This window comes from Botryllus schlosseri, chromosome 9, assembly GCF_051294905.1.
Source record: "Botryllus schlosseri isolate E-star chromosome 9, Bs_hap1, whole genome shotgun sequence".
Taxonomy (NCBI): domain Eukaryota; kingdom Metazoa; phylum Chordata; class Ascidiacea; order Stolidobranchia; family Styelidae; genus Botryllus; species Botryllus schlosseri.
Genome location: NC_137244.1, coordinates 3,689,835 through 3,750,782, shown reverse-complemented (window position 1 = coordinate 3,750,782; position 60,948 = coordinate 3,689,835). Strand labels below are relative to the sequence as shown.

Here is a 60,948-nt window from a genome sequence, read left to right as displayed (position 1 = left end):
CTATAAATGTTGCGATTTTTTTCTTGGGAAAAAAGGGCCCAATAATAAAGAATTTTGGCAATCTGAAATCGCGCGCAGCGCGAAAAATTTTTGAAAAAGTTGCACAAATTTTCAAAAAATACTCTATAATTTATGCTAATTCATGAAATAATTTTGCGCCCCCTTCGAGCTCCGCCCCCCCAAATTGGGGAGTTTGGGGTGCGGCAGTTACGGTCCTGCAGCTACATCAGTGAGGGAATGCATGGGCTCCGCATTATTGGCCGTCGCTACTCGCTACAATATGATTCCTACAAGACTGTTGGATTCCGAAAGCGATAGCGCGTTTCACTGCTCTTCGATTGTCCAATTGTTAGCGAATAGTGCATGAGGCAGATTCGTTTGTGCCTCACTTGGCCATTGTTTCTCTGCGATGGCATTGTCTGTAATAAAGCCGAATGTCACCTTCATTGGCGATTTTGTGGGTTCTGGTGCTCTGACACTGTTAATATTTGGATTTTCGGAATCAATGTAACGATGACATTTGATTGATATCAGTTAATATGAATTCCGAGCTATTTTTGATGAATTGCATCGTCGCAGGTGAGGCACGACCCGCCGGTGTTCATAAAGGTCAATGACCGAAAGCACCACTTCTCCGCTACCTCGGCATTTTCGGCTCTCTCTGCTGTCTCCGCGTTTATAGGGTCCGTTCTACGCTTCCTCCGCTGTCTCCGCTTATCCGTCTTTTAGTGATGCCCGTATGCAGATTTGAGTTGTTATTAGTTTTCAATAGACGAACTGTCGGCGGTATGGCGTAGGCCACTCAATCCAAATTTAAATGAAACAGACACTCGAAACAATCCTGCTCGCTCAGCAGTCAAATTCGTGTTAAGTGACATCGAGTCGAAGCATCGTACTCAAAGCAAGTACGTGGAAAGGTCCGAATTCCATATTATTGAAATTCTGCATCCATGAAGACAAACTAACGATTCCTATGTTGCCAGGGCAAACCTAGTTTTCGAGTACCCTGAGTTCATCGCTTTCCATAGTTCATCCTGCTCAAGTATGCGGCATTAAATTAGTCTGGTCTGCCGCATTGCATCCACATAAAGATAGGGCCGTAACAGCACTTCACCAGGCCCCCCAAAAAAACTTTGGTCGTGCCCCCCCTCCCATAGGGTTGAAGACCGAACTTCGCCCCCCAGACCCCCTCCCGCGATACCCTGTTTACCGCTATTTATGATATGCGTTGGGAGTTTGTTTAGTGAATCAGCTTTTGTCGCCTAAAGCGCGAAGCGCGGGAAATTTCTAGAATTCATGACTGCATCGGTCAGTATATGCTCGGGAATTGCATATATGTTGTTATCAATTTTTATCTTCTCTCTGCTCACATAATCAGATTTGCCGGTAGAGCTGAGTGAGGTGTGTTTGAAAAGGTAGGACCATGCACTCAATAATAATTAAGCATATTCGGGCGTCTACCCGTTGGTAGGGACTAAACAGCACCTCGTCAGGCCATCAAAAAACGTGGGTCTTGGGCTCCCACAGGGTGATGAAACGACCCCTCCTCGACGTTGTTCGCGTTTGTCACGAAATCATCTGTACTGCATTGTGAGCCAACGCAAAGCGCGAAAATTCTCGATAATTTATGATAAAATCGGTCAATCAGATCGGCAATTGCATATATATTATGTCCTAGCTCTCTACGCACGTAATTAGATTTACCGGTAAAGCTGAGTGAAGTGTCTTGAAAACGGGAGGGCCCGTAAATAATAATTAAACATCTTCGGGCGGCGGACCCGTTGATATGACTTCGTCACATGATGTTATTTCGTGACTTCCAGTCTGCTATATCAAAAAATATAGAATCGCCCAAACGTAGGCTTCTAAACTAAGAGATGCACACGATTTCAAATTGGTATTTCTTCACTGGCATAAAATTTTCCCCAGCGGGATGGTATTTGTCTTGTGAGGTTCAGATTGCAAAGACAGGAACATTCGGCGCCAGTCATTTAAGCGGCTATGGACAATTAAACCTATATGTATTTTGTATATATAACGAAGTCTGCCGATCGTTCTGGCACACTTCTTGGAGTCGCATGTTATATGGCCTAAAACTTGATTGTATGTCTTGGTGGGTCGTGGCGCGTTAATGGCCCAATACCCAGTGGCGGTTCGTGACAATATCGGGTGGTGGGGCAAGGGCTGCAAGCGACTTTTTATCAAGATGACGTCACAATCGCGTTTTCCAACGTAAACAAGTAACTTAATGATGGTACGGTAACATGAATTTCCCGGCAACAGTGATTTTAACGTATGTGCCACGAGACTCGAGAGGTCCGCCGGTGAGCTGCGACTTGAAGTATGGTAACTGCGTAAACGGCGTACGGAAAAAGGATTCAACACGGTTCATGTTCGCACTAGGCCTGACTAATTATCTGCAGAAATGACAATGACTATAACTCGAGAGATAGCGTAAGCCTAATTGGAAAGGTCAACGAGTTCGGACAGATACGCAATTGTTATCTCATAACGATAACTCGAGCCTAACTGGAAAGGTCAACGAGTTCGGACTCATACGCACACACGCAATTGTTATCTCATAGATTGGGCCTGTCATATTGAATCCAAAACATCATTCTGAAGAACTATAAGAATAGCAGCCTCGGAAATTCGGTCTCGGTACAGCATAGGAGATTTTGGCCTTGAAACTGGAGACTGTAACACGACACATACGGCTTTATTACTGTCTATAGGTCTGCTGCGAAATCGCCTTTGGAATATATATTACCGAATAAATACGTGGATGAAAGCCTTAAACTTAGTACACTGTTACATGACATCATCGAGAAGTGTCCTCATGGCCCTTTTCGGTATGGCACACTGTCAAAATTAATGCGAACAGACCAACACCGAATTTTGCGTAAAATTTACTGAGGAATAGGCTGATCAAGTGATCAGCTGTTAGCCGCCATCGAAAACTAAATAGCTATCGCGCTTGAGGGGGTTGTAAGCAAATGGCTTGACGGCCACAATTTCACGGTGAAATTGACATTGGAGGATATAATATCAAAGTAAATATTTGAATGGAATCTGAGAATGATATCATCATCTCAGTTAACGTTACCGCAGATACAACGGCTTTTGCGTGATATCCGCAATGCGTTGAAGGCTAAAGTGTCAGATCGGAGCGCATCTCTCCCATGCTCGACCTTGATAACGAAATTACTGCCCTAATCATTGAGTGTCAACCTTGAGACTTGGCATAGCGTTCGATATAAAAATCAAGACATACTGTTCAACAGCTTATGACGGATCTAGGTAAGGAGCATCGTTAAAATCAATAGAGACCAATACCGGCTTTGCGTATAATCTGTTAGAGATAAATGAGAGTCAGCTCTCACTCGAATTAGGAAACGAAATTACCACTAACACAGTTCAGTGACAAACTTTACACTTGGTACAGCGTTCGATACTAACGTTAAGACTTACCGTGCCAAATGTCATAACCGATCTCAGTATTGAACATCGTCAAAATCAATGGATACCAATACCAGCTTTTGAGTAAAGTCTGTTTGCGATACATGAAGGATCAGCACACACTCAACTTCGGAAACGGAATTACTACCCTAAACTTTAAGTAAAAACCCTGAAACTTGGGGCAGTGTTAAATACCACCATCACGACATGACATACCAAGTTTCAAGAGTTTTCATGGTGTGAAACACCATCAAAATCGACCTATACCACCAAAGGTCGAGTAAACGCATATGACGGTAACCGAGTTCAGCTATAGATACGATTGTTACATCACACCTTAAGGGCACAGAGCTAATTTGCCCCGGTTGCTCGGTCATTTTATGAATAGGAGAGAGTAAATTACCGTTTCTTTATTGTGCGCGGCTTTGAGAGAATAGACAGTGAAAACTTGTTATGAGCGCTACCGGGGCATGCCCCGGCTAGGCATTCGCAAAGCAAAAACACAGAAGAGAATTCGATTTTCGTAGAGACTTCGCTATATATGGGCATTTACAAGCGAAAGGACAAGAAGAATACGATTTTCGCTGTGGTTTCGGTATATATAGATTGGTGTGCGTCTATAAATGGTAAAGAATTGTTATTGAAGAGAATTTTAGGTGGGGCAATGCCCCAGTTGCCCTATAGGACGAGCCGCCACTGCCAATACCCAATAATAAAGATACATGGCTACTTGAATTCGGGGCCCCCTTCGAGTTCGCGGCAGTTACGGTGCTGCATAAAGATCACGTCGACTATCACGTTGAATAGCGAAATCACGTCGGCAACCACGTCGGCTAACGAAATCATGGTCGGGGTCACCAAAATATAGCGCGATCTTCTTGGTCCGCGGCTCGGTGTAGATAACGTTAACACGTTAGCGTAAGACTTTTATTAAAACAACTAAAACATGACGATGTTTGACTGCTCCTCGGACGGTGACTGAAAGGCGACTGCGACACATAGGTTTGCAATAGCAACAAGTATAGCAGCATAATCAGTGATAAGCGAGGGTAATTAGAACAATCAATCGGGGCAATGAGCAATCAATGAGCGGTACGCTACAACATCATGTCGCAAAGGCAATTCATTAGCATGTAGCAGACATACTATCAGTGGTGGCCTTACGAACGGGGGGGGGGGGCGGGCGAGACTTACCGGGGGGGCCCCCTATAAGTATGTGACCGTAACTTATGGGGGGCTCCGCCCCCCAGACCCCCCTTTCCCGCGGTAAGGTTTGGCCAGGTGCTGGATTCGGCTATGTATATTGTTATATGTGTCTAAGGATAGACTACATCAAGACTAAGTAATTTTACCGCATGCAGAGACGTGTTGATCATCGGGATATGGGACTTTTCTAACAAATGCAGAGATCTGATGATGATTGACACACCCGTACGGTATCATATTCTTGCTTGGTACACGGATTTCCATGTTTATTCGTTATTATCCTTAAAAAGCGCATAATCCGAATAGGGGAGGGGGCGGGCGACCGCCCACCCCAAAAGCCACCACTGCATACTATCCATTGAAGTGGCTTATTCAGCAACTCTTCCAGGCTTCTAATGCATCCATTATGTTTTCCTGTCATTGATGCAGTGCTATCAGTCAGTGTTGGGATGACTCGAGTCACCTTTTCTGCATGACTTGACTTGACTCGAGTCACTTTGCTAAAATGACTTGACGTATGAGAAATGCGGATTGACTCGTGGCTCGGAGCAAAATTCACGAGTCACTTTCAAGTCATCAAGAAATCGGTGTCGAAACAAATCACTGCTTTTGAGCTATATATCATGACTCTACGACCAGCGGTTGCCGATATGGATCATTTTACCATTTACCACCATTACATTTACGATTGTTTCAGGTTTACCTCCGGTTTTGCAAGTCTGGAAATTCTGAAAAAGTGTCCTCTTTTCAGATTTCCAAAATATGGTAACCCTATGTGTAGTATGCCTAAATAAATAAATTAGTCCGGAGTTCACCGGAAATAGACACGGACATTGGACACTGGACAGCTTAACATATATTTTCGGCGACCGGTTAGTTCATTATGACTATGCCCTGGAAAGCGGCCGTAGACCACATGAATAATCGAAATGCGGCAGTGAATATCAAAAGGGTTGGTCACCCCAGTTTTATATTATCTTCTTTTACTTTCATTCAGAAGTACGTCTGATTTCGAAGACTACTCAGTACTCAAAGTCGTTTCGACACCTTCCTGTCTTTCATTGTATCGCAGTTTTGTGGTGTATTGAAATGATGAAACTGTTAGCAATAAACTGAATCGCCTACTGAAGCAACCAAGTGAGTTGCTGTTTTCCTCGACAGATGTGAAATCATGCCACTGTGTACATCGCGGCAACAACTGGAAAATATTCAATCAGCTAGCCTATACCTATCCACACGAAAACAAACTGAAGTCTTTTGACCAGCTCCTTTTTATTGGGTGTCCCGAGACGGGCTGCATTGGCGTAGTCTTTCGAGGTGAACACCAACTTGAGGTCGCAACGGGTTAAGATACAGTGCAACAAAAAGAATTCTGCCGACAACTACGATACGTTCAAAAACAATTTGTAACAAAAAATAAAACGAAATTTCAAGAAAATAAAGGAAGAAAACTAAATGCGAAAAGGATGATTTAAAATTAACCGACAATCGACAAACAAAGCAACGATGAAAAAGTGGAACTTTATATAAAAATTTGATTTATTCATTTACAATTTGTTATTATGTTGCGCTCGGTGGCAATCAGCTAATTCACTGCGTACGCACATACGAAAAGGCACATTGAAACGTCAGAAACGCGGCTCCACAAGTGTACAATACAGCACCACATATCCGCGAGCAAAATATGCTGCCGCACCGGACCAGATGCTTCGCCAATTTAGCTCAAAATTTAGCGATTGGCATTGCGTCGTAAATAAATTAATGTCGACGACGCTAGATTAAAACAAGGGAATCCTACGCGTGTCCGCCTCGTTGCTATGGTGCTATAAAATCTGGGTGTAATAGACGAGGTTGACATAGTCCCACACAAATGAGACAGTACAAAAAGGAATGTAGATTGGCTACCCGTTTGCTTTCAAAAATTTTCAACCGCGCGTCAATACGTTTCCGCCTGTGCACGGACCCGTATCGTTACAAAACGTTTGTGACCCTCAACTAGGGCTGAGCACAATGATTTGAGTACTCCTATCTCAATCGAGTATTTACTCTAATGATTCGAGTAGCGAGAGATTTTCAAGTACTGAATTTGTACGATTCTTCCCATGAAAAATTAATATACCCTAGCCCTTCTCGATGTCACATTATTAGAGAACGTTTCTGAAAAAGCGGGTCCAAACACGATCCTACTACACTACTGACTTATCAATTCATCTCGGCGATCATAATAACAACGGGATAGTCAACGCAGACCCTTTATCGGCGGGCACCTGGGCCGGTAATACCACAATCACCTTGAAAACACGGAATAAAAAGAACCAAAATAAATAACCGGGGTGCTTTTCACACACGCGTCGCGTCAACCCGGCAAAAGCGCAAAGTCGTCGGAAAGATTCACAGACGGCACGTACAGTTCGGACACGTCCTCCGGTTTCGACTCAGGCCCCCGCTTTTGCTGTCCCTGGCTTTCCGATTCTTGCGATTTCAAAAACCACTCCGTACGTTGTACAGCACGTAACGCTTGCGACTCGTGCCGCTGCCTGCTCAGCAGCACCGCTTTTATCTTCACGTACTTATCGTCGACATCTTGCAACCAAGAGAGCATCATCCTCCCGTTGAACCGGTCTCGAATCGACGCACGGCTGTTATTATCATCATCGCCACCTTTTTTGCCCCGCCGTTCCAAGTGGTACACTTCGCCGTCTAGAAAAACAGAACAAGCGCTAAACGGCGCGCGTTGGTTCTGCAGCATGCGCGCCGCGCGTCCGTGCACGCGCAGAATCTCCTGCTCGCACGCGACCACCAGTTTCTCTCTCTGCGCCGCGTGCCGCAGACGAGTCTTCACCCTCTCTTTTTCGTGCTCCACAAACAGAGCGCGCATCTCCTCTCCAAGAGACGAAGGCGGCGCGAGCACAGGCACAGACAACCAGCTTTCTTTCCGTCCCGCGAGCAGATACGCGCCACGACACGTCACATATTCTAAATATCGATTAGGAGCTTGCGGTACCGCGACCGACGCATAATACTTTTTCCTCCTGTCCCAAATTTGCTTCCTGATGATCATCCTTTCCTCGTAGATATTCATCCTGTCCCGGAGAGGGTCCTTGTCACCGGCAGAGTCTAATTTTGACACGGGGATGTAAACGGGCAGTTTTTTCGGCACTTTCTCATCGATTGCATCGCCTAACAGGGAGAGCCGTTGGTTTATGTGATTCCGCAACGCTTCTTTCCGTTCCGCTTCTCTCTTTTCTTCCAAGACTCTCAACTCATCCAATTCTTCTTCCTCTTTCTTCCGGAGACGAGCTTGCTCTGAAATCTTCAGATCATCATCCTCGTTGCTCGCAGACAGTTTACCTTGGATATCATCTTCGGTCTGTCCGACTGTACTATGCATCTTGCCACGTTCAGGCAGAGCCGCTGTCACCACGCTCGTAGACCCGGTGGGATGCGTGGCTGTTGGAGACTGGTCCGGTACTCGAGTCGCGACCATCGGCGACGAACTCGGCACGTTACTCGGGAAAGGCTCCAGACTCGAGCAAGGCGCGGAATCCTGCACAGGGTGTGCGGAGGGTAAAAAGCTTTGTGCTTTTAAATGATTGGCGGGCGGTGATAAGCCGTTAACTGGTGGGACAAGAAGGTGACGCGACGGACCTGCATAATCCGACGCTACGCGCGGGGCTTCCGCGATAGAATGCCTGTGATTTTCCGGAAAAGCCGTGTTTCGATGTGCACTAAACCCATCCATTTTGGTCGTCTCCAAAGCGTCGCCGAGACGGCAGGAAAAACTCAACGATCTGTGCGCTGGCGCAGGTTTTTCATCCTGGGTACCCACAAAAACAGGGCTGTCCGCAAACGGACTCAATCCGTCCCCGATCGGCGCGATTTGCGATATCGTACGCGTCGGCGTGCTGCAATGTTTAAACTGCATCGCGTCTATCGCGTTCATGGAATTGGAGTGCTCCCGTAACGGACTCGAGACTGTCTCCTGACAAGTCTGACTGAAAGATCGCTCTAAAATTCCACCATTTCTACCTAACGAGAGATTACGTTCACGAGAAACCTTGTCTTGCGTCGACGTTCCGGTTGGCTTTACATCTTTTCCTCTCGCCACGGCTTTTAACTGCGACAGCTTCTTCTTTCTCAACAGTTTCATCCGCTTCTCCTGCTCCAGGCGTTGCCGAGACGACTTCTCCAGCTCTGAAAGGAACGAACAGCTCGCGTCCATAACGAGAGACCTTCTCTTCTGCTCTGGCTTGTCCTTCTTGGTCGCATTCTGAACCGGCAGCCGCTCCTGAGACTGCGAGCTGTTCGAACGCTTTAATGCCTTGTGTGGAGACGATGAACCGTGTTTATTGTTTTTAAAGCTCGTTTCCGAACTGACGCTGTCCGAAGAACGTACCTTCTTTTTAACAGAGCCAGGCCTGCCGTCTAAAGAAAATTTTCGCTGCAAAACTTTCCCCGGATCAGGCCTTTTGCCGACGTGTTTCACGGCATTCGTCCCTTTTTCGTTACTTTTATCCACGTTCGTAGCCTCCGTCGAGACCGCGTGCGAGTTATTCTTTTCCTCGCCTGCTTGCGTGTCAAGCGAGTGTTTGTGTTTGTGTTTTTTCTTCTTTTTGCGCGAATGAGAACTCACGTGCTTGTTATCTAAAGGGAGCGTCTTCGAGTGCCCGTGTGGCCCTATCTTCTTCTTTTTATCCCCTTTTCCCACCGTCTCCTTTTTCAACTCGTGAACAGAGTTAACCGTAGGATCGCCGGCTGTCTTTTTAGGCGAAGGCGCGTGCTTTTTGATTTTTTTCTCCGATTTAGAGTCGTCTTTCAAGAAAGGGTCTGCTTTTATTTGAGCGGCAGGAGCATTGTCTGTTTCCACACACTTTTCAGACTTGACACGAACGTGGTTGTGTTCGTTCTGCAAGCCGTTTGATGAAATCACAGGTTTAGACAGAGATGTGTGTATTCTCGCAGGCTTTTCGTTGTCGCTGTCAAATAAACCGAAATTACCGACACAGTCCGTTACGGACGAATAAACCGACTTTTCTTTTGACGCGTCGGTTTTCGGAAAAGACTTGTCCATATTGAGTTTAAGACGTAGGCTGTCCGTGGCATCGTTACCTTTCCCCAAACACAATATATCAAACAGTTCGCTGGACTTGTCGCGATATTCTCGTTTCAAGCTTATCGCGCTGTCAGCCGACATATCTTCGACCGACGTCGAAAAATCGTAAATGCTACCTTCGAAACCGCCCCCGTTTGTTTCAAAGGCGGGAGGGAACGACTCGATCCCGTTTAACTTAGAAACGTCCGTGTTTTGTAACGCGGCGGGTTTGCGATCGTCGAGACTGCTAGAACGCGCCCGCTGGCTCGAATTTGCTTTGTTCTCAAAATTTTGACTCGACCCGTGCGTCATTTTAGCAGTGACGCGACTCTTATCGCCGGTGAACAGTGATTTACGTTTCGCGCAATCTTTCCCGACATATTTCGCCTTGTCGGCCTTATCAAATTTCGGCTTTCGGCCATTTTTAGAACACCCTCGCTCATTGTCGGAATCGCTATCAGAAGATGAGTCTGAACTCGAAGATAGCGAGGAATCTACGGACGAGGAATCCGAATAAATCGAGCTTTTAATAAAACATGTCTTACTCGACGTATCGGCGCGTTTCGTCTTTCTCGATTTCGGAGTCGAGTTCACCGACAAGTCCGAGCGGCACCCGTTAACGCGAGCACGGTGCTCGACAGAGTTCTTACTCGCGACGTGAGTCTCATCGCAAGACGAGTCTGATGAAAACGCGCCATTTGTAACTGCAGACGCTTTGCCGAGATACCGGTCACTATTTGGCGAGTCTGCGGCACGATCTACCACCGAGTTTTGCTCAGAGATGTCGCTATGCGTAGATGAGGACCTTTCCCTTTCCGAGTCTCTATTTCTCCGCGTCTCCAACGCCCTTAACATGGAATCTTTGACGTACTGGTCCTCGGCTACGTCCAACGGACACTGCCCGCGTTTGTTTTTCAATAGCGGGTCGGCGCCATATCGCAACAAGAGTTCGACCAGGTCGCGGTGCGAGTTTGTGACGGCGTCGTGCAGCGGTGTGTCGTCTTCCAGTCCTTTGGAGTTGACGTTGGCGCCGTTTATAAGGAGGTAACGGGTGATTTCCTGGTGCCCGTGGTTGCAAGCTTCGTGTAACGGCGTCCAGCCTGCAAAGGAATAGGCAGGTAAATCGAGGGGATACAACAGGCCGACTGCGGTTCAAATACGGACGTTTACAGTCATGAATCTGGACCTTATCCGTCCCAGTATTCAGGTCTACTTGGTTTTTACTGAAACCAAATCCCTTATCCTTGATTGGCAGCAAACGAAACAGCGTTTTCAAACAACAACTTTACAAAGAATGGGATTCCGCATCTGTATGACCAGTTTAAAACCGTCACCACTGCCATAGGCTTCAGAACCAAGATTTCAAGAACTAGCAAGATAAAAAATGCCAATTCTCGCACTAGCTGTGACTGACAGAAATGGATTTCGATTCGTATATAGTTATTTCGTTACACATAAATTATTTCATGAGACGACGGACGACCTAAGTAAATTTTATCTTTGGTAACTAGACTTTAGCTAAAAATAGTTGAGTAGCCCTGGGCTATGGTATTTGCTGGAAGGCCTTACGGTACCTCTGTTACTTCTCAATCGACGTGCATGCCTCTCACGTTCTAGGCAAGTGTTTCATAACCGAGGTTCACACACTGCTCAGATGCTTGCTGAGCCATACATATACATAGTTCACCCTGATCTGTGGTCAATATTCATCATGTTCTTTTTGTTTTGTTTGAAAATCATGTTTTCATGTTTTTGTTCTTTGAACACTGTTGTTGATGCACAGGTCATTTCATGCAACAGTATTCTATAGTAATTACATAGTGATGTATTAACATTAGATTTTCGTGACTCAATTGGGGGTTCGCTAGGTTAATGCAGTAAGTCTGTCCTATCTTTCCGTATCGAGATCTTGCGAGTTGTGGTGTTTTGAAATAATAATACAAACGGACTAGCGAACGAAGCCGGTAATTACCTTCCGATAACATGTTATCAGGAGCAACTATCAACTACGCACGCTTGTCTGCCGACGGCAAAAATTTTGGTTTGCCGCAATCTGCCACTTTATTATAAGCGATTCACGCTGCAAATGTTTCCTGCGTAGGAATTATATGTGTTGTGTAGTGAAATGATCATCAGAAAATGCAGTTTCACAGATGAACTCAGATGAACATCTAAACACTTTTCCGTTCACCATTACTAAAATTATTCGAAAATGATATTGTAAAGTGTTCACCGCATCGACAGAAGTGATTCTCAAGCATTCCTTCACCAATAAGAAGCGTGGGGAATGAAATGATGGTGATATTCCATATTCCTGGCCCGTATAATAGGCGTACTAGATAACTTCTCTCACTAAACAATTGCTTACAATTTGTTGTGGCTTGTAGGCTACATAATACACAATCGTATTTACATCGAACAAAGTTTTAATTTAACACAGCATACTGAATTGATCAATATGTAGAATATCGCATCGCAACCACGATGTTTCTCGGCCAACACTATTCGAAGCCACAAAGGAGCACATCAGCACATACTATCTGCACGTGAATTGCCATTGCCGGTACCGAATGTTGTATCGTACAACAACTTTGTTTGCCTTCGTGTGCACTCTGTGCAGTCATATGCAGCTGCCTTGGCCTATTTACCCGGGTGATGCAAAGGACCGGTATCAGGAAGTAATGCAATGAGTAGAAGTGACATCACCTATCATCATAAACGCGCCACTTTGGATACACAGATCACACACCAGATACAAATAGCATCATGAATAAACAGTAACAACAGATCCCATACGTTTATGATGCCTCCAACAACGCTTAGCGACTGTAGGTGAAAGAGTAAGACAACATTTGTATAGGTTTCAGAGAAAAGAGATGACACATCATGTGCTCCGCAAGGCACGGAAATGACTCTATCGTTTGATTTCAAAAGACAAAACCCTTACTTGGACAAATTCTGATGCAGACAGCAATATTCTGAATTTTAGATTGATAAGACACAGGTGAATGCTGATTCGGTAAGTTCATTTCACATATATTATTATAAGTCTTCATTTAACACAGCACGCTGAATTAATCAATATCTTGTAGGCCTTGTGAAACATTGCACACTAATGTTGTTGTGAATAATCCAACTTCCAAAAACCTACCGCTTTTACTACTGTCAAGAACCGCAGTAGAATGAAAAGTGCACATAATATGTTGCAGACAAAATATAATGCATAGATGGGATTACAAAGTTGGCAGATTGCAGTTCAATGAAGAGGCGTAGTCAGCCAAGCATTATTCACTTTCGATAGCTTCAAGTTGCTCTTGAATAACTTGAAACTAAGTGCTAACTGTTCAGTGCTCATGCCAGATTGATATGCCAAAATCTAGCACAGCAGAGTGACTATCATAAGGTTACGTATTTGGTAGGCAACCTGACCATGGTTTGTTAAAAAGCTGCTTATTTAGGACCTACACCACCATGACTTGAAACCTAGGCTACTTTTGGGAGTGTAAATCAAGGTTGGTAAAAATATTGATTCAAATTTACTTGGGTGTTCGAATTGGATGATTCCAGCATAATCATATAAGGGCGACAGCCAATAGTCATAACTTGTATCGTTATAACCGTTTTAATACGAATAGAATGACAAGAGTGAGATGTAACAATTCATTGGTAGAATCAGAGCACAATTATCTATAGAATTTGCCAACTGAATTACTTGATGTTGTGCGACTGATCTTCACTCTCCAGCTGTACACCTGGTTGTTTTATTTTGTTGTCTTGAAAACCACAACGAAAAGAATGGAATCTCCATTGATTCCGTCCACTAGACGTAATATGGCTGCTATTTTACATCAATTTCTCACTGATGTTGGACGTCGGCCAAGCCCAACAGTCAGTTCGCTGTTCCATGAAATGGATAGATGTCCAAAATAAATTTTGCTTACAAAGCAATCTTTCACATATCAATCCAGCTACTGAGTAAATTGCTCTCAGCAATTAGCAAATTACTACAGAATTAGCAGATGAAAGTATCTGAAAAATCTACTGTGAAGCGCGCTTTTCAAAAGGAAATACACTGGTGGGCGTCGTGCTTGTTTGCCATTCTACAATAAATAGTGCACAGTTCGTTACTAAATCCAACGGAAAGTTGGCGCGCGGCACTAAACAAACAGCAAGAGAGCATGGTTAATCATGAACTAAAAGCCAAAGGCAACTATTGATTTTCTGTGCTATTGCATGGTGCAACCGCCGGTGCCTGGGAACGTGTGCATGAAAAACATTAACGATATGAATATTATTTATATACGTTCTTACGGACAAGATAAATCATATAATGAAATCCCCTCGCGCCATCCTACTCTATTGATGTTTGATATAAGCTTGTGCAGTCTTATAACATGCATTCAACCTTCGGCAATAGCAAGAGATGTATTTTGTACTATGGCAGGTAATGACCGCAGTCACTAATTAAGCTATTAAGCAGTAAACTATTCAAGTTGCAGGCGGATTCCTGTCGTGAAATAGACTTTCGAGACTTTATTGCCGGTGATGTCATGTTTGGTGATCTGATTGTCGATATACATTTTACAATGTCCCTTCCAATTCTCAAATAGTTGCTGACGATTACCACTGACGAGCGTCAGCCGAAAATATCAATGTATTATTCAATTGTATATTGAAGTTAACTACCTCACAGAAGCTCTTCAGAGACTTTTATTGGAAAAATTATCACAAAAACGGCGCTGATCTATCGGTAATTACAATATGCTTTGCGTACAGGCCTGTACCTATGCGGAATTTTCAAGACGGCGCAAAACACCTGATGCCCGAAAATAGCTTTAGACGCTTGTCAAAATCGCATGAGCAAAGCTATAGACAGTTTGTCGGCCGTCGCAAGCGATCGATATGTCACCGGGAAGGATTGTTTACAGAAGAATCGATGACGCTACCTTTCCGAGCAAACCAATGTGGACGTTGAGCAAAATTTATTTGCCGAAAACGACTTTCGCACAGTCCAAAAACGCGGCACATGATCCACCGTATGCCACCCTTCTCGCGTTATTTAAAACAGGCTTTTGTAGTGGAACGCAAATTTCCTGTTATTGATTTATTCATTACTACCACATTGTCTTACGACTGCTGGAATGTGTATGATTCACCACTCTAATTCATGATAACCTCTGCATGGAAATATTAGGAGCTCTGTATGATTGCACACATGTACGTGTGTGACCTGTATAAAGTCAGTTCAAGCAAACTGCTTTGCAAGTCCATAAAGGTTGCAACTACATCAAAACTGACAGTTAGGGTTAATTCAGTATGTAGCCTACTTTGTAAAGCCAGCAAAATGCACACCAATAGGCTGAATTATGTTTATCTAATTGTTCACTAGGAGTTACAAATAAACTCCATATGTCCCACACAGTGATGAGCATGACATTCTTAAATTTGGGATTTAGCATTCTGAGATAGGAATCACACTGATTAAGCTCGGTCAGGATAAAGTAAGCAGCAGGAACTTGGGATATAAATCCATACTGTGTACACAAAGCACAATTCTAGATTATCGTATTGCAATAGTGACGTTTAACAACTGAAGAGGTTCTGTAACGCAATGTGTTGTCCGATTACATCAGCAGACAAAATACAAATTACAAAATCACAAATCAAGAAACGCCGAACCGATACTTAACAACGCATTGCAGCAGTAGACAAATGGCAATTGAATCCATTCCTGACAAGAAATGAGACACTTCCAGCAGATATTGATTATTACCGCATCCTATCTTGTAAGGTTCCAGGGGAAGTTTCAACAGGTTAAGCTTGTGATGAGTTTTGGAAAACACACCAGCGCGACATTCCAGTAACAGATCAATGAAGACAGATGACTCAGAGCTGGGCTAAAACTAGACAGTTCATCTGGGTGTAAAAAATACCTGTAGGTGAAGATTACACCTTTTTTCAACACAAATAGATAGGAATCTTTACAAGAAACTAGAAATGAGTTCTGTGTTTTCGTTACATGACGAAAAAGAGACAGCAAATAAGCGATTGGATTGGACATACTAGTTTAGAACAAATCTTATCAAATTGTATCAAGCACAATATTTGCTAACTTCATTGGAATATCCTCACATGGAACAGTTGATTTTTTATAGTCGACGAAGGTAATTTTCATTGTACCAAAACAAGCCAAAGACATTTTATCGCCAGGGGGCAAAAGAGTAGATAATTATCGTAAATACGTTATTATGGAGTAAGGAAAGGCACGTTCAACCAATTTGATCTCCGTAAAACACCAATAATGTTTACGCTATGCTGACTAATGACGTGTATTGAGCCATTGCCAGCACACAATATATGTCTAGATAAGTTAGTACTGATAATCCAAATAGCTGACATAAATCAACCAGCAAAAATCTTAAACGAAGCTAGAATATTACAGTATTTCATTTCAATTTTAAAAGATATATAACAATAATTATTCATGGATTAATAATAATCCAGTGATTCCAGTTTACATGGCCTGGTGATAGAAATTTAGATCAATGGAGCACTTAGTAACTAGGAAAATAACACAGCTGAAACCAGTCTTTCTAATCAACCGTTGATTAAAGTAACTCTACAGTAGGTAATATGGGAGATATTGTACTATACAAGAGTGAATCAGTTTGGTTTTCCAAAAACCAATAGGCTGGTAGTACCCCTCTCACTTGGAATTCAAGTTGAGTGAAAGAGTTTGATGTGTCATTTCAAGCATTGATGCTCACTGCTCAGTTTCAAACTATGACTATATGTGAATTTTCCAGCCGCTGGGCATTATACACCGTGAACTCACGTCTGGATCACAGAGTATTGAACTATTGAACGTTTTAAAATGCAATTCACTCTGTAGGCCTACAATTACACTACTATTAAAAATATAAACCGCATTTAGCGGGGGAAAATGGTCACAAACACAATGTACTCGAAGTGAAAGCTCTAAATAGACCTATTTGGCTGGATAACTGAATTTTAATCCTATAAATTAGCGAGTTATATATATCAATATTTTTCATAGCAATTTCATTGCAGGTACTGAAGTGAAAACTGCTGCAGACCAATCATGAAACAGGAGATATATAATAGTCCGAAGATAAGACACCATAGGTCATGATTCCCACAGAGATCCAAGTCGGAACACTACTGCGGCAACAGAAGAATTCAACGGTGCAATAGGCTACCATATTCCATTAAACCGTTGAAAAACGCACTAATGTTGCTACACCCCATTGTCGAATTACCAGTGAACTACGAAATATCACGTGCTTCACCAACAAGTGCATGATATATGGGAAGGACTTGAACATCGCTTTACTGTAACTACAGAACGCTTACATAGAAATCCCTCGAAGCGTTAAGAGGGAATACTAAGAGCATTCAGCATGCCAAGTCAAGCATACCACAAGAGTGGCTGCGCCGCTCGGCAAAGTTTAGTGAGCAATACAAAGTTATGTCAAGCGTGACACTGTGCAGATAACAATCTATAAACACAGATTGCTCCAAGTAAAGCAACAACACCTTTCTACCACCTTTCAGAATAATAAACATGGCCACCATTCATTCAAAAACAAAACAACTAAATAGCCAGCAACTAGAAAGCGTTCCAAAATCAATTAGTGGCATTTAAACTCAGCATGCCATATTGGATCCTAAGTAATTCAATATTAGCCTTCCAGAGCACCAGAAATCAATATGGCTAATTACAAGGAGGTCCCATCAAAGTAAATTACATCCCACAAGGCTAGTTAATTAAAAAAATAACACGGTACAAAATGTGATCAAAAGATTCGTGATCGAAAGAGTCATTTAACAGAATAAAACTTTTGGTAGGGTAGCCTACAGTATTTCTTCAGAACCAAGGCTTGTTTTAATGATATTGCTAAAAGCACAATTTATCAGCAGAAAATCCCACAATCCAGCAGCAGACTGGTGTTCGCGAATGCGATAATGGCAGCTCACATCAATATAACTATCTACATCAAGGAGGAGGCCTATTTTTTCAGAAAATTACACAATGAATATTAGGCTACACTGCCACAGTTTACAGTATGTATTGTATTCGAGTGGGCACAGCAGTATTCCGGCCTGGCAATTAATAACAAATTATAAACCTTCTCGAAGTCACTTGATAGTGTAATGCTGCACTGCCGGTTTTACAAGACATCTCGATTATTAAACAGGGCACAATGGTTAGAGTGAAGTCGCATGAGATCAGTCTTTCGACTAGTGAATTTATACGCTCTATGTCATTAACAGAGAAATAGTCAACGGGAATTATAGTTTTCATACTATTTTCCACTGTGGAAGACTTGCAACCTCGATTAGTTGTATCTCGACAAACAAAACGTGTAGTACAATGACATATGCACGGCATTGTTACAAAGTTTATTGAAGTAAATATGGTCAAAAATACGGCAATATCTTCAATGTGATGTAAAACTGGCATAGTATTCTTTGTGGCCGCATAAACGGTAGCCTACATATTAGAACTTTCCACATCATTCATACTGATAATGACGTTATAATGAGTGAAACTCTAATACTCAACGCCGAATACTAGATTCATTCAGGTACTCGATTTTTCCCAGTTCTATATATTATTGAAGGAAGATGAATTAACAGCAGTATTCTAACATAACCTAACACCCCATGACGGTTGAATATCTTGGAATGAAAGTAGAATATCTTAGGAAACTACAACTTATAATTCTAATGCCAAGAACACTTTGTGTTTCATCACCGCTTACATCAGACCTAGGTTTGTACTTTGTAATATTCAAGCACAATATACAGTGTTCGGAGAATACTGTCCACTGAATACCTGGTGAATAGTTAACAGAGGAAACAAAAGCCCAGAGAAATGTCCCTTTGAAACGGCGTTCTATGGCGGGGACCGTTGAAATCTTCACTCCTATTGTGTGTTAACGTAGATCTTATTTTACGAAAGCGAACCGTAACACAATGAACCAAATTAGTCAAGACGAAACATAAGGGTTCTGTAAACAGGAGAGCTCACTGTATGGGAACTAAACAAACAATGGAGGATACACAAGGACAGGGTTGCCTTGAATGAAAACGATGTACTTGGGTGGGATAGAAAATATCATAATATTGCGATTCAAAGCTATCCCAATCCTACACCTGAAGCACCTAATTGGGACAAAGCAACTTCATATTCATGGGAGAGATAGAGATTAATATGCAGGGAAGGGCAATTTTTACAGGTTTAAAGCTGAGGGAGATCCACTGCCTCATTAATTATTTAACATTGTGACATGTCTGGAGTCTCGTAATTGGGATGATGGATATGATGGTAGTGGCATAAGACCTTCCATGATAATGTGAAATATCATACCGAGTGCGAGCGCTAATTTGACTTTGGCTATAATTTAAGATTTGCTAGGTTAAGGCTATACCTCAATCAAAGCAATGTCTTATTTTCAACACGGTGATTGTGATATTACAGTTGCGTAAAATTTCTTAACCACCTTCACAATAATTCACAGACTGCGACTACCAGACAACATTGTAACAAAGTGGATAACCCACATGACTTGGTGCAGTGAATCACTTCACAGTCACCGGCACTGAATAAACAAATGAATTCACAGATCCACACTTTCAACTGAACATTGTAAGCCTGTTACAATTCTCATATTATTTCACTTCATGGCTAGGGAAAGTGCGCATGATAATATATCATCAATAATCATTTCAATGTCTTTTCGTAATCCCTAGTCAACAGCGTCGGCCCATGTTGAACCCAATCAACACTAATACACCATTATCCATCACCAGTGGAGACTGTTTCACTACAGTTCTCGAAATTGAGCATCAGTGACAGAATACAATGATGCCAATACATGAGTAAACGAGAGAGTTGTCTGTCAGCAATACTTACAGAAAGGTAGGAAGAAGTCAATAAAGACATCTCAAAATTCGCCCAGGCAAATATCAGCCATAGCCTACTGCCTAAACAAGGAATAGTTCTAGGCAAGCCGTTTCAGTGTTGTGGTGATTCCTCACACACCAAGTTTTGCAAGATATAATACTTGGTATAACAGCTCATTAATGGTTTTGGCTAGGCTTCTGTTATAATCACTATTTTTCACAATCACAACTATACAACACAACTCATACAAAGTTGGTTCGGAGTAGGTGTCTGTTCACAAAATCCGAAATAGATCTGACATATGAATGATTTTTTTAGCTCGTAGTAACATTGCGTAGGCATATGTTGTACTCGTATTAATGTAGTCTATACAGTCCCATTGATTTTGTGTCTACTTCAAACTTTCATGGGACCTACCTACTTAAATCTGCAAGAGGCCTTAATCCTTATTAACCCGCATATCCATCTGGATGTGATCATTAAACTTTCCATAGTGTGTCATGGCTACGTTAATTGTAATGATGAGCCTCAGTCATCACGCCGCCTCATATATTAGTCAATAATGGTGACATTAATCAAGCGCTCCCAAACAAGCCATGGCAGCAATTCAGTAGTGGAATCAGTCAGCATAAGCAGTATCATTGCAGCCGTTACGGTTTCAGTCTGCCAAGGAATGTACCTTAACTGTTAATCTATCCAAGCACACCATGACATATCACATATCAGCACAATATTTTGAGTAGCAATCTCACTGCATTGTGAAAGAATATGCTGGCCAACTTACTCAGAACGCATTTTGCCTGGAGCAGCGCTGAGAATACTGTTACTGGTAAAAGAGAATGACATTACTCCAAACGGTTACTTCAAACGGTGCTTGTCAAGAGGCTTTCTGGCTAGGAATCATCGCGTGTGTGCTTAGTATGGGAAATGACAGGCTACCAGTTATTACTGCCATCATTTATGTGCTGGTTATGAGAGTGAAAGCTTGTATGACTTTTCCAACATCGAAAATGCAACAATTCTGATGGCTATGTCCACAATTCAATAACATCAAAAACATTTGCAGTAATTGTCACAGTAATAACAAAATGTTTGAGCTCTACTGCGTCTTAGTAATTGCACAAAGGATGGTTGTATGCTCAAGCTCAGCATGTGCGTGCCATGCTTATGAAATAATGTGCGAATTGTGCAGAAAACCATGAACAAATTAATCAATACTACTACAAAATGACATAGCAATGTGACTGCCAGGGGCGTAGCCAGCCGAGATAAAAAGGGGGTAGAACTGAATAAAGGGGCAGAATGAGCCTCTATGCGTCATACCTTTGGCGATAGCGACTTCTGTATTCCGTACGCTTTTGAAAGCGTAACTAATTGGCGGATCTAATTACTGAAAGCGAGTTAGCAATCAGCAGCTTTCGCGGGGATCGTGTTAGCAATCAACAACTTGCACGGGGCTCATGTTACGATGCGCACGCGCTCATCCCATGACAGTGCAGGAGATCTTATTTGTATTCAAATAAGTAATCGACCTTGAAACAATACCAGAACAACATTTTACGATGAACAATCTATACAGCGCAGAATCTGTTATATCTTCATGAATTTTGACATGATTCAATTTGCGTGTAAGAGTAACTTCTTCTCGGCGTTTTAATTCCATTCATTTCGAACATGGCGCATATACTAATTGTACCGGCGTGTGAATAATGACTTATTCGCAAGGCGAGGGAATCTCAAACAAGTTTCGGCGCGGCTATTGAAGGCTGAATGCGTCCCGGTGGGATACCGATCACGAAAGGCATAATCCAGTATGACGTATAGATGGTCATTGAGGTCAAGACAATGCACAACAATGGCGTCAAAAATAAAATGCGAATCGAATGTATTGTGTCTTCACGCTGTTTTGGGGAACAGGCTTGAGTTCGGCAAAGCACGAATCAGATGCGATTGCTTTAAAACAGAGGTCTCAAACACGCGGCCCGCGGGCCGCATGCGGCCCGCAAGAGCATTTTGTGCGGCCCGCGACGACATTTTTGATTTTTAATAATTTGACAATATATAAGTGTCACATATATCTTTTCAGGTTATAAAGTGTAAATTCCATCTAAAATTGCTCTGAAGGCCTGAAACTATTCATCAAACTTCACTATCACATCAATTGCAAACGCTACCATGCAGTGGAAGATTCACTATTTCGCCACATTTTCACTTCATGATGATAAAACCTGACCCTTAGACGATTCGTGACTGAAGTTTGTGAGTTGGATTTGGACGCGACCTTTCTTAAAATTACTCAAACTCGGGCTGACTCGATGGAAAATTGACAATGATTCGAGTGGACTCGGAGTGACTCGGAATGCTGTGAATTTGTTACAACCATGGACGCAACAAACTAATCGCGTGTCATGGGAATAAATAAATCAGAAGGTCGCAGTTTGGTATTTCGCTAACTAAGCAAGTAGTTATGACAACCAGTGGCAATTTAATAGTTACATCTTAGGTCGCTTAGTCGCTGAACCATGTTATTAAGGCCACTTCAAGGTACCGAGTACCGTATAGTGGTACGCTCCAACGATGGGTCGTTCGGCGTTCCGACATTTCTATTACTAGGACGCATTCACTAATATATTGATGCTATATTTATATATTTTTCCGCTCCTATTTTCGAAGATATTTGACCATGAGATTAATAGCCTACTTATCAGGAGTATACCCGAATCCCAGATTGGAATTACACTGCCCAACCCAAAAATGTTGTGATATCAGATCAGTCTCTATTATCACTATGTTAAATTCGAAATATCAAAAGGCGATAACTTTAATGATGACATCATACATTTGTCCGCTCATATTGTGTCTATATTTTATAATTAATATATATCAAGTACAACAAGAATTCTATTCAAATAGTTATAAATGTGATGATTTTTTTCCTTGCCAGGCCTAAATTGATACAAGAGTAAATCCCATTTTAACGATGTGTGTTTATTGTCAGCCTGCTGGATCGGCTCACTTTCAATAGGACAATTCCATCCCGTCAAATAAGGCCTACTTGGAAAGACATATAATACCCCTATATATGCTGTGGCCCGCGGCGTCGTCAAAACTGGAAAACTGGCCCGCGAGGACATTTGGGTTTGAGACCTCTGCTTTAAAACATGATTTCATTCAGTTATAAGTTGTTATTTTCATGTTATTAATGTTCGTTATCGTTTACAATTAACTGTTGATGACAAAACAACGCGTGAACGACACGACAAATGTTATTATTGCTTGACGACTGCATTCAGAATAAAGGGAAGGGATTAAGCTGATCGCTAACCCTCGCGAAGAGAAAAATGTAACAATGCCCCTTTCACGCTTGCATAGACGCGCTTCCATAGACGAGAGATAGACGAGAGATCGACGAGAAAAAGGCATGTAATCAGCGTCGGCGATCGGCGTCGCACACAGCAAATTGAAATTAGGCGATAACGTGAAGAAATGTTGTTATAGCAGTAGCGTTGACTTGGGATTTTCGGGATAGAATCGAGCCTGGAAGGGGGTAGAACGTTCTTCAATTCTACCCCCCTGCCTACGCCCCTGGTGACTGCAATAACTTTAGTTAAATTGTTTCCACTTGAAGTACACCAGAGTTGGCACCATGCTAACATAGCTTGGAGGCAAATAAGCAAAGTGCCTTAGGCCACGAGAATTTGTGATTACGATACTACTACATCACCAACTGAGACATATTACCAAGGGTGTATTAATTGCAGCTTTGTAAAGTCACTCAGGAATTGTGCAATTCCCTACTCCATAACTAAATTCTTTGGAATGGTAGTTGGGAATGAAGTTCTCACATGACTAAAAACTCATGCAAGATACGTCAGGAACTACTATCAACACACAGTGGAGAACTTAGCCAAATTATATACGCTTAAAATAGAACTCAACCACATGGTCTCACTGCCATCAAAGGTTACTAATTACTGAGCACGGACATTCTTTGATAAAATACTTTAGTCTTGCATCAAACAAGCTTGGTGCAAATATTCCGCAAAAACTTTTCCTAGTGGGTTCAAGCGTTCAACATCATATTCAGCACATCATAGATTTACTCGCATAAGGAGAATTTGCAATGGCAATATTCCAGAAACTGTAACCAGTTTCGAATGGCAGCTTTCAACGATAAAATAATCTATGAAGTATACTGTCCTCAACTGCCTATCTATTGCATATTAAACTCCGTTTTGACTGATAACACACCTTCCAATAACAACCCACTACGAGACAATATCAAACACACAATATACTGGCACAGCAGATCAGAATACAAAAATAGCTTCAATGTTGGTGATTGGCGGAAAACCTGTTTCAGAAATTCAAGGCAAAATCTCCAGGATGCAGACAGCCTAATATTCATTGCAGCTTTTTCTAACACCTGTTTGTGCTCTCATGAAATACTTTCTGGAATTCAGCCAAAATGTTGCCTTTTAATGAATCGTGTCAAACAGATCTATGCTAAATATCTCTTTGGTTCAAGTAAAGATGATCTACTATATAGGATTGCAAAGCTTTCATCATGGACATCGAATATGAATACCGCAATAATCAGTACGGCTATCAAACATTCAGATACAACCCAAAACAATAAAAGTACTGATATGCTTGGCATGATTTGTCACATTCCAGTTCTTGATTGAAATCAATTATTAAATTATAAACTCCTCTTTCGCATGAGCTTTACATAAACTTTACCATAGCACAGTGGGAATTTGGGGAATATATAATGCAATGGCTGTAGTGTAGATGTACAAGGGCTATCTCAGAGGTGAATAATTATCGTCTAACAAGGCCAACAGTACTGATATTAGAACAAATTGAGATAGCAATGAGGATTAGCATGGGATCCTTTGTAGTAGGTAAGTTCGAGGACATAATGATGGATGACGAAGACAAAATGAAGTAACTAAAAATTTGAGGGGTTTGTCCAAACACATTTTATGTTATCACCCACACCCCTCCCAAAGCATTCATAATGTCAGCTCAAGTGCCATTCAAGAATAAGCGATGACAGATAGTCTGTTTTCAATTAATATCATTGGAAACACTGCATCTACTAAATCACAGTTCTAAAAATAGCTGATCTCAATGAAAATGCAGACCGAATATGGGATAACACCTTAAGTTTAGCAAAACAGGCCTAGTTATTGATATATGCACTGTAACTTGTCAGTTGTCACTGTTTTGTAAGTATAAAATAAATGTGGAACCACACCAAATACTATGATCAGCCCATGATACAGATTATTACATACTCAATATTCAATCAATGTCCTCTAAATACGACAAATTTACCTTTCAAGTTTGTCAGCAGAAATCCCATTTCAAATTTCATCTGAACATTGTTCAACTTGATCAAAAAAACTTGAACAAAATTTCAAGTTGAGAATTGAAATTCCTTCTCTAAACTTGTCAGAAAACTGTGATACAGTATGTCAATACCTAAACTTGCACGAAAGTGGTGGCAAACTTTGATGACTCAACATTACTGGTTAGGTGTGGTGTGGATGCAATTTATATCTTATCAATAAAATGCAAATCTTGGAATGTGTATGAACCGCCTACTTCTGGTTTAACGTTTAAGGAAGTAGAATACAAATGGAAATGAGTGACTTTTCTAACTTCTACAATTTGATTCAAGTGATACGGCATTTCACAAAACTTACTACACATATTTGTTAGCCAAGTTTCTCTAATACCGGGTGAATGTTATAATCAGAAACAAATTATTGTTGGGATTTTTTTATTTGCATAAGATGGCTTTTTTCTAACCTATTTCGCTTATTAGTTGACAGCTCAGAACGAATGTCTCACATTTGCAGACATAGAGCTGCCCTACTAAGTAACTGAATCATAAGCAGGAAACTATTGTCAATAATATTCTGCAAATTCACCAAGGAAGCTGTTTTGCTAACTGGCTGCTAATTTAGATCATCATACCTATTATGTACTCGTGCAGTACAGCCATTATTTCAGTCAGCAGCTAAGGCATGTTCTCATATTGAACATAGGCAACAGCAATACCAGTGCGCTAGCCACATAGGAAAATAAACACTGGATTTGAACACTTGAGCATGCATATGCAAAGCTTTTAGCAGTAAGGCCAGCCCTCTGCTACGATAAGCATTGGCATAAACAGCACCGGCACTCTGGTATGAATGCTAAAATATCAGCAAGAAGGGCTACCATAATTTTCCATCATTTTCTGCACCATTATTATTTTTCAATGACAGTTTGTAAAATTTACCTGGCCTACACATATCATTCTTCCATTTGATGGGCAGATTGATGCTAGCTCAACCAGGCAATTTGTGCAAGATGTGAACTTATTAAACCCACGTAAACCAACTGATACGGTTATATCTCGTTCTTTTTATGCATTTGGTAGGCGACAAGTTGTGGTCTCATCTCATGTCATATTCAATTATCCTACAATGAATTCAGACTTCCCAGTTATCTTCTCAGTTTACACAGGAATTAACCCAGATCATTATATATTCAAGTCTCATTCATACTTACATAAGTAACTGGTTAGGGAACTTAATCACTGTATTGCTTTAAAACCAGTTGCAGTAGATTAAGTTACTTGCATTAGGTAGTATAGCTTGCGCTGGTCGTCAGTGTGATTGTAATTGCTTATCGATAATTCTCAAGTAGGCACTTAGTGTTTCGCAGATCACAATATGAAATCAATATGTAACGGAGACTGAAGCTCAGGGAGATAATGTAAGTCAAATCTCCGAATGTGACATACACAGATCTTTAAAGCAGGAATCATAACCTTATAGGTCCAAGAATATGCCAGATATAATAGTGGTCATGATAAGCAGTTTGCCACGCCAGCAATTCGATTCCATGTATAAAACCAAGCAATTGCTTCATTCATATTGAATGTTCACAGCTTTTGTCTCCATTGTGGTTGTGTCCTATTGAACAGGTAAATCTTGAATAGGACTGCTCTGCGTCTATTTGTAATATAAAACTACAGTCTGCTTCAGCATTCATGTTGGTATGCTCACAAGAAAAGACCATGAAGTCAGTCAAGCTTATTAAGTAGGTTAAAAGAGAAGGAGTGCCATCTCTTCCATTACTAAAGTTGTTCTCACTCCAATTGCTAAGAAGAGTTAATGAGCATAATAACATGATGATAGTTATCTAGGCTAATGTAATGGCACACACCCACCAGGGTGAAATAAACCAGTGACACAAGTCGCAATTGAAAACAAACATCCTCATCCATATTAGTTCAGTAATTTTCAAGTTAACAGACCATCGTTTAAATCATGGTCAAATTCGTTCTTGAAAAGAACTTGGTGAATATTCAAAACAGTGATATGCAGTGATGTATCAGAACGGAAGAACTATTATGGCAACAGTGCCACTACAATTCCAGTTTCACTGCACCAACTGCTTTCACAAAATTGTGTTACCCACCCCCTTACCACTGCTATTAGACGCTGGGAGATAATGTGGCACTCTTGGAGAAAGCTTTACAAATTCCACCTTAAGTCATATTTCATACCAACTTGTATTTCCCCAGATATTTGACTAGGAATAGCTGACATTGTCTTTTCAAAAATCTGACTATGAAGTTGGTAGACAAAAATGCTCAATATCTAATGAAAACTTTCAGGTTACGATTACCACTGGTCTAAAGTGATAGAGATCACTGTCTGCACAGATTAACAATAATGAATGCATATATTACCACCAACAGAACAGACGAGAAAGTTATATTGAGTTCTAAAACGGACATGATTTGGAAAATCACTTTTAAATTGAGCTAAAGGACGCCTTGACAATACACCAATATAAAAGTCATACCAGTTTTTGCACTCAAACCATCACCCTTGATATAGCATTGTAAGATGTGGAATTCACAATACTAGCACAACTTTTCTACAGAATTGCGTATGTCATTTCTGTAAAGCTTGACACAGAGACTACAATAAGTTATCGTAGGCCCCGTTTGACACAACACATGTCAAATAGCCTACTGCATTCGAATTGAACCAACTGAAAGGTGAAAATAGCTATTCCAAAGCTTACTCATTGATCCTACGGTCAATCAGTTACAAGACACAAAAAATACTGCTTACAAATAAATATTCCGTGTATCCTGAACCAACAGCGAAGCAGAATCCACTGAACACTGAAATATCAGAGAGCAGCATATAGTGGAAACAAAAAGAATTGTAAGAGTCTGAATAAATCATATCGAAATATGGATTAGGCATGGAACTATCATCCATCCCTTTCTGAGACTACAGACTTTTAGTGAAGGATATGAAATGAATTTGCTAAAGGGTTTTCTCCCAAGTGCCTACGCTGAAGATTTGTGAAGCGACAATACAAATGGTAGGCATGCCACGCTCACACATTATCATTGGACACCAGTATCCACAAGCTTTGATCTAAGTACCAACATGTGTAATGAGTAACACTTCCTTCAGTAAACATAGAATCCGCGCAAGAGTACATTACTCGCTGTGATACGTAATAAAGTGTGAACAACTTGAGCACTGCAAGTTCTGATGGAAATGCAACATCAGTGCTCAAGATCGACTTGAAGAAATCTCCTTCTATAAGATAACATTCACTTAGCTTTACAACCATCACAAATCACACAGTAATCACACCATGTCAATGTTTAGACCAGTGGTTCTCAACCTTTTTTCAGTCAGATAGTGAAAAATTTCGCGCCCCCCCCCCCCCCCTTATCGTCGTATCAAAAAATCCAACGGGGATGCTAGCAACCCCAACAGATTGTTTGATGGCATGGAAGGTTATGACCGTTGATGCGAGAATTCAAAAATATGAAATTCGGTCTATATATAGAGAAACACGCGTGAATTGGAGGTAAATCGCGCAAAGCGCGAAAAAATTTTGTAGTTGACCGCTTCTTCGCGCCCCCCAGGTTGAGAACCACTGGTTTAGACGAACACACGACGAAGATAAATTGCAACAACTGGACAATTGAAGTGCAAATAGCAGCATCCAGCAAAGGAGCCTGGAATAACCATAGGTCAGCCTTACTTTAACAAATAATTGATTATGACCTGCATAATGATACTGTTTTAAAGGGGTACTGCACTCTAAAAATGATGTGGTCTCCAATTGAAGGGCAAAACGAAGAGAAAAATTTGGCCGCAGGCGTTTTCTTCCGAACGCCACCGTACTGGAGCGGCAATTTATTGAATTTTCTATAACTTTATACAGTTGTCAGCCGATGTTATGAAGGAAATATGTCATACACGACAACGTGGTTTAGATACCGCGTTCAACGGAAGATGTTCAGTCAGGAGATTTATGTCAAAATCGGCATGTACGACATACTTCCATGATAACATCGGCTGACAACTATATAAAGTTCGATCTCTGTGTGACTGCTGGAGCATAAAGTTCTTGTGGAGACCACATCATTTGAGACCACATCATTTTTAGAGTGCAGTGCCCCTTTCACTACATTTAATCATCCGAATCGCAACAGGCCATTTCAATTAGCGTCCTAAAACTAGCCCATCTGATCGCAAAGAGGTTAACACCACTCTTCGCTTCAGTTCTTAATCAAGATGACACACAAGAAATCACTCCTGCCTGACAATGCTGACATATCGTTTAATTACCATATATATTCCAGAAATAGTAGTTTGGAAGAAAGAGATTCTATATCTATGTGGTGTGTAGCCATGAAGATGATCGAAAAATAGTCTAACCACCTTTTTCCAGGAATGAGCAATGATTTGAATAGCATGCAATTGAAATCAAACTAGATCGATAGATTGGAAGCTCATCACATGAATCTTCCGATATCTCGACTGGCGGTGTGCTAAGGAAAACAAAAGATTCAAGGTGATAACTAGTACTGGGCCCAATATTATACTACTAGAATCCGAGTCGTGTATTGATTTTATGGGCTAAGGTCGCGCATCACCAGTCACTTTTTTACTACTGAATCTATATGTCTCTTACGGAAAAAGGATACTTTGGTAATTGCTCATCAACACAGAAGCCAAAACAAGTGACAAGGCAAGTGCAAAGCATTCATGAAAACGGCATAGTAGTGATCTAACCATTAGGATCCGAGTTATAATTTGAAACTTTACGAGACTCGAAACTTAATACTTGATACACAATAGAATCGATCAGGTATGGAGTTCTGCCCAGCCCTAGTGATAACGCTGACATTATGAAAATGGTTCAGATTCAGACTGAGCAACCAACAACTAACAAGCATACAGCATCCGCCGGAAATTTTGTGTGCAATAATCACCTTCACTAATTTGGCAAACCCTTTCGTTAATCTGCAAGTCTTCGGCGATACCACAATACACATATCATACAATGCTGACAGAATACTGGTGGACATAATGAACTGTTGAATAGTATATACGTATTGAAATGAGCCAGAGCATTTTTGGCTGACACTCGTCAGTGGTAATCGCCGGCAACTTGTGAGAATTGGAACTACAAGCCAGTAAAATTTCATGCCAGTGACATCATATTTTGTGATACGATAGTTGATATACAAATATTCTTTTGAAATATCTACGAGTTGCTGATGATTACACCCCTGACTAGTGTCAGCCGAAAATATTCGGGTTCATTGCATTGCAATATGAACATAGTATTCAATTGTATATTGAAGTTTTGTACCTACAAAATGAATACCCTTCAAAATGAATTGTGTATCAACAACAGCGTTAAAGAAAAAAATCATTAAAACATTATCTCCAAACTAAACTGAAGGATTATGATGAACATTTAATGCTGTATGAGTTGAGTGTGTGTCTTCACCTCCGATAAACCCTGAGACTTGCTCAATGCTCAGCGAACCTCTAGGATTCATTTGAACCTCGGTTGAGAGACAATGATTTACGTAAAAACCAAAGAGCAAAATACCAAGACAAACATACCTGCAAAGTCCTGAACGTTAACATCAGCTCCTTGCCTTATGAGTTCTTTCATTGCATCTAGATCCCCTCGGATAGTACACAAATGCATCTGTGTTTCCCCCCGCTCGTTCCGTTTATGAATCTTATCCTTCCGGCCACTGCCGCCGGGCGTCCTCCGGGGCGTCACGGGAGGCGGGCTCGCGGGTTCCGGGCTGTTATCGACAGAGGTCATCTGCAAGACCAGGGCGAGCTGTTGCCGTTCCGACTTGGGATAATGCTTTGGCGTTTCCGCGGCATTTTTCCGTCTGCGTTTCTTCTCGGACGGGGTGCCGTTCGGATCTATCTTCTCATCTGGCTCCGAAGATCCAAAGAGTTTACGCTTCATTGGCCTTTCTTAGCGGGAGCACATAACAATTAAAAATGCACCGCAGCAGCTTATTTCTGGATGCTTAGCATACTATACTGTAAAATATGAATTTGTGTTGAAAAGAATATGCTGTTCCCAGAGGCATAATTACAAAAAAATTCAAGGGGATGAGCATTGAGCAAGGACGAAATATAAATACCCATTACAACCCCATTACACGCATCCAGTTGATGAGTTGGAACCCTGGTTTCCAAACATATTATTGCCCTGGTGCATATAGGCAGTGTACTGTACACCATTTAAATAATATATTTATATTTTAATGTAACACGTGACACGCGCGGTTATTATTATCTTCAGAATGGATATGCACCTGATTCCGCAATAGGCTACATACACCGATACACCGTTAACAACAAGCATTAGTGTAAATCAACGCAAAGCCGTCAGTCCATCACTTCAAAGGCGAACGTTGGGCATACGATACGGCATATGCGCTGTGTTGAAGGCTCCAAGCATACTAGAAGGAAGTACCATATCAGAATATCACATTGTTATGTAACAATGATGGAATAGTCACAGAGCATCATTGCGGCAAAGGATGTTCGAGTTCGAGTGACTACCTTTTCCATTTCTTGAACGCAATGTTTCAACTTAAAATAGGCGAGGATAATTTGTGTTCCAACAGTTCAATTGAATATATATATATCCATCACAATTAGAAGCACAGTTAAAATTATTTCTCTCCTGGCCATGCATCAAACGAGGGCGCATTGCTGTCCCTCAAAAGCACTGAAAAATCGACTAGATAATCTGTGCAAATACACAACGCAATATCAATCAACTGAAAAACTTTCCCAAAACATTAGTAATCCAACTCCAAGATGAGAGCATGTCCGAATTAAAACCGACGAGACACAATCACACCGAGAACAAATATCCTGCTGCCGCCCAGATAGTTTGCTAATTAATCTATATTTGAGGCATCAAATTTCAAAAGGGTGACAGGCCTCCCATACACCCCCTGGTCGCTCCATTCACTGTTCCTATCAGAAAAACCTTGAACTTGTGTGTAGCATAGGTTGTGGAGATGGTCTATCCAAGGGTTTAAAACAGTGCATAGTCTCAAGGGGCATAACATAAACACTCAAATTGTTGTACAGCTAGGCCTTAGTGTGATGCAAGTTCTGATAGTCTCCATAGCCTAATTTTATTACACTCTCTGTCATTTTACCACTGGCATGTGTCTGAATTGACTGTGATATGTCAAATCTGATTATCAGTGTTAGCTTAAAGCCACCTAGCAACATCATATCCTCAATGAATAGGCTAGGGTTTAAAAACACAAGTGATTGTCTTTCCAAACTAACCAATACATCATTTTACAACAGTCTATACAACCAACAATGTTGTAAGGACACTATAGGAGCCTGGAACAGGTCATAGTTCTGGTAAATATCAAACCTTTCATACCAATCTAGGACATAATGTAATCCTCGTGGGAATCTTGGTCAAACTACTTCAGTTATTATATTCACATCAGATCGAATCAACAAGTAAAATTTACAGCAACATTGTGCAGAAAATCACAGCAACCTTCTCACATTATGAGTATACGACTATATTGAAGAGAAAAACTACAATCTGGGAAGTAGAAGAGATAAATTGAACATTGTCAAGTCAGTAATCATATTCAGTACCTATAATAACCAACTATCATGTATATATAAATCCTACAGCTACGGTAATATCTCAATTTTTAAGATGATTACAGAAATGCAAGTAGCTGGTGTGAGAATCACAAAAAAAATTTGGTAATCTTGAATAATATTCATTACTTACAACATAGTAGCAGTAGGCTAAGTAAAACTAATAATTATGCGATGTACAGAGATGAGCGACATCTAAGATATGGTTTTTATTCCAATCCCCAGTACAAGAGCAGAGCAATTCAGTTCAATTGTTCTTATAAGAAGTGCTATTTGAGTGCGGAAACTGAATGAATTTTCAAACCTAATCTATAAAATAGTGAAAATTATGCATCCAATATTGAAGAAACAATTCCCGACACAACACCTACAATCCCCGAGGCAAAATTATTATCCTTCACACCTCCAGCTATGTTATTACTATGAAGGGGTTACAGATAAGAGATTCCTTGAAAATTGAAGGGTCGGATGTCAGTTTTATGTATAATTTACACAAGTAAAACATGTATGTTTTGCAGTAACTGTATAGTACTGTGTACTATTCCAATGTAGAACTTGACTAACCAACAATTTATCAGTAACTACTACAAATATTGTGATTACAATCTTGCAGAAATATGCAGGAATTCATTTTCAAAATAACACCAATTGAATCAAAAACAAATTGTGCACTGAACGATTGTTGACATGCTTGCAATAGTGCCTGTCAAACTTGACTTCTGAAAATTTAATTTTGCGAGAAACTTTATGACTACTCAAATGATGCCAGGTGAAGGACACAGAGGAAGTACAGTTCTATCATAAAGTTTTCGATCTTGTCCGTAACAATCATTGAACAGATGCCAGTAACCACGGATATGAGTACGCACAATAGATGCATTCAAAATTTTCCATCCAATTGCACAACCACATCACGAAATGGATTATTAGCGTCACAAATTCTCTGTGACAATAACACCAGCTGGCCGGTAAGCTTGACTTTTGTGGGATCCATCCAAGTGAGATTTTATCAATTGCTCCGACTAAAAATTTGTAACTATAATAACATACTCAGTATGTGGGGTTTAGTTTTGATGAATTAATACAATCTGTATAATCAAGTAGTCTATCAAGTCCAAAACTTTGTAAATGTGTCTAATACAGTAATACAGTGATAGTGTGATACTAATATATTAGACATTGGAAAGAAATTGGAATTTGGCATTAGAAAAAAACATCACAAGATATTGTTTTCATGCAAACAATTTATCACGTAACAGATGAGAGTACCGATTTATCTTCTAAATACAGTTACATTTCCAAGCATGTACCGAAATTTGACAGAAAATTCAACATCTTACAATGGAAAGTACCAACGATAGCACTCATAGCAGTCAGTTTTGCATCGTTTTCATAGTAGCACAGTACATTATGTCATTCTGTCACGTTGCGAGATGCGAGTTGGCTCACGAAGGGACATTGGAAAGACATAATACTAAATTGGACAATGGACATACAGAAAAATGTAGCATTCATCAAGTGTTGCCACAAATTCATCAAAAAGAACTGTCCATAACAGTCCCTGGTTTCCCTTCATTACTCTCATACACAATGGTTACAGAAGTATGTTTATTTTGACAATTGACCAATACAGCTTTTGGATGGTACAAATTATCGTAAACCTACATCGCATGGATTACAGAGCAAAATTATCAATCATAAATCACGTCCCAGGAAACAGGCAAAACTTTACATAAACAATAACCGGCACTTGCTAGAGTAATTATTGGCAGGCCCGAGTTAAGTTATCGTAAGCTCCAGTAGGCCTACGGTACACCAAGTACAACATAACCCATCATTTTGGATCAATATCATCTTATCGCAAAACATGCAACTTATCATAAGTATAACACAACTTGTAATAATAAAAGAGTGAACCAGGGCAGGATTGCTATAATTCACGGATTCATTCCTATGGAGTATGGATTCATTCATCAATATTTTCCTATAAATAACCATGCTTGTGACGCTCCACCACTAACGCATGAATATACAAGTCGCACACACATTGTCACAATGAACTACTAACAAATTTTCCTGATAACATGGTTGTACTGAAAGGTTGACCTCTGGAGCAAATCTCGTGGTGTCAACATTCAGACAGGTTTGAACGACATGAAGGTATTCAATGGTATTCAAAGGCAATTTCACTTCAGTCACCGCAAGGAACAAGTGATTTACGTTGACACCCAATTTCGAGAAGGCAAAAAAGTGCACACAGAGTTTCGAGTTTTATGGTTAAAGGGACCCAAAACTACTAGTTATTCACAGAAGCGAAAATGCCGATGCGAAACCTTTGTAATGCGGGTTACATGGAGAATATATTAGTTACACAGAAATATAATTCAAATATATGTGGTCAGCCCTTGTATCAATCAAAACATAGACGTATGGCTGACGCCAGGATACGATTAAATCAAAGGGTGCATAGAAATATGACTACCCATATCATCGTAAGAACCTCCGTTGTAGCCGTTTATAGTGTAGATAGAATAGAACCCCTATGATCCGTAATATGATGTGACATAGGCCTGCTATCGTGTCTATAGGCTTAATAATGAAATATTCAAATTAAAAACAATGGAATGAGTTTTGAGGTTGGCATCTGAAGGTTTGCATCCGGGCCGCGGCGCAGTTGAGTTTGACACCTCTGCTTGTGGTCCACCAAAAGACAGTTGAACACTTAAATATATATATATATGACAGCCATGGGGGTGTGCAACTGTGCATTGTGCAATCGCCAAATAGGGAGGTCAAGTGACGTTAGGAACTCATGGTACTACCTGGCTCTTGTCTAATATGAATATATGACAAGAAAATGAAGTGACGTTCCAAATGTCACTTTCGATCTGATAAAAGTTGAGTCAAGGAACAAGGATATGATGAGTGTGACGAGGGATAGGATAACTAGATAAGACAACGATCGATGCAACACTACACTAATTGCTGCCCATACCAAGCTTGAGCTGTCAGACCATTCAGACAAGACTATGATTTCAAGAAGATGTCTAAATAATGACAGTGGATGACATTGAAAACTCCCCCAACCATCTAGAAATTTCGGAAAAGTACAGTCCCGGTCGCAGTCCTTTTCAATTTGCAGAGTTATGCATATTTCATGAACAAGCCCTGTGGTTCGGGAGTCGTTTTTCATTGACCAGTCGAAGCAAGTACCAACCGGCACGAGAATGTGGACAGAATGACAACATGCAGCCATATCTCGAAAATTGGATACATGACATATCATGAAGATAAACACGGCAAAACGATTACTGTCTCTCACAAATTTACACAGAATGGCAATGTATTTGTATCTTTATGTATTTGTGGGCTGGCACAGCGTTTACCATGTTGTTGAAATGTTGCCATGCCACTGCGGAATAGAATCTCAATATCATGAAACTATACACTAAATTTTTCATTTGCCATTACTTTGGTACAGCATAACATATTAAACATTCCAGTAAGAACTGTACTGCAAACATAGCTAAACTAGGTCAAAATTGATGACTATTAATCTAGTGATGTGTTCACTAAATTCTTACAACCGAGATTTTATCGGAACGAGAGATTGGCTGTGATCAAATTACATAAACTAATCCACTATAACGCAGTTCACAATTGTCCATTGGGAAGTCCAACAGGTTTGCAAAGTCCTGTAATTCGATTGCCACAATGATAGAGCTTTGAACCAGTGAAAGGATAGTTGCATAAATGTACAATAGAAATCAAAGTGAAATATTAGTCAAAAACGTATGGACAACCCTGCGTAGTTTGATATTGAAGTCAAATCATACAAACAAATCTCGGGACCTGGCTGAGATTTGCAGTAGGCCTACCTGTGACCGTGGTGATCTTTAAGATGAGATGTACAGTGGTGTTTGATAAGATTTGCAGTTAAAATTTAATTTACAAAAACTACCATCATACCGTAGTACCAAAATATACAGCTAACCATAGTATGATATTGCTCAATCACGAAATCGGGAACTACTTAAGGTTATTACTGGAGTTTTACGAAATGTCACTTAGACTTGTACCGATAGTTTGCAGTGCGTGCAAGCACCACACCCAAAATCAAACAACAATATTATACACAGGCCTACTGGTTCAAGATGAATAACATATAATATATAAAGTATCACACATACAAGAACAAGTCTCAAGTGCTGACATTGCTTCTTTTCAAAGTTCGAAATGCCATGACCAAATAGACCAATTTCCGTTCAGATATTGAGAAATTTTCATAGGATGAACAGACTGTAATCAACAGTAGAGTATTCCGAAATACAATCCCATGAAATATAAAGTAGCCATAAAAGTTTGATAAATCATTAACAGGATCGTAGAAAGTCAGTTACAAGATTTACAGTATCGCAACTAGACCCACACAACATCCACATTGATCATCAATGAACATTGAATGGTATTGGTATGCAAAGTTAATAATTATGAAGCCCAACATTGCTGTGTTTTACAATCTCCCAGTTAGAAATAGTATAAATAAACGGTCAAGATTTACAGTCCTGCGAGTACACAACACCAGTATTTATCATCAATGAACATTGAATGGTATCGTATGCAAAGTTAATAATTATAAAGTCTCGCATTGTTGTCTTTTACCATCTCCCAGTTAGAAATAGTAAAAAAAACGGCTAATCTTAAGGAAATGGTCTTAACCAGTAGTTCTCAACCGTTTATAGCTGGACTGGCAAAAGTTTTTAAAAAATTGTAGACCGGTCCATTTTCAAAAATCAATCTTAAGTCTTGAAATATAATTGCAACAAATATATTCAGCTCAAAAACATGTACACAAATTTCAATCTATTGAGAAAACTGCAACTTGCTAACCTCTATTATACTGTCAAATGTCTCTAAATTGTGCTATCGAAATGTTTTAAAAAGTCTTGCAAGATTTCACAAATAGTTGGTCCTGAAAGCGTCGTAGGCTACTTTTAGAACAGGTTGGTACAGATACAATATTTACGCATTGTGATATAAACCAAGTCAAAGTAGACCAGGAACTCTATATTATGACATCATGTAAAAAATTATGTTTCAAACTTCTAAATTAAATCAAAATTTGATGTTTCATAATGGAAAAATCTTCCAATTCCTTACATTTTGCAATTGAGAGACCAAATTACAATATAGGCTGTAAGGTGAACCGATAGGAAAATTGACAGTCGAAAACCAATGGTCAAAGCAAAAATGAAAATGACTACAATACAAGACATTCGTCATTTTGGAGACCTTGCGAGATCACAAGATGAAACATAAAGTGTCATGGAACACTCCTATCGAATTCGCAACTCAACATAATCAAGAACTGCACCAGTGCACCTGACTACAACTCAAAGTGCATTTACATATTTACACACAACAAAAGGTCGGAAACAGTTGACAATAGACGAGCCCGCTCTATCGGAAAGATGAGGACACAAGAAATGAGTAAAATGTGTACCCCGATTGACATTAGACAACTTTCCCATTTTTGACGACAAAGTGATGATTAATGATATCAATAACTTTCAATCAAAGATACGTTTTACACAACAAAGATTGAAATATTCTATCATGAATTTCTACCTGAACACTTCCATGAAAAATGTTCGAGAATTTCAAAATGGATTTGGGTTACCATGATCAACACTGGCTTCCAATAGATAATAGCGATCTAGTAAGTGCACCCAGCGGAAAATTTTAAAGGAATGCATGAAGGGGCAGCATGTGGTCTAATTTTAAATATTGACAGACAGGATTATGGTAAATGTAAGCTTTCAGGTCAAATAAAACAGCGATTGATTGGAAAATGTTTGAATTAAGCATATGGCGGATACCAGTACTAAATCCGCAACCATTTCAAAATATCAACACTATCAAAAAGTAGTTGTCAAAAGTTGCATATATCCAACAGCATAAAGTGAGTAGCCTATGTTGGAATTGGCACTGAACTCTACAATATTAAAGTACAGCGGAAGAGTGCTGTATCACCTACCAGATATAGATCGTCTATACATAGCCCCAAGCTGTTGTGCGGTTGATAAGCCAAACGAGTCTGCATATCTCAATTCTCAGAACAGTGCGTTTCAGTGAGTACTACCGCAGTAATTCAAAGACAGATTAGTATCCGTAACATACTTTTGAATGGTACAAACCATCGTAGGTAAGGTAGCCTATACTTGCAAAATTCAATTAGCATGAGAGTAACACATAATAAAAACACTTTTGTGGGCAAGACGAAAATCAACGGACCAGAAAACGGTGTTGGATGTAATATACTGTCACGCTGTCACAGTTCAGAGTCTACAGGGTCGGATACAAGATAAATAAATAAATGTCCACATGTAGCCTAATATTTGCATCCTAAAAGGCTTGGAAGAAGAATTGCATGTCGAAACTCTACTGGGGGTAAGTCCAGCAAACACATGACCTTATGGCACACAGTCTACCCTACGTTTATGTCAGCATGAATCACATATGGTATTACTAAATAATCACCGGCACAGTTCAAAATAAAATTCATTTTCCACACCACACAGATGTAACAGATGGCAATCAATACACCAGTATGTGGATTACTTCAGCCATCCCTACTAATCAGCAGATCCCAATGAAAGAACATTTGGCATCCATGTGGGCGATCAATACATACAGCAAATGGTGAGCTTCACTACCAGCTCATTTAGAAACGCCAGACCGTTGATAGTGTTGAATTATGCATTCATCAGCATTATCAATGCATGGCAGTATCAATGAAAGTCATTTCCCAAGTGTGAAAGTCATAAAATGACGTGCAGAATTGGCTTTACGTTCAGTGCAGAATTAAAAGTTTCTCGTCCTATGCTTAGATCATATAATGTCAGTTTAACATCACATCAAAGATTTGTTTCAGTTTTTTTTACCATACCTATTTCATTAGACTTTGAGACAATTCTGTGGGTTGATCAAAACTTCACGGGCAATTCATGTCCACTAATGTGCATAGCTTTACATTATGCGTTTCGTAAGCTGCGATACGACCAATCAAGGTTTCAAGGCTTCCACATTGGAAAGTATACCGAAATTATAACTTCTTTGATAAATTAGCACGTTGAGCCAAGCAGCGAATAAACAGAGTATTCAAAAAATCATCTCTTCAACTGCTTAAGTCAGTCATTAGAATTTATACTTGATTAAGATTTAAGTGCTCGAAACATTGAGCCCAACTATAGCGCTACATTCTGTCATTGAATTCAAAAATGATGTGGGTCTTAACTGAAAGGCATCCAATATAATTTGGCATAAATATGTTAAAGGCCTATTCTTTTTTTGATCAAGCTGCTCTAAACTTTACTCATTGGGACAGGGTACGCTGATACAGCATAGTAGCCTATAATTCCAACAACTAATCTAAAGTCGGCACAGAAGGATGTGATCGAATTCCTATTAAACTACTAAAATTGATTTTTCCTTTGGTCTCTAGACACCTGGTCCATTTTTTCAACAGTTCTATTTCATTAGGGATATTTCCAGATGCATTGAAGGTTGCCAAGGTTGTCACTATTTTCAAGTCAGGTGATAAAAACAATGTCAACAACTACCGCCCCATATCTATCCTACCATCCTTGTCAACAATTTTTGAAAAGCTACTGCATCGACGACTTACCAGCTTCCTCGATGCTCACTCTGTCATACTAGACAACCAGTTTGGCTTCCGACAAAATCTTGACACTAATCAAGCAATTCTTGCCCTTACTTCCAAAATTTATCAGAGACACAACTCTGGTATGATTTCATGTGTTGTTTTTCTTGATATAAAAAAAGCTTTCGACACTGTCAATCATGCAATACTTATAAGTAAACTCTCGTGTTGTGGAATCAGAGGTGTAGCCTTGGATTTGATTACAAGCTATCTTACCAATCGATGTCAATATGTTTACAGTAAGGATCACCTACCTTCTGAAAAGGGTGACATATTGTGTGGTGTACCACAGGGCTCCGTTTTAGGACCCCTATTATTCAGTCTTTATATCAATGATGTTGCTGCATGTATCTCGGAGACCTCGGTCCTATTTGCTGATGATACTTGTGTACTTATATCTGCTGCAGACTTGACCTCTCTACAAACCAAAGCTAATTCCGAGATTTGTAAGATGACTGCTTGGATGAAAACCAACCGACTAACCATTAATCCAATTAAGACTCAGGTACTGGTCTTCAATTGTAAAGCTACCTCAACTTTTTCACTAAGGGTATCTGATGTCATTATTGCACCCTCAACCCATACAAGATATCTGGGAATTATCATTGACTCCAATCTTAAATGGAAGACCCACATTTTCAATCTATGTAAAAAGCTATCTGCTACGGCCGGAATTCTAGCGAGACTGAGACATTCTCTCCCTAGACAGACCTTGAGAACCATTTATTTCTCATTATTTCACCCTCATCTGCTTTATGGATTATGTGTATGGGGGAAGGCCAATCAGACGGATTTAAACAGAATCTGTGTCATCCAAAATCGAGCCATAAGAAATATATGTGGCATAGATTCTAGGTCATCTGCTAGTCCCGGTTATTTAGCTCTCAGGATACTTAAGCTACCCGATTTGTATAATTATGAAATAGCCAACCTGATGCATAAATTCGCAAACGGTAATATCTCCCCTTACTTTAATAGCTTGTTTGAGCAATCTTCCACTGTGCATGGGTATTCTACTAGATCATCGGAATCTGGTCATCTTTATGTTCACCGTATGAACTCCAGACTGACCCAACAGTCCATTGAATATATGGGCCCAAATATTTGGAATGACGTGCCCGACAGTATCAAAGAGCTACCTCAGCAGGAATTTAAAACCCAATACCAGGATTACCTTTTTTCAAATTATAATCAGAAATGAGAGTATCTACTATCTAGTACCCGTTGATTTATAAATTATACATCTATTTAGTGACTACATATTGCTTTACCTAGTATGTTGCCATGGCTACTGTCTTTGTTATATATTTGTGTGTATTATTGTCTTCTATTTGTGATTATTATTCTCTTTCATGTTGCAGACTGTCCACTGTTATATTTATTGGGATGAGTGCACTTGATTATTTCACTGCCATGGAGGTGACGAGTAATAAGGCCTTTATAGGCCATATCGTCACCTCCAGTCAACTTTTTTTGTTTGACGAAGCAATAAATGTCTGTCTGTCTGTCTGTCTGTCTTGAAAAGTATTAGCCTACCTACCTGACAGTTGAACCAACACAGACACAGCCATGAAATCAGACACTTCAAAAACAAAGCACCACATCAAGTCAATTTCACAAGAGGATTTTCTTCAGTTGGAAACAGTTCAAGCAAGAGGGATGAAGGAGTTCGTAGGTCTATTGACAGCAGCATAAGCACAAAAACAATTAGCAAGCAGTGATTGGATTCTATGTTATACGGTAATCAAAAAGTTGTTGCACAATTTCAAGGGCTAACTGCATGTTTCGAACATGATCAGTTACAAGATACAAACAGTCATCTTACAGCATACAGTATTAGTAACAGGACAAACAGCAGGCAAACCAAAATAGACTAAAACATCAGCCTACAAACCAACCAACAACTGAATATTAGGCTACACGATTTAGGATACAAAACTTCAAGTGACTGCAGCCTGTCTCAAACGTAATCAGCTACATGATGCAAAACATTATTGTTACAGTAACAGGAGCCAAACCAAGATAGGAAAACACTTCATCCAACAAACTATTTAACAACTGTACAGCGGGCTACTTCGACGGATGAAAATAAGATACTGAGATTATCATTTGACACGCCATTATCAAGATCTGATGTGCGCAATCAAACACAATAATCATAAAATCCTATTCGACCAAGGACGCCTTTGCCTGACCTGTTACTCTACCATACCTTCAAAGCTAGTATTAAAGATACCGGCCGTATCAGACATAATTCAAGAGCTAGACCTTCACAGGTTACTAAGTAACTCGCTAACTTAACGATACCGTATTTACAAACCCAACCTGCCACAACGACAAAGCACCAACGCAAACCCGACGAATATTTCACGAATAGCTGCACACACTCAGTCGGTTTCGCCATCAAAGTCACGTCGTATGTTGCGAATAGAGAAACCGTCACGAGACGCGTACGAAAAAGGCAAGTTAGCTCGGAAAGGTTGCAAGGGAGCGGCAGTTGCCGCCTCTCTCTCGTGCCGTTGTTGATGTCGGGGTTTTGCGATCGATAGCACGTACGTTGCGTATCGAATACTCGCGTCATAACGTTGTCGGTTGCAGTATTGACGTTGAAATTATGCGGGTCGCTTTACATTTACGCCGTAATCACAGCGGGATTTTCGCGCTGGTGCTTGAGAGAATAATATGAACTTCGCGTTAAATAAAATCTATAGCGAATTGCCCCACCATACTCATTTCATACCGAAACCGAGCATATACCTGTACTCGACAAACTGCTGGTTTGTTAAAATGCGCGACTAAAACTAGACAGCAGACACCTTTAAAAATCCGCAACTAACTAGCTAAAACGCATTAGTGGCGAGATAGCATAGTGGTATAATCCACAGCTATAACACCAATGGATTGTGGATTCGAGTCCGACTGAGGTCTCTCCAGAATTCCTACCTTGGTGTTGGATAGGGTTGTCAAACATCCGGCCCGCCAGACGATCATATCCGGTCCGCGAAGCAATTCTGAGTGTTTATATTAGAGAGTGCCAAAATGCCTATATTATCCAGTATATTTCTAACAAATTATTACATTTTTTGTAAGAAATACTTCCATTATATACTCCCTCAATACAGCAAATGTCGAGTATGTTTTGTTCAATATTGTTCGTCGTAGGCGACATTGACCACCCGACATCGAACTTGTGGTTTCTCCCTATAGTTGCTATTTGGAACAAGTCGCTGGCATTGACACATTGCCGAGAAGGCAAAATACACGAGCAAAAATGCACGCACTGAGTGTTGTGGAAAAAGGGACCAAAACCTAAGCCAGGGGCAGGGGTGGCCAACCTTTTCAGCTAAAGGGCGACATTTGATTGACGAACTATTGCGCGGGCTACTAGCCACGCCAATCGCGAAACTTTTTCGATGCTCATAGGTCAATAATATTTTCACTTGACTATATTGCAGGCCTGCTGTATATCGCTGGGCTCGGTTTCGAACAGCGGTTCTCAACCTTTTTTGACTGGCGCCCCCTTGGCGATGGTCAAAAAAATCGCACCCCCTGACCCCCCTTACATTTATCGTCATGTCAAAAAGAGCACATCATCTAATGCAGAGGTGGGCAACCTTCCTGCTAATCATGGCCGCATTTCGATTACTTATGTAGCCTAAGGCCGCATTCCAGGGCATATAGCCGCAATGAACGACCTGGACGCAAAATGCCTATGATAAACTGTGCATATCTATTCCCGCTGAGCTCCGGACTATTCTACTTTTCACAACGGCCTATTGTACGCACCGAAATCGCGAGTGGTAATGTTATGAATAGTTGCTGGAAGTGCATATTGTCGCGCGGAGCGCGAAAATTTTTCAGAGCCGCGAATGAATTGTCATTTCTGGAGGATTCCCATTCCTGCTCCAATTAAGTAGGGCGCTACTGCATTAAAATCGAAAAATGAAGTCTTGTTGAATTGCGCGGAGCGCGAAGAAAATTTCAAGATTAAATAAAATCTCTCGGAAATTCGGGAGTGAATTCATAATTGCAATTTGCATGTCTACGGCTGCCAACACATACTAATTGAATTAGGCGTCGACGGCCGCGCAAATTCCCTTCTACGGCCGCATGCGGCCGCATGGGCTGCCCACTAATGATATAATAGTATACATAAGGTATATATTACGCTAATTTTAAATTCGCATTACAGTTGTTTAGTCTTTTACATTGCTGACAAACTTCCCCAAACTTGTTTGAAAATAACAAAAAAAAACATTGAAAAGAGCATCAATTAATTTCAAGGTAGGTGGCATTGAGACTAATCCTGATGCTGGAAGTGACTATACAGAGAGCACGGTATCGTTCTGTCCTGCCATGCTAAATTTGATCAGTTTTGGAAATGTATTAGATTGTGTTGATTTATAGCCAAATTGAGGACAAAACCGGGCAACCTATATTGCATCTAAGTCGTCTTAGGCAGTGCAGTTCGCCAGCTATCAACAACAGCTACCTAGCGCACAGATATTTAGGCTACTGCCAAAGCTGTAAAGTAATGAATGACCTGCACGTAGGAATTTCTCTAAATCTTCAAAGAATATCAAAAATTTGGTCAAATGAAGTTGAAGTCAGCCTATACTCCGTTGAGCGCGACTGCAGGAGTTTGAGTTTGTCAAGCTTTCTAGAATACGAATTAAGTTTAATCTTCAATAATCGTATCTTCAGAATGGTTGTGAAACATATGTTTAGTCACAATTTATACAGACATTGACAAAATTGACAAAAATTTCTCGCGCCCCCCGAGCGAGATAGTGTAATGGTTATGCGTCCGGCTTCTCGAGCGGTAGGTCGTGGGTTCGAACCCCGGCCGGGTCATACCAAAGACTCGAAAATTGGTATCCGCAGCTATCCTGTTAGGCGCTCAGCAATCCCGGATAGTATGGAGGAGAAAAAAACGGGGGCGCAGACTAGATGACCTCATGGGGCCGTATCGCAACTCCGCCGTCAAAGCATCTCGATGGTGCAGGCGAAAAAGAATATCATATCTCTCTCTGTCTCTCTCTCCCAGGTTGAGAACCCCTGGTTTAGAAGGAGTGGACTATTCGGCGCCTGGACATATCGATATCGAAAGCTTCGACCAACATGCGTCCATCATTTTGTGCCAAGGTTTCATAGTCGAGGGTCTTTCTGCGAGCGCAAACGCAAGGTCGCATAGGTTGAACGACACTTCGTCTCGTAATCGCGAACATGGTTGGACTCAATCTGATACATTAGGCGTTCTTGTATTTTCACAAATGGGTAACAATATTAAAAGCAAGAAATCGAGTGACAACACGTAGCGCGAAGCGTTTACAAAATTTTTACTTTTGATAAATCTATTGCAAATTATTCTGCTTTATTATAGTGTACGAAGATCTACCAAAATGTGACTGGCTCTTGGATATGCCAATGCGTCTGAACTGCTATTTCAGTCATCACATCTCAAGTGTTGCGGCCAGACTAATCAAATTTGGTTGGCCTTGCAAGTTCACAATCTGTGCAATCCATTTTTGATAATATTACTAATTTCGGAAATTTCCTCGCGGGCCATGGGTTGGCCGGCCCTGACCTAAGCGAAAACGCCAATGTGAAACCGTTGGGTATATGCAAGATACATGGAAAATATCATAGTTAATAATAACAATAAGGTCGATGGTTATATTTTTCATCTGAACAAGTCACACACAATGTACAATGCGATGTCATGAACAGATAGGAGGATGTCGAACGACACACATCATTAGCGATCCTTTATTCTAACATCCACCTCGGCCGAGAGTGCCCGTGTCACAGTTCTTTTCGATGTTGATATTTTTGGAGCTGCTACCCTTACTACTATAGTTCTTTCAATTGCTTGCGAGTGCTCTCCATCGTCGGGTCTTTTACTGTTTTTTTTTGTCGCCGTAAGAATGGCAACGGCGGGGGGCAGAGGAGCCCAGATGAACCTCCGACGGGAATCGAAACGGATCCGTCAGATTGGTGGGCGCTTATCGTTACCATTACGCTATCTTCCCTGTTAACAGCTACACAGCAGCATAAATCTGTCGTCGCAATGCTGTATCTATTTTTGTATCACAAGGTCCCCCGACCTCTTGAGAAAGCCGAATCGCGATTTAAAGATATATGTTGGTGTTTAAATGACCAGCCCCCGTATTTCTTTTAGCAATTACGTTGTTTGCGAATAAAGGTGTTGCTATAGTATTGAACAATTGAACATCTATGGTCCGTAATATAGTGTAATATACTAACACAGGCTTGATGATAAAGTATTCAATGAAAAACTAGGTCATGAATTTGGGGTAACATTTTGGTCCGGCCTACGAGCGATCTGAATCATTTTTGAATCTGGCCCGCTACCAAGTTGCGTTTGACACCCATGGTGTTCCTCCTCGCCATCTCATCCGCGTCAGCCAGTGGTTCCCAACCGGTGTGCCGCGGCACACTAGTGTGCCATTTACGTCTCGCCAGTGTGCCGCGAGCGATTTCTTCTAAATTGTGAAATTATGCGCAAAATAATTCTACTTCATGGCAAACGATCAATAATCTTAATCGAACTTCATGTGAAGTTTGTAATTTTGATAAATCAAAATTGATTTTATCCCCACAATCAACATCTCCTGCGAATTCGTTTCACCCGATATATCGCATGCCTTGACGGCTGGATTCAGTATGCAACGCAAGAATGAAATCTCTTATCTTCAACAGACAAAATTTAAGCATTGCAAGAGAAATTAAAAGTGTGGTCAGAAGGAGCAGAAGCAGGAACTTGTAGCATGCCCTCTGGTTTCTCGGAAACGAATAACAGGGAAATCTTGCCATTAGTTGTTGGGCATCTAAAATGTTTGCATGCAAAATTAAACACTTATATTCCAAGACTATGCATGGGTAAAAAAAAAACATTTTTGCCGCAGGAAACCCATTTTACTTTAGATCTCAAAGAGGAGGAAGAGCTGATTGACATCCGTAGTGACTAGGGTTGCCATATTTTGGAAATTTTAAAATAGGACACTTTTTCAAAATTTTCATACTCGCAATATCGGAGGAAAATCCGGAAAATGGTAAATTTTTTGCACTTCATGGTCTGTTGACTAAAAAAAGGTCAACTTTCCGGCTCAGCTCCCGAAATAGCCACCAGAACGTTACTTCAGTGTTGATTTACTGTATCTCAGTCGAATTTTGCCCTATATTTAACCAAAATTCTCAAAAAAGTGGACACGTCTCAAAAAGAAGACATTTGGGCGTCCTCCGAGGACACTTTCAAAAAAGTTTTAAAAAAGAGGACAAATCCCCTTAAAAGAAGACGTATGGTGACCCTAGTAGTGACGAAAACTTGAAGTGATGGTACAAAGATGGCTGGATACGAATTTTGGATTAAAATCCAGACGCAAAATCCTTGCATTGGAGAAGAGGCAATTATGATTTTACTGCAAATTTCCACGTCGGATCTGTGCCAGATCGGATTTCCGTTTTGATCAACGTAAAAACCAAAAAAGAGAGAAGTTACTTGCTGTTGAAGATGAGATGAGAGTAGCAGTACCAAATGTGCGCACAGACATCGATATATGCGCTAGAAATCGAGCCAAATTTCGTACTGATTTTTATTTGCGTCAAAATTAAAGAATTTGCTTTGTTTTCGCTAGAACTGATTAACTTAATACAGAAACATTTGGGATTGACTGCAGAGATGGTCACATTAGTCAGCGTTACTAGTGAAGTAAGTATTCTGGTAGTATTCTGGTGCCGTAAGCCAAAAATGTTCCGAGCCATCACTTTCCTGCTGTGCCGCGAACTATTTTGCTTTTCCGAAGGGTGCCGCGAGGTCAAAAAGGTTGAGAACCACTAGCGTAAGCGGTGTCTCACAAAAAGGATGTTGGCCGTATGCTACAAGCAGGGCTGTGGAGTAGGAGTCGGTGGAGTCGGAGTTTGGCTAATTTTCGCTTGATGGAGTCGGAGTCGGGAAAACTGTAGTGGCGGGATTCGGAGTCGTGGAAAAATTACTGACTGCATGGAGTCGGAGTAGGAGTTTGTGAAAATCACCCTGACTTCGACTCCGACTCCAACTTCTTTATCATAAAAACAATTTCTTTCAAAGATACATTTAAGTCACTGGCCAATACATCGCTTGGAATTCATTTTGTCCGACAAAGCGCAAAACTAATCTCATACGAACGCTTGTTCACAGGGCTCTAATGATTTGTAGTAAATCGGAACTTGAATCTGAATTAGATTTCATACGGAAAATCTTCCAGTCTAATGGATACCCTGATCACATTGTGAAGTCCACCATTGACAAAAAACTAATTGACTTCAGAGCCACAAAATTCATTGGACCCAGTAAATGTCCAGTATATTTTTAATTTACCATGGATTGGTAAAGTTTCTGGTAGATTTGAGAAGCACATCATGTCGTCTGTTAGTCAATGTTTCATGTGGGTACAACCTAGGATTGTTTTCACCACAAAATCTCTCTTTCCTGCAACACAGAAGGATGTACTACCTGCCACAAAACAGAGTAGTATTATATACAATTATACGTGCCACTGCGACAGTCGGTATGTGGGTCGTACTTCACTTCGTTTGCAACAAAGAATCAACCAACATGTGCCCAAGCGGATTAGAAAAGCTGACGTCAATGCTATTTCAGACAGTCTATCGCAGACAAGCAACCCTTTCTTGCGCGACTATGACCAGACCATGGCATATAACTCTGCAATAGGTCAACACCTTCTTACGCATCCAGAGTGTGCAAAATCGTTTAAAGATAGCAGATTTTCAATTCTTGCTCGTGGACGTAGTCTGTTCCATTTAAAGGTTCTCGAATCGACTATAATAAAACTCGAGCAACCGATTCTCTGTCGGCAAAAGGACCGACTCTATTCTCTCCGTGTATTTCATTAGTGTTGCGTCTCTGGCTAGATATATTATAGCCAATTTGTATTGCAGTAATTGCATTTTTGCTTAACGCTCTCGTTTTGAGATTTCTTTCGTTGTTGTTGTTATACCATTCTCGCGTCACACTACATATTTCATCTTTATATTTCGAATTGCAATCTCCGCATTATACAGACGGCCATTACCGACGAGGCTCAGTTGAAAAGCTTATAGTGAATAAATTGCGAATATGAATGTGTTGTTCGTTGCAATATTCAAATTCTGTAGGCCTACCACAAGGAACCTATTCAAATTACTAATAATAACTGTAATAAGATTTTTATATACCACCAATCACTGTTATCATTATAACGTACAGATCAAGGGCGACCAGACCGTGTCCCGCAGGCCAAATGTGGCCCGCGAGAAGGTTTTGTGTGGCTTGCGAGGTAATTCTCGTAATTAGATATAACATCAGGTATACAAAAGCAAAGAAACTGAACTTTACGAATGCATTGTCGTGGCGCACAAGGCCTAAACAGGCGATAAGCGCCACTGTCGTTGTTGTGTGTGATTATAATAATAATAATATAACATCAGGCAAAATTGCAAGGCCATCCAAAATTTGATTACCCTGACCGCGAAATTTGATGATGACTAAAACATCAATTTCGTCCATGGGCCAGCCACATTCATCGCAGATCTTCTTATATCACCCACAGTAGAATATTCCGTAGCAGATTTATTTTACTTGAAATTTTTCTTATTAGGCCAACCTTGCATGATTTATTGTCACATTTTTTGCATTTAGTATTGTAAATCATCCTGGAAAGTGGAAAGTATAAATACGAATAATTTACAGACTTTGATCCAACTTTATACTCGCAATTAGGAGATAACGTGTCGTCCGGCATGCGACTTCGCTCGTGCGCTCGAAGCGAGATTGTCGGCGATGAAACATTTGCACAAAATGACACAGTCAGTTAGTCAGTTTTACCGAAACCGTCGATATTGCTGTCTAAAACGCCAAATAATATTTGTGACCGAGTCAACGTATCGTCTGGATGTAAAATTGATGCTAATATAACCAAACACTTGAAAAAAATTTAAAACATTTGTAGCTTAGCTTCTTCGGGTGAACAAATAATTAAGAAAGACGGCAAGTCCTAGTCTTCGGTACTGGATAATAATCAATCCATTCTGTGAAGTCTTCTACTTTCCAACTTCTTATTAAATGTTGATATATCTTATCTCTACTTTAACTTGTAATTTAAATATCAATTCACTACATTATTTCTTCTCGAGTACCAAAGCAAGCTGGCGACTTTGACAACCTCCGTTTACGATTCATCACCGAACTGCGACGAGAGACAAAAATCAGCTGCACACCTAGCAGTCATTCATCGATCGCAATTTTTAATTGCAAATTCATTTTCGGAAATGACCAGAAAAATACCGTCAACGAAGACAGCACACGTGCCTGAACACAGGCGCACTTTTCCGTCAGTAATATCATGTGTTCTGTGAATTTTCATTCATTTTTTACTACCGTAAGCTGGCAAATCTATTGCAAACGAAGTACGAGCATCAGATCTTGTCAGTTATCAAAATGGTCCGCACGTCACATGATATCCCACTCCTTCACATCAATGCGAGGCGCCGCGATTCCAGCAGTCGGCCGGCAACGGAGCATTCTCTCAACTGAGTTTATTGATAACAACTTTATGCAAAGACGACAACTGCTGTGTCCATTGATCAAGTGCATTGTATCTCGGCTCGCCGCGTGCCGTGTTCCTTCCGTCGATCACCAGGACTTGTTCCAGTTGATTGATTCGACCTTTGACCGTTCTGAAATGAGGATCGCGAAATGAGCCTCAATGTGCAGCATATTAAAACCGGCAATGGCATGGTTAGTGAATTTTGAAGCATCACTTGGAGACAGGCTTATCGCGTTGGAAACCACGTGACTGAAAGACCTCTCGTTTCCCTCCCAATTTGTGGGATTATTGTGAAACGGTGAGATTAACATGGTATAGAAAATATTAGCAGACTAAACTGACACCCCTAGACCCCAGTGTTGGGATCAAGTCACTACCTTCGAGTCACGAGTCATTCCGAGTCATTGCACATTTTGACTCGAGTCAAGTCAAGTCAATCGATTTTCAAAGGTGACTCGAGTCAAGTCAAGTCACTCGATTTTTGGCGGTGACTCGAGTCAAGTCAAGTCAAGTAACGAGTCAAGTCACATTTTAAGTCAAGTTGCCTTTTCGAAGTATGAGGCATCATTACGTCATTGCAATTTGCTTGCTGTCTGAAATACAGATTGAGTGATCATTGATTCCGAACCAAAGAACGAATATAGAGTGAAATATATCGGCAAGAGGGCGATGTGTCGCTCACATACACGTAGAACTGTCAAGCTACATAAGTAATTGCATAGCCTTAGTTTATATAGTTACCAGCCAAAATAGGAATAGAGAAACCATTTGATAAGATGCAACACATTACTCATTTACAAATAGATATGATAGAATTCGAGCTTGCGCTAATGGGTGAGGACAATATACACTATATTCGAATTCAATTTCAATAAAACAAGAGGTAGACATTTTTTTATTTTATTACTTTACTATTAGAGTTTACGACAACATAACTGTAAGCTTCGATAACTTCGTTCACGATCAATTTATTTATGAGAGAACAATCGAGGCTCATTGAAATGCTCGATCATTGAATGATTGGTCGCTTTCAAGGGTTACACCAGCGTTTTGTGAACAATCCAAACATATGCAAGATACAGGGATTTTTATCGACACCGATTACTTGATGACTTGAAATTGACTCGTGAATTTTGCTCCGAGTCACGAGTCAATCCGCATTTCTGATACGCCGAGTCAAGTCAAGTCAAGTCATTTTAACAAAGTGACTCGAGTCAAGTCAAGTCATACGAAAAAGGTGACTCGAGTCAAGTCATGACTCGAGTCATCCCAACACTGCTAGACCCTACAATTTCATAGTAATGTCTTTATCCAAAATAAATCACAGCCTCTTTTCAAGGAAATACAGCGAAAAGCATCACTATCCCTTGCTGCAGTTACGAAATTTGCCACCTTAAATACAATTATTTCCAAAAATGACCAAATTAGTGCACACTAGGGTTGTACAAAAATAACTTTTTTCAAAAATTGTTAGATTGCATCGAATACCCTACACACGTTTGATTAGCAGTTAGCCTGTCGGATATTTCATTTTAAATTGAACCAGGTTTGCTCAGAAGATGTTAGCAGTAGGTAAACCCAAATAGTAATTCATCTTCAAACAGTAGCCCACAGCCAATGTGCCCCAATACCACATACTTCAGCAGCAAAGTGCTTCGACCCTTTAAAACATTGGGTATTCGACACAATTTTTCGTTACACTCATGAGACTAGGCCCTGGGATAGGAATGCCTTGAAACTTTAACATATATCAAATTTAGCGGGTCTCAACAATTACACATTCACGGAACCTACAAAAACACACGTTAGAAGATGACAATTACTTACCCATCCAAGATGCAGCTGACTAAAAGGCTCTCGACATCATCTGGGGGTATTTTTAATTCCTGAATAAAAAATGATATAAAAAACACATTCGGTTGACAGAAGAAACACAATTTACCATCGAAATAAACGGGATCCGTATTCGCGTGTACGGTTGAATAAGTTTGCAGAGAACCTGCGTTCGCACGTTTCTTAAAAGGTCCTCGATGTGTTCGCGGATAAACTGGTCGCCCATTATGCTGGCACGGTTCTTCGCGACTATCTTCTCGAATTCCGTGATGTCGTTGTTCTGATATGCGCTGCAGAGATAAAAAGGTTTAAAACACGCTTTGAAAAAATGCAAAAAGCCATTATCGGCACAGAAATGACTTGGCCAAACACAGATGAATAATATTCCATTAGCATTATTGAAATATCGGACCAGACTTTGGCAAGTAGATAATTCTAGTTTTTAATCAGACTAATGAGAGCTAAATCCTGGTACCAATCAAATTATAATCTGATTCGGAAAATGTTTGTATGCTCTAATTTCTAATTCTAATCTAGGGTTACCATATTTTTGTGAAGCAAATTCCGGACACTTTGTAGCGCCCACTAGCGGATTTTGAAATGAGGTGTAACTCGTTGACCGTCAATATGACGTCACACTGACAAAGCATTGCCCATCGACTGTACACACTATACAGGAATGGAGTGAAACATAGGGCATGAATTAGGCCATCTGTAATGTGAGCTCTGGTGATTGCTACTTGCTAGGGTCTGCAATAGATTTCTCCTAGGGCCGGATGAAATCATTTGACGGGCCGTGTCTGGCCTGTCAGGATTGTGATTGGCAGTCCTGCTATACTGTTAGGTCGGTGGGCTATCGGTATATGTGTTTTAATCATATCCGAACCAACATTTTTCCCCTCCCCCCCTCCCCCCTCCTTCCGCCCGAAAAAGCACTGATCTTGAGCCCACCATAGGATAGTCGATGTACCTTGTTGGGCACATACTATATGCATTTGGCTGTTAAATTTTATGTATGAATTCTGTCAATAATATTGATTCTTCCATATATTAGACTACTATAAATGCACAAGCAGGTTGCACATCCGGTGATTTCCAACCTTCTATGGTCGCGACCTCATTTCCCACTCGAAAATGTTCCGTGGCAAAGCTCAAGATCATCGCGATCGCCAGATAAAGGCGAACGACCCCAAGATTTGGAACCACTGTCTGTGATTGAAGCATCCAATCGGCCTTAACCAACTCTAGGAATATACCGTTGGCTTATAATGGCGATTACAATCAGACTTATTTCAGTAAATGATGGTTATTTATATTACTTCTGATTGCAATTTTTGGGGAGGGTGGTGCCTGGTGCCCATACTAATATCATTATACGTTGCATTAACTCGCGCGCGGCGCGAAGAACAATTTTGAATAGCATAAATCTGCTTGAAAATAGTATTGTTTATGTTGATTTACGAAAAACTTTTGAGCCTGCTTCAAGCCTTCAAAATTCCGGACATTTATGCATATTTTAGAAATTCCTCCCGGACGCAGATTTTTCAGTGAAATTCCGGACGTATGGCAACCCTATTCCAATCTGATTTCTGGTTTTCCTGAAAATGCTACAGGAAAACTGTATCGTGCAAAACAAGCCAAGCTTGGTATGCAGACATTTGCCGTTCTCATGCCTATGAGAATGGTCTCAGATGAGATAGGAACTGAGCTTCATTCAATTTCCAAGTTTTGCCAATTCAGTGAATCTCATTCTTCAGCTAATTTGAAAAAAATGTGTGGCTATAATTTTAATTCTAATCTAATCTGGAATGTGTTTATCTATAATTCTAATCTAATTTGGAAAAACCAAGAATTTTAGAGTTGTGAACCTCTGTATACGATTAAATCCTGACAAAGTGTCATTTTCATCAATAACACGTACACGACAAGTCAGCTTTGGTACATTTCTGCAGGGGTGCTCTAAGCGGTAAGAGTAACCATTGGTACTAGAGTGCCGTATAGCCTATGTAATGTTAGAAATTTTGTCTAAGTGAAGTTATGGTATTACACTATCATGACTCGAGTCCAAGTCATTGTGTTGACTGCTCAGTTTCCAGTTAAAGTCTCGTTAAACGCACTTCTTATAACTCTATTTGGTGATATCGAATGGCTCGCGTCTATAATATACTAATTTCCCCCACTTTTAGCAGTCTCAGGTCGCATTTTCCAGTGCCAGTACCAATAGACGAAACCCCAATAGTGTGGTTACCTTACTACTCTTCGAAATTACAATGAAATGATTGTCTTGGCCATCTGAGTCTCGAGTCATACGACTTGGTTCTAGCCATGCGCAATGACTCGAGTCCAAATCGAGTCATATCAGTATTTTGAGAAAATGACTTGAGTCATTACAACCCAGGGCTATGATCTAAATTTGATTGTAATATCCAAGAGCAGTAAAGTAACCAGTTTTTACTTTTCAAGCGCAAGCAATAATAGACGGAATATCAAAAACATGGTAACTTTACTATTCTTCAAAATTTCAATGAAATGCATGTAATGGATGTCTGAATCGTGAGTCATGCGCAATTACTCTAGTGCAGGTCGAGTCAATTCAAAAAAATGTCCCAAGTCGAGTCACTCTATGCATTTAAAAGATAACACGAATCAAGTTAAGTGTGAAAAAAATCGCGACTCGAGTCACTTATAACTCTGGTTATATCCGACAGGCTCCACTCAAAACACACGACGCGACTCACCTGACCAAATTCGTCATCGCTAAAATATCGGGATCGTTCTTGTAAGGTTTCGCCTCCTGCGAATCGAACGGATTGATGTCGGACTTCATCAGCATATTCGCCAGAACAAGATATTTCAAGCATGTGGTGCGTCGCGGGCTGCCGGATTCGTCGTAATTCTTGACAAAACAGCGACACATAACGTCGCACAATAACAAGAAACGTGAAAACCGAACTCACCTTGAAAGCTTCAAAGAAGTCCGTGTGCGCTTTATCGTACTCGCCTTCTCGCAGATGCATCTTGCCGCCACACTCTGAATGACAAGTATGATTTTATGCTTCTCAATAGACAACACAAAATCGAATAGTATAGTGCAGTGGTTCCCAACCTTTTTCGACTCATCGCCCCCTTTTCAAACTCCACACCGATCATCGCCCCCCAAATATTGGGGACCGAAAAATGGGCATACAGACTGAAATCATTGGCGAGTTGACTAAGAAAAAAGGTCAACTTTTCGGCTCGACCTCGAAATTACACTTTTCCAGCTAAATTTTGGAAAGTTGACTAACAAAAAAGGTGATTTATCCGACTTGATTCCAAATGGACCGTAACCGTCATCCCCCCTCCAACACGTTGGTCTTGACCCCCCCTCCATAGGGCGATAAAGCAAACTTCTGCACCCCTCAGACCCAACTCCCCCGATACCTCTTTACAGCTACTTCTCAGCACAAATTGTTGGAATCTTTAGTTAGCCGGCTTAATTCGCGCTTAATTTCTATCATTCATGATTGAATCGGTCAATATGATCGGGAATTGCATACCGGTATTATATATTGCTGTCAATTTTTTATCCTCTCTCTGCTCATGTATTCAGATTTATCGGTGAAGCTGAGTGAGGTGTCTTGGAAAATGCAGGGCCCGTAAATAATAATTGAACATATTCGGGCGGGGCAGACCCGTGGGTATAACGACTTCGTTACGTAATGACATTTCGTGGCCTCTGTCTGCTATGTCAAAAGATATTCAAATCGCCCATACGTACTAAACTAAAAGACGCACACGATTTCAAATTGGTATCTCTGTACCGGCAATTAATTTTTCTTTGCGAGATGGCATTTTTTGTGGGTTTCTGATTGCCAGGACAGGAACATTTAGCGCCAGCCATTTAGGGCTATGGACAATTAAATATATATGAATTCGCATATATATCGAATTCGGTCAGCATAAAGGCAGTCCTTTTCCGCCAAGGTTTTCTCGTTCTGGCACACTTCTAGGAGTCGCATGTTACATGGCCTGAAACTTCATATGTCATGGTGTAATAATGGCTGACGCCGAGATGCCCATTTCTATAACTCCGCAGCACGAAATTTTTTTGAAAAAGTTGCTTAAATTTCCAAAATAATATCTATAATTACTGTTAATTCACGAAAAAAAGTGTGGGCCCCCTTCGAGCTAGGGCCCTCCATCCTAATTGGGGGTTTGGGTGTGGCAGTTACGGTCATGGACGCCAATATAGCAATTTCAACGCTCCATCACCCCCCTTTCGCCCCCTTCGTCCGTTTTCGCCCCCCTTGGCTATTTTCGCCCCCCTGGACCGACAAATCGCCCCCTGGGGGGTGATATCGCCTACGTTGGGAACCACTGGTATAGTGCTTTTCAGCCTGTGGGATGGTTACACTTGTACAGGTTGAAAAAAATTCAGTGCGGATGAAAACTGTACATCTTCTACTTTTTACGACATGGAACAATTCTAATTGACGTAACAGGATATTAAAAGGGCACTGCACTCTAAAAATGATGTGGTCTCAAATTGAAGGGAAAAACGGAAAAATATTTTTGGCCGCAGCCATTTTCTTCAGAACGCCACCGTAATGGAGCTGCAATTTATTGAAATTTCCACAAGGATTTCACGCTCCAGCAGTCACGCAGAGATCGAACTTTATGTAGTTGTCAGCCGATTTTATGAAGGAAATATATCGTACATGACAGAAATAGAATACACTAGGCCCGATTTTGACATAAATCTCCTGACTGAACATCTGCCGTTGAACTCGGTATCCAAACCACCTTTGCGTGTACGTCATATTTGCTTCATAACATCGGCTGACAACTATATAAAGTTCGATCTCTGCGTGACTGCTGGATCGTGAAATTCTTGTGGAAATTTCAATGAATTGCATCTCCATTACGGTGGCATTCTGAAGAAGACGGCTGCGGCAAAAATTTTTTTTTCGTTTTGCCCTTTTATTTGAGACCACATCATTTTTACAGTGCAGTGCCCCTTCAGGTATAGTGGCTCCCCACCTGTTACAGTTGCGACGCACTTCTAAAAACTTACTGGACTTGCGACGACACAATGCTAATCTTAGCTTTTACAATATCTAGTCTCTCACTAGCCGGCATGCGAATCCCCACAACTTATTCGGTCAGAAAGGCCTTTAATGCACTAGTTTACATCGAAAGCAGGAAAAATAATATCTTCTTGACAAGACATTTGATGCCATGACACGGGCAGATTTGGAGCAAGTTGTTGTGCCCAATCGGTCTGAAATCGCCAGAAATATTCATCTGCAAACGAGTCGTTGATAATCCTACCCGTAGGACATTTGATTAAAAAGCTGCTAATCTTTAATTTTAATGTAATAATAATTATTGGCCGCAAAACAAAAAGTGCGGGTGGTTCCGAAAAAGGTTGGAATGGCAAATTTATGAAGGAATAAACCAGACACTCGTCAGAGGTGTGTCAAGGTATTTTACTTTGTGATCAACTCGAAATGGAACAGCAAGGTGGTTTGTGAACTGCGATCAGGTACAAAAACGCAGAATTCCTCCCACCTCGGATCACCCCCATAATCAGAGGATGGGGTATCGCCGACTTGATGTGCAGGGATTGCTCGTAGAGGCCTTTCAATTTTTTGTTATTTTTCTGCGCCGTGTACATCTGAATTTCCAGAGCGTAGATCTCGAGCAGCTGAGTTCCTTTCTTCAAATCGTCCTCGCCGTCTCGAGTCTGGCAAAGGACAGCACCACTCGAATGAGACAATATTCATTGTTACAAGAAAGAAAACAGCTGACGAGGACAACCGCAAACGATAATTTTACTGCATAACACCATTTCACATTAATCATAATGGATTGCGGTTTTACCCTACATACAGTTGAATGGTGTGATCACTAGGGCAAGATTTTGCAACTTTTTTTTACAGCTTCCGGCAGCTTCCTAAATACTCAGAAGTTATGTAGCATGGTGCTTCAAGCTGTTTGGAGGATTCTTATATTGCAACTTTACTAAATTTTTTTCCTGCAACTTTTTGTAGCTTTTTCGATTTTTCATGAAACTTTTGCAACTTTTTTCAATTTTTCACGCAAATTTTTGCAAGTTTTTTTTCGATTTTTCATGCAACTAACTTTTTATTGGAAATATTTGGCACTGTATGTAAATATATCGCTTGATTATTTCACTGTCGTTAAAATTTGAGGTCCTTTCTGATTTGACGTACATTCAGGCTAGACCGCCGAAAATTATATTTTCACTAGGTCAATTTTTCAGGCTATTGACTTTTTTGAAGTCGCTAACACTGAATTTTGCTACAGTGCCTTGAATACATATCGATTCGAGTATCTCATACCCTAATCATTTCAAGGAACTTGTCCACAAATAGCCAAAACATGCGATGCAAGGTAGTATATATCAAATTTTATTTGCTTTTATACTCAAATTCAGTTGGGAGAACTTACACAATTGCCTTTTTACACAATGAAATAGATACTGTCGAATGTTAATACACCCCCATTATGTTAAACCCACCATGGGCTGACATTAGAAATTAACGCCACGAGCATACCTGGCAGGACTGGTGCAGTTGTCTCAAGATCTTTGCCAGTTTGATGAACTCTTCTCTGTCGTAGTACAGCTTCCCGAGCTTTGTATTCGTCTTGAACCAGAGCCTGTCATTTTTCGCGTCTGAAAAGGCAGCTTTTTCAGTATGACACGCACAAAATCCTAGAATTTGGCAATCTCAAGATAAGCCCGTGCGGCCACGCCATGCCATATCTCTATCAAGAGCTGTGCATCAGCCATTCCTACAATTCACAACAGGACTATAATATAGGCCTAATAACTGCCATAGCCTTACTTAGAGGTACATACGGATAGGTCATGAAGAATTTTTCATATAGTCAAGATTCCTCATTTAATATAGATGCATTTTTGATCAAATATAGCTAGCCATTTGGCATTTCAGTTGACTTCAAATTACAAAAGCCACATGAATTGGAGTTTAATGAATCTGGGGAAACTGGACTACAATCGAAAATAAAATACAAAGAAATTAAACAATCAGCTCTCACATTCAACTCTTATTGGCCAGTGTGAAAGTGTGAAGCATTCATTGAGCGACAAAATTTGAATTAAACAATATTCAATTGAGGTGACTGAACATAGTTTTCATAACTGGTAAAGGTTCAGAGTCGATAGTCTGTAGCAGACTTGGATACCTATAAAAGTTTGCAGCTTTTTGGAAACAGATCACAATTATAATTGTAGCTATGTAGATTTTTCCAAATTAGACTTGAATTACAATTGCTGAACTCCGAAAACCGGGAAATTGAACCAAGTTCAGTTCATTTCAAATCGGATTCATCAATCAGATAATGGCCAATATCTGTACAACAAGCTCGGCTCGTTCCGCACTACACAACTCCCGGTATTTTTAGTGAAACCAGAAATTACATTGGAATTTAAATAAAAGCATATAAACATTCCACAAATTAGATTAGAATTACATTACTGGCATTTCACTCTTATCAGTCTAGGTACCTTCTAATTAGAATTATCTAGTTGTTCAAGTCTGGTCTGTAGAATTATTAATGCTCGTTTCAAACTGCAACCCAATAATGAATTTGGACGGTGAACTTATTCGATCCCTTCATCTCTGAGTTTCTGACCTTTCAACGCCTCCAGCGTGGTTTCATAGAAACTCTGCAGCAAATCCATTTGTTTCGATGTCGAAATGTAATCCAAAATGGAATTGATGGATTTTTCCGAGTAATTCCGAGTCACTGCACTCTGAAATAGGGCCATGAGTCAATATCAAACTGAAGAATGAGCCACAGCAAAAAACATGTCCATGATACAAAGCCAAAAGAGATTTTTATTGATACGGTTCGGCAGAGGTCACCTAGGCACACTACCATGTAAATTTCTATTTGTGGCTTCGAATGATATTATGTGTGGGAATGCATTAAAGTAAAGTCAAGTGTAGACCATTCAAATACTCGAATCGGAGTAGATAGCAATTTGAAATTACTCTTTGCACACCGCAAGTACGGTATGCATGTCTAATTACTGTACTACGATT

General features: G+C 40.5%; 2 protein-coding genes across 3 annotated transcripts in view; both read right to left on the bottom strand.

Annotated features, from left to right (window-relative positions):
* Positions 1-5,918: 5,918 nt before the first annotated feature.
* Positions 5,919-31,324, bottom strand: LOC145445841 (uncharacterized). Its single transcript, XM_080323989.1, has 2 exons — positions 30,653-31,324; positions 5,919-10,857 (listed from the first exon to the last, which is right to left on the bottom strand). Exons 1-2 carry the CDS (start codon positions 31,014-31,016, stop codon positions 7,022-7,024), a joined length of 4,200 nt encoding a protein of 1,399 aa, XP_080180115.1. The 5' UTR covers positions 31,017-31,324; the 3' UTR covers positions 5,919-7,021.
* A 19,398-nt stretch (positions 31,325-50,722) lies between these two features.
* The window catches only part of LOC145445858 (COP9 signalosome complex subunit 2-like), a 12,756-nt gene continuing 2,530 nt past the window's right edge, over positions 50,723-60,948 (bottom strand). For both annotated transcript variants that reach the window (XM_080324013.1, XM_080324012.1), the window contains exons 4-11: positions 60,536-60,656; positions 59,434-59,552; positions 58,424-58,598; positions 55,828-55,901; positions 55,609-55,766; positions 52,980-53,160; positions 52,865-52,923; positions 50,723-51,167 (exon numbers count right to left, since the gene is read on the bottom strand). In XM_080324013.1, the coding sequence (XP_080180139.1) occupies positions 51,017-51,167; positions 52,865-52,923; positions 52,980-53,160; positions 55,609-55,766; positions 55,828-55,901; positions 58,424-58,598; positions 59,434-59,552; positions 60,536-60,656 (1,038 nt within the window). In that variant the 3' untranslated portion in view covers positions 50,723-51,016. The remainder of the gene's footprint in view (positions 51,168-52,864; positions 52,924-52,979; positions 53,161-55,608; positions 55,767-55,827; positions 55,902-58,423; positions 58,599-59,433; positions 59,553-60,535; positions 60,657-60,948) is intronic.

What these genes read in the sequence shown, in the direction of transcription:
- LOC145445841 (XM_080323989.1), bottom strand. Translation starts at nt 31,016, where the DNA reads ATGAAGCGTAAACTCTTTGGATCTTCGGAGCCAGATGAGAAGATAGAT. An exon ending in TAACGTTCAGGACTTTGCAG is followed by an intron (nt 10,858 to 30,652) that starts GTATGTTTGTCT and finishes ATTCCTTTGCAG; the next exon opens with GCTGGACGCCGTTACACGAA.